At 42.6% G+C, this 71738-nt stretch overlaps 3 protein-coding genes across 7 annotated transcripts in view; all 3 read right to left on the bottom strand.

Moving 5' to 3' along the window:
• The window catches only part of BAG1 (BAG cochaperone 1), a 29863-nt gene extending 22400 nt beyond the window's left edge, over positions 1-7463 (bottom strand). For all 4 annotated transcript variants that reach the window (XR_006279145.1, XR_006279144.1, XM_043508590.1 and 1 more), the window contains exon 1: positions 7316-7463. Coding sequence is in view for 2 of the 4 variants with exons in the window: in XM_043508590.1 (XP_043364525.1) it covers positions 7316-7358 (43 nt within the window). In the remaining 2 variants the exon portion in view is untranslated. The remainder of the gene's footprint in view (positions 1-7315) is intronic.
• Positions 7464-9328: 1865 nt separating this feature from the next.
• Positions 9329-23938, bottom strand: CHMP5 (charged multivesicular body protein 5). Its single transcript, XM_038391567.1, has 8 exons — positions 23664-23938; positions 19976-20080; positions 18591-18637; positions 17558-17651; positions 17407-17478; positions 15215-15323; positions 11035-11147; positions 9329-10482 (listed from the first exon to the last, which is right to left on the bottom strand). The coding sequence occupies exons 1-8, from the start codon at positions 23730-23732 to the stop codon at positions 10432-10434; spliced, it is 660 nt and encodes a 219-aa protein (XP_038247495.1). The 5' UTR covers positions 23733-23938; the 3' UTR covers positions 9329-10431.
• Positions 23939-27913: 3975 nt separating this feature from the next.
• Positions 27914-71356, bottom strand: FH (fumarate hydratase). 2 transcript variants are annotated; one of them, XM_038391563.2, is made up of 10 exons: positions 70946-71356; positions 61144-61278; positions 54521-54631; positions 53133-53309; positions 50068-50250; positions 47261-47426; positions 35498-35701; positions 34118-34245; positions 32066-32219; positions 27914-28106 (listed from the first exon to the last, which is right to left on the bottom strand). In XM_038391563.2, the coding sequence occupies exons 1-10, from the start codon at positions 71096-71098 to the stop codon at positions 27964-27966; spliced, it is 1554 nt and encodes a 517-aa protein (XP_038247491.1). In that variant the 5' UTR covers positions 71099-71356; the 3' UTR covers positions 27914-27963. The 2 variants fall into 2 exon arrangements, with proteins under 2 accessions (XP_038247491.1, XP_043364513.1); XM_043508578.1 differs by lacking the exon at positions 70946-71356 and adding an exon at positions 65552-65570.
• Between the last annotated feature and the right edge of the window lie 382 nt (positions 71357-71738).

Raw genomic sequence — 71738 nt, 5'->3', positions numbered from 1 at the left:
GAGAGGAACCATCTCCACATTAACTTCATTAGGTAAAATTTTTTGTTTAGATATCTCTCTGCAAGGAAGAGTGCTAAAGATTTACTTTTTTATTTTAAAAGAAAAGTGATCTCTTCAGCAGTTATTTACTTACAAATCCCAGCAACATTCTCAAAATAAAAAGTTGGTAACTTTTGAAATTTGACTTTAATCCACAAAATTGGGTTGCTGTGTCAGCTAGGGAATCCAGTAAAATAAGTTCTATTTCTAGCCTTTTTTGCCAATTATTTGCTAAGAAGTAGCAAAAAAGATAGCCTAAAAATACAATGTTCAAAAAGTCTATCAAATTAAGGAATCTTTTTTCCAGTTAATTTCAAATTTAGTCAAAAAAAGTCTAGCTTGGTCCCAGATCTCACTAGTTTTAGGTCAAAATTACCTTTGTGGATGTTAGGGGCAATGGCTAAATTTTGGCTTATAATGGAAATGCAGTCAAGACCTTAGCAACTATCATCAATCCATAACATATTGGGCAGCAAATTGGTTAAATGGCTATAATCATAAATTCACTGTGAATGGGAGTAGGCTGCAGTGGAGAGAAGTGACTAGGTGAAATACCTCCTGGGTTAAAACTGGGGCCATTGCTTGTCCATTTGTCTAATGACCTAAAGTACAGCTGTCCCTGTAGAGTCGCAACATTTACTGATGATTCTCAAATTGTTCACACCTTAAATGGTAGTCATCTTAAAAAAAAATTCAAATACTAAGAAATTAGATCTAGGCAATGCTTCGTGGATTTTAAGATGGACAAATGCAAAGTGATGCATCAGGATGGAAAAATCAAAAGATAATTTATACATTGTGTTGTATACCTCTTTTCTACTTTATCCCATCAGTTTCTATGCCCGTCCTATGTGCACACACCTTCACACATACCTTCTATCACTCCCTTACATTAACTTTTACCAGGCACCTAACAGCCAGAGGACTAAACCTGATAGTCATAGTTAAGGCTACGATTTAGTCATGGGTATTTTAGTAAAAGTCATGGAAAGGCACGGGCAATAAACAAAAAATCATGGCCAGTGACGGGTCCATGACTTATACCATAAATATTCCTGACTAAATCGTAGCAGAGGGAGGGGAGGCACTGCTGGGTGGGGTGTCCCAGAGGGCCTGCTGCTGAAGGGGGGCGTCCTGGGGCCAGTGGCACGAGCTGCTGAGGGCTGCCGAGCAGTAGCTGCTCTGGCCACCCCCCCGCCGATGCTCCGGCCACTCTGGGACCACTGCCAGGGGCCACCGAGCAGTGGCTGCTCCGGCCACCCCCAGAACCACTGCTCAGGTGGTCCCTGGTGCCATCTGCATCGGCTGCTGCTTGAGCGGTCCCCGGGGCCGCCTGAATAGCGGCCGGTATGGCTGTCCCCCAGGGCCACTCCTGCTGTCCCCTGGGGCCACCTGAGCAGCCACACTGGCCGCTGCAGAAGTCACAGAGGTCATGAAAAGTCACAGAAACTGTGACTTCCGCGACCTCCATGAAAGACACGGAGCCCTGGTCATAGTCCACTGTGAAGTATGGGGGAAGACGCCATTATCCAGGGTAAAGCCCAAGTAAGAAGCCAACTCTTTACTTCCCAGCTGCTGGGAAAAGGAAGAGTGCTTGTCTGGAGTTCCATCCTGGTGGCTCTGTCTTTTATATCAGTCTCTGTTTTCTTGTTTCACTCCTGCACCTCCTGGCTGCTGTGAGGGTAGGAAGTCTCTGTTTTTGGCACCATTTCCTGTGGGTGCAGGTGGTGAAGACCCCTTGGTGTGCTGGAGTTGGTCCTGGTTGGTTCTAAAGTTGGAGATCTCCTGGACTATGATCAAAGGGATCTGATAGCGCTTAGCCATTACATGGGGCCGTCCACCCCATGTCACCTGTCGTGTGCTCCAGGCGGTGAGGGCAGCTTTGCCTCTTGCTTCTCTTGCTTTCCTTGAGCAGGTCCTGCAGGAGGTTGCTCTCCACTTGCCTCTCACCCCAGGCCCTCTGGAACTTGTCATCAGGCCTCTACCCCATAAGCCTCCCAGGCCGCTCCAGACACGCAACTTAAGTTGTCAGAACACCAGCCAGCAAGTCCACCTCTGAACCATGCCCAGGAAACATCTGCATGTGCTCATGCTTCATACTTTCACTTCTTTGCCCTCGTGTCCCACCCTAACACCAAATGGCGGGACTTGTTCCTACCTAAGGAGGGCGAGGAACGCCAGTGGGCAGTCTGTACTCCATGCTGGTCCCATGGCCCACTGGGGATATCAGCTGGTGGCTCCTTCATGAAGCCATAAGCACAGGTGTGTACCTGGCATGGTTCACAAACTCCCTTGACACCTGTCTTTTCTGTGGCGAGATGGAGACCTTGGCGCACACCCATATGGAGTACGTCAGATTACAGCTGCTCTTCCAGCTACTCCAGAATCTCTTACTGAGGCTCTGGCTCCATTTTTCCCCACACCTCCTGATCTTTGCACACCCCATCTGTGGCCCCACAAACTTGCAGGATCTCCTTATCAATCTCCTGCTGGCGCTGGCCAAGATGGCCAGCCATCATACCAGATGAAGGAAGTGGACAAGAGGGTGCTCTGAAACTCTGGAGCCTATATCTGTTCACTCGTACAGTTCCACCTCTGACCAGAGTTCCTGTGGGTGGTATCCACTGACTTTCTAGATGCCTTGGAGCAGTGAGTACAGTGGGGGGACCTCCACTCTGTGTCCCCTTCCGGTTACCTGATTTTTTGCCTACGACCTTCACTCCCATCCTTGATTTTTCGTTTGTTATCTCCAGTATTCAGTTGTGGCAGTGTCCACTGGTCCCTCCCCTCAGATGAGGGGGAGAGCCTTTAGCTAAGGTCAAGCTTAGGTCCACCATCATCCCCTCTCTTCCCCCCCCAATTCCACAATACGTACACACCTTCCAACTTCTGCAACAAATGTGGCAGCAATTCTGTAGCTAACAGCCTTCTTCATAAAGAACGCTGATTTATCTCCAGATCACGTCCACCCTGTGCACTGAAGGAGGCAGGGGTCAAGTGGAAAAAACAGTATGTGATAATGTAATTAAAGACTATCAAAATGCATACTTACAAGGCAGCCAAATAAGGCAACCTTAATTCTGACATTCCTTACTTTTGAGTGCTTGACCTTGCAACCTTAATAATGTTCCATTTAAGGTTCCAGTTTTTGTGTGTGTAATTAAAATTAAATTGGCCATATCCTGCACAATCAATTTCTTGTGATTGCAGTGGTCGGAGACATTGGCTGACCTCTGGTTCTGATTTCAGTGCAATGTAATTTTTGAAAGCAAGAGCACTGTGCAGTTACGAATTGCTCTTCTATATTACAGGTAAGAACAATGTAAAGGGCTACTATATTTCACAATGCAACTATTCTGAGAAAGGATGATTTAATTTTGTTAAAAGCAGGATAAGACACGAGATGCGTGACAAGTGACTTGTATTTTATTTAAATTTTAGTTGAAACATATTATGGACGAGCCATTCTTAGGTGCAAACTAGATACTAGCCTGGTAACAGATGTAAAAAGCTTTGGATATAAAGTTAATTCCCCTTGGCTGGTCTGATACAAGAGCAAATTTAACACCTGTTATTTTAAATCTACCATTTAATTTTATGAGTCAGTTTAATTCTAATACTATTTCTTAAAATAATGACAACAATGGTGAAGCAAATAAGAGCCAACCAAACATGGATTAGACAGCAATAGTCATACCCTGGAAGAGATGCATGTTAAATTTCCTACTGGAAAGTTTCTTATATCTTCCTCTGAAGTAGCTGGTATTGGCCACTGTCAAGAGACAATACACTGGACTAACTTGACCATGGCGGTGATCCAGTCTGGCAATTTTTATATTTCTCCATGACCAGGGAATTGCTTGAATTTCCCGTATGTTAAACACGCTTTTGAGATCTAGAGTAGCAGAGGACTGTGGGCAAGGCTCATCCAGACTTGATTGGCAAAAGTCCCCAAAAAGCCACATCCAGTTTCACAGATATTTCACAGAGTATCAGGGTTGGAAGGGACCTCAGGAGGTCATCTAGTCCAACCCCCTGCTCAAAGCAGGACCAATCCCCAATTTTTGCCCCAGATCCCTAAATGGCTTCCTCAAGGATTGAACTCACAACCCTGGGTTTAGCAGGCCAATGCTCAAACCACTGTGCTATCCCTCCATCGGATTATTGGGATTGGGAGAAGTAGATCAAGGGTTTTAGTCCATGGGAACAAAGAGACACTTATGCTGCTAATAGCCAGGGCATCAGCAATACAGGGAGAGGCTCAACTGGAGCCTCTGTGTCTCACCCACCACACGCAATAGTGTCAGTATATCGTATTTTACAACTCGGCCTCTGCACATTATTTTCCCTCTACTGATTAGCTGTTTATTCCAATCGTCTCTGCCCAACTTCCTCAAAGTCCCTGCTGACAAATTCACTCTCCATGCTCTTCTCCATCCTTCCTCGCCTCATCTCCCCTCCTGCTCTCTCATAGTCACACTTTTCCTACTAACTCACTCGTTAACTCTTTAATACCCTTTTCTTGCCATTCTCTATTCCATAATAAAAAACATATAATTAACAAGATCTGTTGGATCATTACTTTGATCAGTAGGGATATCACATTCAACTTGGAGCCTTCTGCTTTGACTGGCTGCCTTCAAACATGCTAATGTTACGGGGAAACCTGTCCACCCAGGAAAAAAGGAGAAATAAAAAACAACTCACAATTAGTTTCCATATACAGTTTGAGATATTATTTTTTCCATGCCTTGTGCATGTAGGCTGGAATTTGTTCCCCTTAGCCTGCGAGTTCTCTCCCCTTGCCTCAGGTGTTTTACAATAATGACTCTTAGCACTCAAGCATCTGTTTACAGCTTCTAAACTAATTTCAGGTTTTGAAGTTGTTCCTGCCTTTTGTTCTGCTGTTTGATTAGTTCAGGTTACTTTATTATCTATATAGCAGTGGCTAGGACTAAGTGAAGTCTATCTTCAATTGTAGATGTTGTGAAAGATTTTTATCTGTTAACCCAAAAACCAGCCTGTCTCTGATATTTTCAAGTTTTGCAGTTTCAGAGCTCTTATGAAATATTCAGCGTATTCCCTTGGTTTTTGAATTCTCAAGTGAAAACATGCTCTTCCATAAACTACATTTCTCTGAGGTACAAAGTATGCATCAGACATAGGCAGAATCCTCTCACACTCATCTTTGTGACAGTCTTCAGTAAAGTCAAAGGATTTAAAGATATGCTCTGCCTGCTTCCCATTTGCACAGATTAAAGAAGCGAACTGAATATCTCTAGTTTCTTGGTGGAGCTTTGTAGCAATCCGAGATCTTGTAAAATACTGCTTCCAGACTGTTCATTGTGAAGGCCTGTCAAAGCAGAAGCTCTGTGAGGCATTGAAGAGTGCCATACTGATGAGATCCTGCAACCTTTGTTGCTTTGTTCCCGCTTTCTGAAATCTTTGTTGCTTTATTCCTTCTGTTTGTTCTCTTCTGGCACTAGTTTACTTCTGACACCTGCCATGTACTTATACATGATCGGCTGCAAGGTTGCACCTAGAAGGTCAGGCTTCTGTATCAGATATACATTGACTAGAGAGCTTACTTCTCAGAAATACATACCAGATAGATTATCAGAGTTGGAAGGGACCTCAGGAGGTCATCTAGTCCAACCCCCTGCTCAAAGTAGGGTCAATCTCCCATTTTTGTCCCAGATTCCTAAATGGCCCCCTCAAGGATTGAGCTCACAACCTTGGGTTTAGTGGGCCAACGCTCAAACCACTGAGCTATCCCTCCCCCCATTGAGCTATCCCTCATGTTCACTATAAGATCCTTTAACACTCCTCGTGGCTGACTAGTATAATACGGTTTACCATTCCATTACAATGCTAAATTAGAATTGATGTTTTATTACTCTGGGCACTAGACAAAGAGAGAGTCAATCCTGCCCTAGACAGATTATAATCCAGGATATTTAAAAACAAATAAAAGGTAGGGAGAGAAACACAACATTGTTATTGTCAGACACTTACACACACACACCTACAACACTAGGATCGGGGCCCTACTTTGTAAACATGAAGTAAAGTCAACCAGAATGAAACTGCAGCAAAAAGCTCCTGTCAATAGATTAAATATTTAGATCACTGCACAACTGTACTACAATGATGAATTACTATATCCTTTTTGTCAGGAGGAACATCAGCCTTCTTGAAGTTTATCTCGTCTGATTTCTTGTTCTACCATAAATCAAGTACTGTTTACCTGCGTGGGTATTTCACAGTATAGGTAATAATAACAACACAACACTTTTCATCAGTAGCTCTTAAAAAAGCTTTACAAAAGATGATCAATATCTTTATCCCCCATTTTACAGACAATGAAACAAAGGCAGACAGGGGAAGCGATTTGCCCAAATTCACCCAGGTAGTTGTTGCTGTATCCAAAAGACCATACTGCCTGTCTGTATTTATTAAATATATCAAAACTGTTGACACATTTTCCAAAAAGATCTTGATTTTGTTTGTCAGTTGTCTAGGCATATATTCAGAAAAAAGAGCACTAACTCCCATGTTACCTCCGTTGAGTTTAGTTTAGTTGCACATGGGCAGAGGAGTCTACCTAAAGGGACCCGACTGCAGGATCAGGTTGTTAGTTTTAAAAAAAAGGTGCCACAAGTACTCCTTTTCTTTTTGCGAATACAGACTAACACGGCTGCTACTCTGAAACCTGTTATTAGTTTTGTTTCAGATCTTTATTACAGGGACTCTCTCTTCCTCCTTGAGTACAGAGCACCTAACGCAACGAGGCCACGATCCCAAATTTGGGCTTCTGCCACTGCCCTATTCAAATCCAGGCAAAGCAAAGAGGATTCTTTGCGGCTGGTTCAAAGCCCTTGTGGGGTTGCGGGATTTGTTGTGCAAGCACAGCGTGGTCCAGCGCCGCAAGAGCCACAGGCCGGGCACGGTGGACGCGGGGTCGGACGGACGCAGGGGACGCTCGGAGCCAGAGAGCGGCGCTGATCGCTGGGGGCGATGTGTCCCCAGGGCCACGGGACCTGGCTGTGGGCGCGCCGCTCCCGGCTCCAACCCGCGGGCGGGGTATGCGGGGAAAGGGCATCGCCGGGCCCGGGCTCTGACCGCTGGGGAGGCCGCTGCGGCAGCGGGGCGCGAGCGCTCCCCTACACGGACCCGAGCGGGTGGGGTCGGGCCGGAAGGGGCCGGGGCGGATGCCCAGTGACACCGGCCCGCAGCCAGTGACGCCCAGGAAAGACCCGGCCCGGGCGCCTCTTACTGTAGGTGACGGTGACGGTCACCGGGGTCCCGGGCGACGCCATCTCCGCCCCGCCGGCTGCCTTTGCAGGGAAGCGCCGCCCCCAAGTGCTTCCGGGGCAGGCCGGAAACCGCGCTGCGGAGCCGACGGGGAAACCGCCGAAGCCGCTGCTGGGCCCGCCTCTCCCCCGGGGACGCCACCCGCGGGCCGCGCTGCGCCCCCGCCCCCAGCCGCACAGACGGCGTGGGGGGGCCTTGCAGGAGCCGCGGCCTGGCTGCTGCAGGAGCCGGCGCAGGCGCAGGGCGGTCCCGGCTCTCCTGGGTGGAAATCGGGTCCTCGCCCCGTGGCGTTCAGCTGCTGAGGGGGTGGGGGCCCGCCTGACTCCGTTTCCGATTGCGCGGGGCGCGCAAATACGCAGCCCCCCTGGCCCCCGCTTGCTGCTCGTCGGCTAATGGCCCCAGCAGCGCAGGGGAGATGCTCAAGCCCCGCCCCACAGGCCCCAGGCCTCCTAGAAGCTAGTCCTCAATCCTGCACCAATTCTCGGGTGTCACTTTGCACATGAAGACAAGGAGGACTTGGGGCACCTTAGAGACTAACGAATTTATTTCATGAAGTTGACAGATTTCCACGCTCTAGGGCTAAATTCAGTGCCTTGCCTAATGACAGCAGCCCTGTTAGTCTGCGTTTGCAAAAAAGAACAGGAGGACTTGTGGCACCTTAGAGACTAACAAATTTATTTGAGCATAAGCTTTCGTGAGCTACAGCTCACTTCATCGGAAAGCTTATGCTCTAATAAATTTGTTAGTCTCTAAGGTGCCACAAGTCCTCCTGTTCTTTTTGCGAATACAGACTAACAGCTGCTACGGTGAAAGCTAATGAATCGTCTCTCTCACCCACAGAAGTTGTTTCAATAAAAATGATCTCCCCTCCTTGTCTCCATAATAAATATGGAAATTAATACAGCTGGTCAACCATGGAACAAAAATTCTGTTGAAATTGTTTTTCCATCAAAATGTTGGACGGAAATGTTGATTGCTTTTATATTTTTAGACCAACTCTAGTAATTAACTTAGTTCAAGATAGTAATTGGAATCCCATGCTTTCTAAGATGTCTCAAACAGAAGTTTGCCTTGCTCGCTGTAAAAAAAAAAAAAAAAAAAAATCATCTTAGGTATTTAGCTAAAAATCTTATACAATTTCAATTTAGTTTCTGATGGGTCCTCTAATGGGGGGAGATGGGTTCTATGGCCTAATAGCTCTTTTCTTTCCCACAATATATTAGAAACAATCTCCAAACAATTCCAAAAGGGCAATATTCTAAAAAACTATTTGCTTCCCCTGGCCAGATGATACTGGATTCTCATGCACAGTAAACTGGAATTCGCCCACAACTAATGCAACGGGAATACAGATTTACAGTGATCCTAAAGAGATCTAATTTTTGTTGTCACTTCACAATCTGTGTGAAATAGTTGATTCCACACTGAATAGTTTAAAAATATCAATTCTGTAATACAATGTTTTATTTACATTCCTTTAGGTTAAATTAACAAAAGATGATTTACATAAAATGCTGTATACAGGTCCAAAACAATCTGATCTAAAATCCAGTTTCCATCTATGTTATTTTAAACACATTTTGAAATCTGATAATTTAAAATTCTGCTTTATACTAGGTACAGTACTTAGCTATGTTCATCACCACTTAGATTTAGGAAGGGTATGTGTACTGCAACTAATTCTTTTCTTTGCCTTCAGTTTCTCTTATGGGAAGAAAATGTCACCTGTGTAGACTATTCCAGGCAACATTTCTCTAAGGTACAAGTTTACTAATGGAGGGCTCTCTGTTCCCAACTAGCTAACAGTTCTAAGGCTTATAATTATTTATGTCTTGCTTCTTTAGCTGAAGGAAAAGCTTACGAGCAAGAACTAAGGTTACAAGTAAACTATTTTGTATTTTTGATTACATATGAATAAGTTTACTTTTTTAAACCAAACTGTTCATTACAATTAAGGAGGGATGTGTTCTTAAAATTTATGTTGGAAAAATATCTTTATTAAGCATAAATAAGTTTCAGTTTCTGTACAACAAACATTTGTATACTTCATTCCTGATAAAAATGGAAAACTATCTGGGCCAGACTGAAAGACAGTCTGTTACAAGACTTGGCAATACAATCTTCAGTAGAGGAGATTTGAGTTTGAGAGTACTCTCACTCTTCTGGCCAATGGGTCCAAAGAAAGGGAGATGGCCGTTTGTCTAGCAAAAAGTGGTTATAGAACAATCTACAGAGCAATAATAGTTAGAGAAAGCAGTAATGCCCCAACTCATGACACGAGGAGAAGCACAGCAGTAGCAATGGTCTTAAAGAAATGTTATTTTGGAATTCCAAGAGGGAGATATATGAAAGGGTGGAGAAACTTGAGGATCATGACCAACCTCCCCTTTAGACCAAGCATGTTAAGGGAGGGCCCATGCTCAAATGCTGAATGACACTGATGGAAACAAGAGACAGGTTAAAACTACTACCAAAAAACACCACACAAGAGGATAAGCTACTCTATGGTATAAATTTTTATGTCAAAATGGAATACATAAGGTTAAAGATAACCTTTGTATATATTTATTTGTTACAGTTGTAATTAAGAGTTACAAATACAATATCGAGTCTCAGAACTGAAGTATTCTTAAAAATGCATCCATTTGTTATTAAATCAGTACAGTAAGTAATAAGGAAGCTATCTTTCAGAAGGCAAGCAGCCACATAACCTTAGTTTGTTTCAGAGAACAGAAATGTAATACAAATCAAATCAAGACAAAGCTCAACTATTAACAGCCACCACTATTTTTCATGTGCTACTTCTTTCGTAAAAGACTGGATACTCAAAACCTAGTAGACTGAATGCATCCACTGAAGGAAATGGTGCCAATTTTTCTCCTCTAATAGAAAAGTCAGTAGTATATCAACTTTCTTCCAAGAAAGGAAACACCACCAGCCATTCTTATTGCATTTTAAGTTGTAGTGATATTAAGGTTATACTGAAAAGGCAAGTTTTCCAGGATTTCAAAAACTGTTTTGCTAATTTGATTTGTAAGAAGTAACTTGCCATTTCCAATGTGCTCTAAAAATGCATGTTTATGTAGCAGGGATCTGTGGCAGTCCAAATTCATCGACCAATACACCGTCCTATGGAAAAAAGAGATACAGTTTAATGAATTGTGTATCAGTCTTTAAGATTATTTTATATTATGGATTACATGACCAAATAGGAGCATCATTATTTTCTGTAGCCAACCTCACTTATTGATTTTATTATAGCCCAAAAAAGTGAAAATTGAACATCGATCAGCTGACATATGCTTACATACAAAAGCCATATGAAAAAAGTTGGAAAAGCATGGGAAATGCTGGTTTAGATTTACTTGGAAAAAAAAAATAAAAAACATGTAAAAATGCTAAGTACACTATGACAGTCCTTTCAACTAATTACAATCAGTACCTTATGGGGAAATAGATTTTTACAGCAGAAAGACGTTAGTTTGTACAGTAAAGTTGGCCTCCCAAAGCACACAAGGGAAATCTATACAAGAGACTATCCTAAGCATCTCCAAACATGCTAAGCACAATTCTGCTCCACCTTTAAGACTTTCCATTAAGCAACAGCTTTATTAGTTTCATGATTGACTGATTAAAACAAGTTTTACTGTACATTTATTTAATGAGAGGGAAAAGGCCCACCTTGTTTTTTGCGTCAGTAGGAGTGCCTTCTGGAATTGCTGGAGCAGATGCAGCTTCATCTAAATAGGAACTGTCCTCATCAACTAAAAGCTCATCACCTAAGGCATCCAGTTCTGAAATTTAATTACATTACATATGTTATAGCTATATGAGGGCTGAAGGACCGATTGATCACGGTGATGTTAAAGTAAGCAATGGATTTCTTTTGCAAGGGAAAAAACAAAAACAAAAAACAAAAAAAAAAACAACCATGTATAGAAAGTTACTGGGGGATGTGTTAAGAACAAAACCAGAGCATCTGCCCTAGCAGACGTGCCATAGGGCAGCTGGAGGAACACACAAAAAGGGGCCTATGACATTCTATGCCTTGGGGGAGCACCCTATAACCCCCATATTCCTCATTTCTATACAGTCGTGATCTTGCATCTAAAGCATGCCTTGTAAGGTATCAGGGGAAAGGTTATGGTCTGCTAAAAGTCATTTCTCTATCCATATCTGTATACCATTAATGCATATGAAGTTATGAGAATTCTGTTGTATGGTTGTCACTAAAACATGCTGTAAATTGGGGAATCAGTCACATATTAGCTCCCCAGAGGCAACAGCAAGGAAAGTAACCACCGGGCGGGGTATCAACCAACCCATCAACAACCATCCTCCTGCAAGGGAGCTACAATTTAATGACTCACGTCCATGAGACCACACCAGGGGAATTGCTCAGCCTTGCCTGGAGACTCAGCAATGCCACCAGACTGCCTGGACTTGTGTTCTACAAGCACGTGGACTGAGGGTATAAAAATCAAACACAGGGGGCCCATGCTTGGCCTTTCTCCTTCACCCACCTATACTGCAAACAACAAGGACACTGAAGACTCCAACTGAGGGGACTGGCTCAGATTTCAAGGGTGAAATCTGTGTACTATGAACTGCAATATCCAGTGTGGTGAGGAAAACCTGTTTAATCTAGTTGTTGCCCAGTATAATAAGGTTGAAAGTTTAGATTGCATGCTTACATTTTATTTTATTTTGGTAACTGACTTTTTGCCTATCATTTAAAATCTATCTTTTGTAGTCAATAAATGTGTTTTACTGTTTATCTTTACCAGTGAGTCTGCCTGAAGCGTGTGGTAAATCTGCTCAGGATTTGCAAAAGCTGGTGTGTGTCCACTTTCCATTGATGAAGTGGTGAACCAATTAATAAATTTGCACCGCCCATCTTGAGCAGTGCAAGACAGTATATTCCTGAGGTACAGTGCTAGGGGGATTTAGCTGGTGCCTTTACCTGTGTGATTCATGCGTGGCTCTGGGAGCATTCATTCAATCTAGCTGGGTGGGAGAGTTCCACATGCAGTTTTGCTGAGTGATAACAGCACCTGAACAGGTTTGCTGCTGGTCACTAGCAAGGTATTGAGAGACAGCCCAGGCTAAAGAGAGTTAAGGGGGCACAGCGTCCTACAGTCCCAGGCTGCACCCCATCCCAGTGGCACGGCGAGCAGGGTGAAATATACAGCTTGTTGTACTGAGCAAGATTTGCATTTCATACACTGGTGTAAAGATCTTGCGTATGGTGGCTAAGGACAGTCAGGAGGAAGCTACCGGTTTGTTATTTTCTGTTTGGAAGTAGGGACAGAAAAGTAGGAAAATAACTGAAAGCAGTGAAGCAATTGGAGCTTTTAGGCTGCAGAAAAGGAGAGGGAGAACCAGAGATTATTGGAACTGAAAGAAATGGAGATAAACGAAAAGCAGGAGGCAAGAGAAAGGAAGCGGGAGGAAAAAGAAAACAGCAGGAGCAAAAACACCAACTGGACCTGCTAGAGAAGCAGAACCAGAACGCACCAATTCTCATCACACCAAAAATCCACAATTGGGACCCATTTATGTCCTGCATACAATGAGGCAGATGATATTGCTGAATATCTGACCACATTTGAAAGGCTGCAGGCAGTGCATGAAATCCTTGATGCCAAGAGAGTTTCTACCCTGATTGCAAAATTAACTGGTAAAGCTCTGAATGTATTTAATGAAATGCCCATTGAGGATGCTTTAGACTATTGTAAATTTAAAAACCACTGTTTTGCAACGGTTTCAGTTTAACCCTGAAACAGAGTTAAATTTAGGATTCTTAGGAGGGATTTTGGTATGAGTAATGGGGAACATGTGAACAAAATGGAAGATGTGATGGGAAAGTGCGTGAGGGTCAAAGGTGTTACCTAGTTTTGAGGGAATGTTTGATCTTGTGGCTCAAGAGCATTTCTTAGACATATACAAGGCTGATGTAAAGCAGTGTCGATAGGACAAAAATGTCAAGTCTGTGGATGAGATGGCATCTCTAGCTGATGCCTTTGAACAGACCCAGACATCTACTGAAAACAAACCACTGAAAGAGGTGTTTAAAGCTGGTGGGAAGGGAAGATCCCATTTTATCCCTAGCAAGAGGATGGGAGGCTGGGTACTCACCTCCCCAAAGCCATTCCTCTAACCCTCATCCCAAATCTCCTGTAAAAACAGAAGAGCCCAAAAGGTGCTATCAGTGCAATTCCACAGATCATCTGAGGAATAAATGCCCTATGCTAAGAGGAAGCAGGCAACCAATAGCTCATGTCAGTTCTGCTGTCCTCCATATAGAAACCCCCCAGGCAATCAAAACCTATCATATTGGTTTTGTGAGATTAGCCTCTGCAGAACCAGATATGGAGCATGTTAAGCTTGTCCAAATTAATGGCAAGGAATGCTTGGGGCAAAGGGATACAGGGGCCCAGATCTCTCTGGCTAAGCAGAGTATGGTCCAAAAGGCCAATATGTTACCTGGCCATATGGCAGAAATGGTGGGGGTGGGAAAAAGCAGATTCCTCGTACCACTAGCTAAAATCCATGTGGCATGGGAAGGTTTGGAAAGTGTTTTGACTGTGGAGGTAATGGAACACCTTCTAATCAACCTGCTTCTTGGTAATGATTTTTTCCGTGTAGCTCAGGTTAAAATATTTGCCTGCAGCAGGAGGGAGTTTTATGCTGGGACTCCCAAGAGAAAGGTAAGGTTTCAGGAACTGCTGAGAGAATGTGAAAGTCTCCTTGATTCTTCTGCAGCAGGGGGAAGCCACATGCTTCCAGGTGGGAGGCTGGTTGAGACCAGTTCCTGCACAGCAGCTGGAGGCAACACCACATCAGGAAGGGATGGGGGTGTAATGCCTGCCAGGGAGAGAACTGTCCAGGTTGTTAGTTGCCAGCAAGTTGCAGCTGAACCAGAGATAGATCCAGCTCTAGGGAGCACAGATAAATGTCTCCCAGAGGAGAAACCAAAGAAGAGGCAGAATCTCAGAAACCACTGAGTTGGGTGAGGATTCCCGTGACTTTGTAACACAGGGAAGTCACATGCTTCCAAGTATAAGAAGGGCTGAGATTAGCTCCTTTCCAGCAGAAGGCAACATGCCCTCAGGATCGGGGGCAGGAGAGGTATTGTCAATGGCTAAGGAAACTGTCCCAGTTGTTAGCTGGCAGAGTTTGCAGCTGAACGAGGGATAGACCCCTTCCTAGGGAGCACAGAGCAACGTGTCTTAGAGAGGGGCCCAGAGGAGGAAACTGGGGAAGGAATAGTGAAAGTACAGAAATGTCTCCTCACTGATCACTTGGGAGAGGATGCCTGAGTCAGCATCTGTGCACCCAGGCTGCACCCCAGGGATCCCGTCACAGGGCCAACTGACAGAATTCCTCCACCAAATACAACTCTGAAAAGGAAAACTTATGGGGCTTCACAACGAAGAGGACATGCAAATGGTGGCCCAGGATCAACAGGGATGGTGGAGCATTGTTTGTGCACTAAGCAACATCTGACAATGCCGGAAGGATTCATATTCAGAAAGCTGAGGGAGAGGGAATCTGCTCCAATAAAGAAGCAACAACCGTCTATATCTGAGCCAAACAAATTACTTAAGACAATTAGTGATACATAAAAGCACTAGAGAGAAACTAGAATTAACCCCACGGAAAAGATTTTTTTCTTCAGTAACCACAGAATTCTACAAATATCAGTTATTAAATACATTAACTTGTGCTTTTGCCTGTGCAGCTTCAGAGTTCAAAATAATCAGCTATCGCTAATTTCTTTGGGGGCGGGGGGGAGGGCTAAGAAATTGTGCTCTTGCAGAAACTAAAAGTACCACTGACTCTCCCTATACTCACTAACCTGCTTCCAAATCATCTTCGTCAATCTCCGGTGTTCCATAACTACGACCCAGTGCGTCCTGGATTTCACTGGCTTCTTCCATCATATCTTCCAATTGGTCTTGTATGTCCTGTAGTAGTAACAAAGAACTTACACTTGTCCCAATTGCAGAGTTACAAGCTGATTCAACTATAACTATACACTGAAATTCAGAAGTGACTCGAGCTAATGATGCAGAACAAGCTCCTCTACTGGGCCTTTTTAATTTATAAATCCTGCTTGAAATTATTATAAAAATAGAATATTGTGTTAATTATGCATTTGGTGTAACCCTCTGGGTTCTCAGCAATTAAAAAAAATATATATAAAAATGGACTGGAATAGAGGGAGGGGAACTGGCACCAAAATCTCTGAACATAGCAGGTTGTTTTATACTTCTCCAGAGTGAATTTAAAAAAGACTTAAAAAAAACCCAGAATCTAGTATTAGATAGCAGAAGGAAGATGGAAGATATGAGGCACATACTAAAAAGCAAAACTAAATTAGATTTTTTTAAATTTCATACACTGAATTCTAGTGTGGAAGTGCAGTGACCATTTTTTCCTCACTTGTATTAATATCAAAATGATGAAAGTCTCCTGGCACGCTTAATAGATTCTTTGTATACTAAAAACAAACTTCTAAGACTGCAAATGAAGCCAGTCAAAATCAATGGTAAAGCCATATTAGATGGCTGGAAGTTCTAGAATGGGGTCAGAAGCTTCTAGAGTGGGCTGAAAGGACATTTAAAGCATGAGAGATCAGAGCAGGAATGTTAGCTGTAAAACTCATGCCACTGATGAAGGGGGGGAGGCGGGATCAGAAGTAGTTGAAAGAATGAAGTGACAAAACCAAAATGGATAGGAAGAATGGGGAAATGTGATTAGATAGGATTTCACAAAACACACCAAAAACCAGTAGACTTGGAAATGGATGTTCCCATGGAAAATACTACGTCAGATATTAAGGTCAGATCTTAAAAGCCATACCCAAAGTCATCAGCCCAGTGACATTATGGGACAATCCAAAGCATTATTATTTTTAACAACAGGGTTGAGAAGATGGAAGTAGTTCCACATTAGGATGATTGTCTAGTTAGAAGATAATTAAGTCTTTCCCACAATTCCAAGTATAGTATTATATATCAAACTCTTGTTTTATCAATATTTTCAGCTCAGACACTTGGGTTTTTAACAATTTATAGACAAGGAAGAAGAAACCCAAAATTGAAAGCCATAGAAACATTTATGTTCAGTGCTAAGGATATATCCATCTTTGTAACTAATACTTATAAAGACGCTAATTGGGAGGCCTGGAAAGAATCAGCCTCAAGTACAGAAATTTGAGGAAGCCAGAAGCTTATCTGGGTGTTCTAAAGGATGAGGACTAACTTGAGTTGTGCCATGATGAAGTCAATCAATTAAAAAAACAAAACAAAACAAAAAAAAAAAAAACAACAGATTTTAGTGTAAATCTTACACTAAATGCTTACGCAGATAAGACAACAAGCATTGCCCCCAAAGGGCTTACAATGTAGACACTGTGATAGAATACACCAAAAAGATGATGCAGCAGTCACATTTAGAATGTGTTTTAAACCTTTGCACTTTATTTTTGGGGGTAAAGTCATAGTTATTTAGTAAAAAAAAAAACTTCTTAGGGAAGGACTACGCCTTATAGGCCTCTTGGAATTGTGTTTTCAGAAGGTACCAGGAGGAGAGGTTGGGAACACTGTGAACCGATTTGGAAGGAGGGAAGTAACAAAGGTAACATGGAAGAACATTAGGAAACAAAAGTGGGAGGAGGACATAACCAGTTCAAATCATCATAAAGTTTGGGAGGAAAAAGTAGCTGGAGCAGAAATGTAGTTCCGGTGGGATAACTCAGATGAATTGAAAGCCAAGTGCTGGGCTGTACAGTCAGAGGAATTAAAAATCCACATGATCAGGATTAGCAGCCTATAGAAAATCAGTTTCATCTTTAACAAAAGCTGTAGAGCTGCCCATTTCTGAAGGAAGCAATCAGCTGTGCATTTAGCTCATTTTCACTGTTCTCTCTGGTATAGACAATGAATGTTTAATCCCAAATAAACTGTGTGCACACAGTAATAGCCACTATTTAGCATTTTAACGGTATATTTGGATAGTTTAGTAGTAAGCAGTACAAATGCTCACCTCAATGTGATCAATTTTGACTTGCTTGTAAGCCTTCTTCATTTCTTTCACCCCCAGTTTCATAGCATCAACCTAGAAAGAGTCAAACAAGAGGTTTGTATCTTCTGCAGCACTTATAAATAAAGTAAACTTGAAATGAATGTACCGATACCGTTGTCTTTGTGTCCTTCAGTGATTGGATGGTGTAATTGGCTTGTTCCATATTAAAAGACTGTTGTGACAAATTATCCCGCTGTTGTTCATACCTGTTAAAATATTACAAATGCTGTATTTAAAACATTACTGTATGTCATACAACTTGTAAGTAACCCTAATGAAATTCACAAGATACCTAAGACAAACAGTACTTTTCCAACTTGGAAACAAAAACAGAAGGCAACTTTGCTCTTTAACTTATTTGTAAATAGTGTTCAGTAATAGTCATTTTAATTTTGTTCTAAGGGCCATTGAACATGACTATGTATTTATGTCTGTAACTTGATAAAGCTATTTCTGAATGCAGAATTAAACTTTTCCTTAGATGGTTGGAAACCATGCATGCCCATGTTTACACAGTTTTATATACTGTGCTTGGTTGGGATATAAACTGACAAATTTGGGAGGAGTGCATTACAGTAACTCCTCACTTAACGTTGTAGTTATGTTCCTGAAAAATGCCACTTTAAGCAAAACAACGTTAAGCAAATTCAATTTCCCCATAAGAATTAATGTAAATAGGGTCCAATGAAGTGAGCTGTAGCTCACGAAAGCTTATGCTCAAATAAATTTGTTAGTCTCTAAGGTGCCACAAGTACTCCTTTTCTTTTTGCGAATACAGACTAACATGGCTGCTACTCAGAAACTCGAGTGTAACTTCAGTGATTTCCCAGTCATTTTGTTTTAATTCCAGGTGTACAGTACTGCACATTATATAATATTATGTGCATATTAAATACCAAACCTATTTATATATTGTTATACAAATAATGCAGACATGCTGACACTGACATTTTTTAGCTTTGATATTTCAAGATCAAAAACTGGATGTTTATAAACATCTGGCTGCGATTTCTCCAATGGATTTGTTTGCAAGAATACTCATAAGAAACGGCACAGAAATGGAAGAGGAAGTGGAAAGTGCGTCAATCCTCCCCAAACCAAACAGTATTTCACTAAATAAGGATGAAGAAACTTTGAAAACTTACATTCGCTTCTGCTTTAATACTCTCAAAGCCTTCTGTTTTACCATATTCTGAAAGAGACATGACAGCCAGATGTTAGTAAAAACAAAGGTAACAATTTAATTGCTCTGGGTTACACTATTACAATATTTAATGCACAATTTTTTTTTTTAAACACACTGTGAGAGGTCCTTTCTTTCAAATTATGAGAGCTGTTAAACACACACAGTTAACAGTCATAATGAATACTCAAAGTAAATATTGAAACAGGCATATCTATTGTTGGTAATAATGAAACCCCATTTAACTTCTGTTTAAATAAAGGAAAACAGACACTGAAAAAGCAGAACACACTCAAATAAATGGCAAATTTCTCTGGACATTACCTTTCAAAAGCATTTCAATGGTCAGTATCAACAAACTAATGCTTTATAAGGTGCTATCAGTGTTTCACTACATGCATTAAGAATTTCCATTCACTTTAAAACTCAAACTAAACTAAACTTTGTTAATAGTTGTTTCCTTTAGGTGTTTGCACCATTTCTCAAGTTCATGGGGTTTTCCCCCTCTATCCATTTCTGAAAGATTTGGAACCTCCTCCATACGCAACTGAACCAAGGAGACTGCCCTGCAGATTTTACCTCAGAGCCGCAGGGGAAGGAGAAAGAGAAAGCAAGAAAAGGAACTCAGACTCCCTTCTCCCAAGGGAGCCTACTGGTTTCACAGGGATACCCAGATTGTACTTCCAAGTTCTTGCATTTTCTCCTTGCTTCCTCCCCTCCTCACACCACGGTTCTCCATATTCTGGTTTGCAAGCTCTACCTGATAGAACCTTAAAGTAAGCAAACTGGTCCCACTTTCATCTTTATTCCTAACCACACTGAGATCTCATTTGCACCTCTCAGGAAAAAAAAATGATAAAGTTTACATTTAGCATTTTACTGACATTTTAATGTTTCCCATTGTAGGTGTTCAATTTAGTGAAATCTCTGTGACAACTATGAAAAAGAGAGACAATGATTAGTGCAGAGGAAGACCCAATTTAACAGTGTGACTGGATGGCCAGAGTGTGCTGGACCAAGCCTACCATCTCGAACAGCCTGATGTAGATATAAAAAGGAAGTAGTAAAAGTATTTGACTTTGTAGCCACATTTGAGTTTTACATAGAGCAGCATTATGAAAATGCAACTTTATTTCAAGACTAGCAATGGATATGGCACAGATCTGGGAAACAGCTGAGAATACAAACAAGCTTATAGTAGCCCACTCTCTCCCAAGATTGCAGGAAGCACTTGTAATGATACTTCTAAGAACCTGAAGAACTAGTTATGACATTGCTCCATTACGTGAAAGACTGAAAGTGTGAGTCACTTCACCTTCTTACGTGTACACCAAATAGGATTCTTACCTTTGCAGGCCCCTCCCTCATTTTCTTCATCTGATCTTTATACTTCACCAGTTCTGCATCAAGCCTACTAATTTTCTTGTCAATTGACTCAGCTCTGCTATCCACCTTTGGTACAAGGAAGACAGACAAAAAATTCATTGCCAACACTCAAGATTTTTTCCAGGCACTTGTAGTCCTTGAAGTAAAATGTGCTCACACATACAGACTTGCTGTTATACAAACTAGACTTAAACTGTCAAAAGGTTTTTGGAAAGGACAATTAGATGACAAAAGGTGGCGAAGATTCCTCCAAATAGCATTAATTAAAAAACTAGGCTTTATTGACTATATGTATTCAGAGAAGTGTCTCAAAGAAAACTTAGCTTTTCATTCTGTGAATTACTACTAGAGAGGGGCACACAGTCATACTACATTTTTACTCATTGATAATGACATTAAATTTGCAAATTCAATTTGTATCATAATATCTGATTATAGGTAATCAGTCAACATTTTAATTCTGGTGCATTTATCCTTCTGTTAGACCCATTTTTCTCTAAACAAAAAGAGACAGTATACACCAGTATGGAGGAGGACATTGATAATATACTATTGCCAGGGGCATTTTCTATGCAGAGCAATTGATAGCAGCTCTCTCCACACTAGAGACAAAATGCCTGGTTGCAGCTGGCACTGAAAGATTTACTTTAAGCTTTCCACTATGCCAGCTGCTTTATTAATAAAAAGAAAATAAATTGTAGAATATTTTTAAAATATTCTACATTTATGGAGCCTTGAAACAACTCTTAAAGAGTCCTAAAGCTCTCCACAAACATCCATCTACCCAACCTCACAAGGGAGGGAGGACAATTATTATTTGGACAACTAGCGCGCATCATTCTGGATAACAGTATGATTGTAAATAAGACACTGAGGCAGACCCTCCTAGTCTAGATTCTATGGTATACATAATTACCGTACATAGAACAGACAGAACTTCAGTTTTTACTGTGATGTTGGAAAGATTCCTCCATGCACTTTGCAATGTAACTCAGTTTATCTGCCTCCAAAGGACTGACCTGGCTGTATTGGGACTTAAACCTCCGAGTCCAGAGCCTTTAAATTCTATGTTTAAACCACTGATATACAAAAAAGCTTGTGTGTCCGAAGTAGGAGAAAATTCTCCACATAATCTAAGAAGAATCCCAGTTAACATACACAGAGGAGTTTCATCATTAAACTGCTTTCTTTCCTGCACAAGTGAATGATACAGGCACAGAGGCACTTCATTTATCTCCAGAGGAAAGGCCCATGGTGAGAGCTAATAAGTTTATTCCAAAACAAAATATTAAACTTCTGTTTCTCAAGACGTATCTAAGATTCTAGTTATGCCTTTTTGCGCCCCAAACTAAGCATTCTGACTACTTGTCTGAAGTAAACTACTAATTTCTGTTGTTTTACCTAAAAAATTAAATTCCCACCAGGAGTAAATAATAAGAGACAACAATGTACAATCCAATATAAACTGTCAGGAAAAAGAAAAGGGTGAAGAGTACTCTTACATTTTCAGTAACTGTTTTGGGGTGAACCCTGACTTAATTTAAAATTGAATTACCTCCCTCGATAATTTGCATTCTGTTTATAAGTATATCACAGCATAATTGAATTTGGTAAGGATTGTTATATTATGCATTACTTGTAGTCCATGCTGCACTAGGAATTATTTTTATATTGAAAAAGGAGATGGTAATTAAGTCTTTATCAACTCTTCATAAGTTTTCATCATGGTCACCAATTGTACCCTTACAGTTTATCATCCACAGACACTTGTTTAGTTGTCATACATTGCTGAGCAACTAGAAAAGAACAAACTTAAACATAAAGAAACATGAAAAGGACTGAGGCAGCAGCTAAGACTATCCATCAAATGGTGTAAAGAAGAGTGTTCAAAATTGATAACGTAGTATTTAAATATGTATATGTGTTATGCATTTCTGAGAACCTCACAATGTGTACATTATCTTCATTGCTGTACATTGCTCTCTATAGTGACAGTCTGAGGCCAATTAAAAAGCCACTAGATCATCTCCTTCCTTATTATGAAATCTGTTATGTACATACTAAATATTGCATCTGTTATGCAAATGTATTGTCTTCAAGACTGGAGAAGATTTACTGTTTAAAGAATAATTCTACAGAGTACCACTGAAAATCAGACCAAGAACTTTTAGTTAATAAAGTAATTGCAAGGAGGATCATTCAGTAGGACACTGATCATGATCATCTCTTCCATTTGTTTATTTGTCCACTAGCATATGCAATTATCTGATTTGCACACACAGTTGATGCAATTGCATGTTATGCACAGTTGAGCGCCTAAATTCTGTTCTTAACAGGACTATCATTAGGTTGAAAAGGTAACAACCCATTGAGATTAATGGGGCAGTTTGTTTACAAGAATTGTTTCAGACTGTCTGCAGATTCCAGAAGACAGTTGAGAATCAGTTCACATTTGGAAGGTTTAATTGCCACCATAAGAGCTAAAAGTCTATTTGTTTTTTGACTTTTGTTGTTAAATCTCAAATGCTGCATAATTTAAATCTTCCAAGAAGTTAGACAAATACCTCAAAACACCATATTATTTTTCTTCATCTTTTAATTATTTAATATATAGCGGAAAGGTATGCTCCCTAAAGCAAAAGTTGCTGGAAGATTGCATTTCATATATTTTAAGGGCCAAAAGGACCACCAAAGCATGTGGTCTGATGGCCTAAATGTCTTCCTAAGTGTTCTTGCAAGAATATTACAATAGCAGTCAGGTATTCAACTGCATGTTTAACTGCTTTAAATATGTACAAGTTGAAAAGTATTAACAGAGGACAATTAAACAAGCCCATCACATCTCTGTATGCCTTTACTCTGTTTTGCAGCAAGTTCGTCTGTGGCAGAGATTGTGCTAAAAACAATCCCATCATTCTTCATCAGCCTGAGGATGGTACTCATGTGACCGGGCCACCCTTTGAACTGCATGGTGTGGGCTTCCCACTGGCCCAGTCCAGCTTTTCCACAATGTGAGGTTCGGGATTGGCAGGCACTGGGAAGTTATGAGAGAACAAGAAAAGAAAGGAGGGGTGTGGGTGTGTGTGACAGCCCTTGGAAAGATGAACAGAGTCGGTAACAACAGAGAAAACACTGAGGTAGCAGGGCTCTGAGTGCCTCTGTCCATAGGAGTCTGAATACAGATGGGGGGGGTGGTGGTGGTGGGTCTCGGTCTCTCTCTCCCCCCCCCCTCCAGGTGTTGCCGCATGTTTCTCGAGGTGTCTCCTCCTCTATAGGAGTCACTGTGTGTCTGTCTGGTGTGTGTGTGTGTGTCAGGTGCCCTCCCGCTCTCTCCATAGGAGTCTCTCTCTCTCTCTCTCTTTGGGGGAGGGGAAAGAGAGGGGAGTTGTGTCTCGCTCTCTCTCTTGGGGGGCGTCTCTCTCTCGTCGCGGCGGGTGTCTCGGGGTGGGGCTCTGCGTATGGGTGTGGCTAGCTCGAGGAAGTTGGGGGAGGGATTTTGGGTCCCCGGGGGTAAGTCTCACGCCGGTCCTGATAACAATAAGGGCGTGGGGGGGGGGGCGCGCACCGCGCCTGGAGATGGTCCCCGCTCGCCCGGGCCAGAGCCGCCGCCTCAGAGACCCGAACACGGGGCGGGGCGGCCCCCACTCACCGTCCCGATGCAATCGGTGAGGTTCGGCGGCGGCACTTTAGGCTTCGATTTCCCGAAGAATCGATTCATCGCGGCGGCCTCAGAACGGGACAGTCACACGCGGCGGCTGCGGCGGCGTCAGCGACACCCGGAAACGCTCCGTCTCGCCGCCGCCGTTCGCTCTGCGCCGGCGCTAGTGACGCCGCACCCGACAGCCAATCCGCGACGGCAGAGGGCGGGACACGCCTGGATAAGTAACGACGGACCACCCCACGCGCTGCTCTTCCAGCCAGCGGCGCCTGGCCCTGGCTCTGGGGGGCGGGGCTAAAAGGAGCAGCTGGGGACAGAGGCACCAATCAGAGGGCCCGCTGCAGCCCGCGCCCCCGCGGGGGTCGGAACCTGCCCCCAGCCCGACCGGCCTTTCCCCCGCGCCTCTGGGGGGCGCCGCCCTCCGGCCCCTGGCCTGGGGGAGCGAAATCCTCCTTCGCGGAGGGCCGGGGCCTCCGAGTTCAGTCTCCACAGACCCCACGGCAGCGCCCCGAGGCCCTGGGGCAACTGGCAGTCCCCGCTCCGGGCGCGGCTGGGCCCCTGCCACAGCCTGAAGGAAGGGGGCTTCTCCGGGCCTGGGGGGTTGCTAGCGCTCTAGGATCGTGCGGGAGGCTCCAGGCGTTAAAGATGACGCTTTAATTAAAGACTGTCCTGGGATGAAACCTCCAGGAAGAGGGCGAAGCGGAATGGGCCACCCCTTCCTGCCCTTCCGCCAAAGCTGCCCGCTACGGGGAAGTGCTAAGGGTTCAAACAGTTACAGCGGGGCAGGAAGCACGATAACAGGTTGATGGAGGATTACTCACGCTGCTGACTTTGATCCATAGAGCAAAGAACCTCACCCTAGTACAGGTAATGCTAACAACAGACTTTGGTTTGTCACTGTGAAAGACAAACCAAAACAATAAAGTGCCCCCAAATTCTCACACTAGTAGGCTAATTCGTTACCTGAGGAAGAGCTCTGTGTAGCTTGTCTCTCTTCCCAACAAGAAAAGGAGGACTTGTGGCACCTCAGAGACTAACAAATTTATTAGAGCATAAGCTTTCGTGAGCTACAGCTCACTTCATCTGTTTTTTCCACCAAATGCATCCGATGAAGTGAGCTGTAGCTCACGAAAGCTTATGCTCTAATAAATTTGTTAGTCTCTAAGGTGCCACAAGTACTGCTTTTCTTTTTGCGAATACAGACTAACACGGCTGCTACTCTGAAATCTCTTCCCAACAGAAGTTAGTCCAATAAAAGATATTACCTTAACCACCTGGTCTTTAATCCATTAGAGTGAAAAAGGTAAGGAAACTATCCCCAAATACAGCCAGCGATCAGAGCGGGAAACTGGGTTAACGCAAAGCTCAGTCTAAACCAGAGGTGGGCAAACTACGGCCCCCGGGACTGTCCCGCCCTGAGCTCCCAGCCAGGGAGGCTAGTCCCCAGCCACACCCCTACTGTCCCCCTCCCCTGCAGCTACACCACTGAGTGGGCAGCGCAGCTTGCGCCCCCCCGGCTTCCCAATAAGCCTGTCCTGCTGCTCTGAGCAGCATGGTAAGGGGGCAGTTGGATAGGTTAGAGGTTTGGGGGGGCAGTTAGGAATGGGGGTCCCAGGAAGGGGCAGTCAGGGGACAAGGAGGGGGGGTTGGATGGGTCAGAGATCCCGGGGGGACTGTCAGAGCAGGGTGTGGCTAGGGATTAGGGAAGTCAGGGGACAGGGAGGGTTGGATAGGGGGTGGGGATGGTGGTCCCAGGAGGGTGCAGTCAGGGGACAAGGAGCAGGGCGGGTTGGATGGGTCGGATGGGTCAGGAGTTCTGAGGGGGGCAGTCAGGGGCTGGGAAGCGGATAGGGGGCAGGTGCCAAATTTCCTTTCCTTGTCAAATCTTTTTTCTAAACTTTCCTTTTATTTTTAACAATACTGTACTGCATTTGCTTTTTTCCTCTCTCTCTCTCTCTGCTGCTGCCTGATTGCTTACTTCTGCTTCCAAATGAAGTGTGTATTTGACCAGTAAGTTTGTAACTCTGGTGTTCATAACTCTGAGGTTCTACTATACCAGATTTGGTTATGGAATGCAGATCACACTAGTGATCTGCTCCTGCTGATGAAACCAGGTGTACATGTTGATTCTATCAGCTGCCTTCAGTACTGTTGGTCACAAGTTGCTGAATCACCTATAGACCATAGCAAGATTTGCCAGGGCTGCTTTTTTGTGGCTCAATTCCTTCTTTTAGATTCATAGATACTAAGGTCAGAAGGGACCATTCTGATCATCTAGTCCGACCTCTTGCACAACCCAGGCCACAGAATCTCACCCACCCACTCCTATGAAAAACCTCACCTATGTCTGAGCTACTGAAGTCCTCAAATCATGGTTTAAAGACTTCAAGGAGCAGAGAAGCCTCCCTCAAGTCACCCATGCCCCCATGCTACAGAGGAAGGCGAAAAACCTCCAGGGCCTCTCCAATCTGCCCTGGAGGAAAATTCCTTCCCGACCCCAAATATGGCGATCAGCTAAACCCTGAGCATATGGGCAAGATTCACCAGCCAGATACCCAGGAAAGAATTTTCTGTAGTAACTCAGATCCCATCCATCTAGTATCTTTGCCATGCATTCCCAAAGGGAGGCAGTGGGCAATTATTTCTCCTATCTGAGGGTGCTATAGATTCATAGATTCCAAAGCCAGAATGGACCCTTGTGATCATCTAGTCTAGGGGTTGGCAAACCTTTTGGCTTGAGGGCCACATCGGGGAATAGAAATTGTATGGTAGGCCATGAATGCTCACAAAATTGGAGTTGGGGTGCAGGTTCCAGCTGGGGGTATGAGCTCCGGGGTGGGGCTGGGGAAGAGGTTTGGGGTGCAGGAGGGTGCTTCAGGCTGGGATCAAGGGGTTTGGAGAGCAGGAGGGGGATCAGGGCTGGGATGGGGTGTTGGTAGGGGAGAGGCTCAGGGGTGCAGGCTCCAAGCAGTGCTTACTTCAAGTGGGTCTCAGTAGTAATGGGATGTCCCTTCTCTAGCTCCTACGCGGAAGGGCAGCCAGGCGGCTCTGCACGCTGCCCCATCTACAGGCACCACCCCTGCAGCTCCCATTGGAGTGCTTAGGAGGAGCGGGGCCATGCCATGGTTCATGCTGCGGTTTCTGGGAGCCACATGGTGTGGCCCCCGACCCAGCGACCCAGCTGGAGCAGGGGAAGACCCAGACCCTGCTCCCCAACAGGAGCTCGCAGGCCGGCTTAAAACGGCTCGTGAGCTGGATGCAGCCCATGGGCCATAGTTTGCCCACCCCTGATCTAGTCTGATCTGTGTAACAGAGGCCACAGAACTTCCCCACCATATGTTCCGCCATGTCCCATCTTGTTCAATGTGCCTTAGTTCTTCATTTCATCTAATCCAACGAGGTCTGTTAGCTAGCCCTCAGCCAAGCACTGGGTAAGGTATTAGGCTCCAGCCGACAAAAATATCTACCTCTTTAGCTGAGGCTGTGTGTGCGCCATTTGTTGTTTTGGTATACAATTGAAGGGTGTGGTTAGATACCTTGATGTTACTAGATCAGGTTACTGCAACTTCCACTATTTAATAAAGGCTGCAAACAAAATGATCTGAAATTTAATGTCCTTTAGGATACAGAAGGAAGTTTTTATGTATTTAATTTTTGAGAAATTAGTCAGGTAAAACATTGGAAGGCAAAATTTAAAGTTGGGTTTCTTGGCATTGACAATGCAGGTGTTTGGTTTACAAATATTAAAATTACATTCTGCAAAATAAGAATACATTTTCAAGGACATCTAGTAAATTACTCATTCATGTTTATTCTTGAACAAAGTTTCCTTTTGGTTTAAAGCAGGCAGTCCAGTACTGGAAGGCTCCAATACTTTAAATTAGCTAATCAAATGATCTATAAAGGAAGTAATTTACATTATTTCTTTATGTTTTGTTTCAATAATAAAAGACGCATTGCCTTTTATTACAAAGTCAATTTTATAGATATTGCTCTGGTAGCACCATCCTTTTAAGAATGCAATTATTTTTGAGGACATGCATCTAAACTACATAAATAATAATGAGGTATCTCTGGCAATGAGATGCAGTTGGATGAATCAATCTTTTTAGAATATTTATTATGTTTGTATATATTTATTATATTAGAACAATTTTCTAATATAACCTTATGCCCCGTAGGGAAAAAGCACTTCCATCATGATGTAAGAGGCCATGAAAAACAAAGTGAGCTGCAAAATATTTTGTTTTATACAATTTATTTTTTTTCCTGTTAAGTACACTTGTTAAAATTACTGAGGACCTAGCATATCTTTAGGCTTCACCCACTGATCAAATTGTTCTGATGTAAGGAATCCAAGCTTAATAGCTGCTTCTTTTAGTGTTGTCCCTTCCTTGTGTGCTGTTTTGGCAATCTTGGCTGCCTTGTCATATCCTATAATTAAAACAAAAGAAACATCAGATTAATCATGAGAGTTTGGCCACTATGTGTTCAGAAGACCTGTTAAAGACAACAACTTGGTCTATTAGAAACTACTGCTACTATATTTTGTTTAATTTGAAGTCACCAGGGTATATGAAAGGATACATTGGACCAATTTCTCCTCGAATGTTGGCTTAAAGCAGTATATAAAAAAATCCACAAAATTAAAAGATATTCTGGTCATTAACCATTTAGGTAAATTTGATGTGACAAAATTAAATTAGGCTTGTTGCCACTCAGTTCAATGACTGTCCTTAAACATTTCATGATCATCTATTGCCAACTTTCTTGCTAGGAAATTTTAACAGCTAGAGACCAGTATTTTCAAAAAAAGCATATAGGTATGGCTATTGCAAACAGGGCATTTCTTTTCCGCTGATTGTGCTCAGTGGTATTCCGTCTACTCTTTGGGACGTGATACAGAGTAAATTCATTTCCACATGCAATGAAAGAACTAGTTAATTGGAACACACAAGAATGCAGTTAATGATTGGGTTTTCTGTGTCTTTTTTATGAAGAGCTTCTATGAACAAACATTTAAAAACATAAAATACAAGTATAGCAGAATAGTCATGCAAGGGATGTACTACTCTTGGTAATCCAACTTCTAACAGAAGAATGTTGCCACCTAAGGCCATGAACACCTCTGTAGTTGATCTATATTAAAAATAATATTCAGTGATAAGCACAACTCTTGGGTAGGAAGAGTTAAAATTTCACCACTGAATCCCATTAAATTTAACACCAAAAAAACTAAACTGAATAAAACTAATGCTGAGATATATAAATGGGGGGATAGGTCCCTTTGATGGACACCCAGCCAGCCAGCCAGCCAGCTAACAGCCAGCCAGTTAGCTGTAAAATCCCTCTTTGTAGCTGTTCTTTACTTGCTTTACCTGTAATGGGTTAAAAAGCCCCGAGGATTAAAAAAAGTGGGCACCTGACGGAAAGAGCCAACAGGAAGGTAGAACTTTTTAAAATTGGGAAAGAAACTTCCCCTTTGTCTGTTATTTTCTGGGCTGGAGGGACAGAGCAGCCAAGCAGCTTAAGACAGGTAGGATAATAAATTATCAGATCATGCCTAGAACTACTTGTCTGAACTCCAAATGTGTAAGTAGATCAGAATGTTTAGCTAGACGCGATTAGGGTTATTTCTTATTGGCTTGTGAACTCTTCTGTGCTAACCCCAGATGCTTTTGTTTGCTTGTAACCTTTAAGCTGAACCCCCAAGAAAACTATTTTGGGTGCTTGATTTTTGGAATTGCTCTTTTAAAATCTAGCAAAAGCTTAAGTTCCAAATGTATTTTCTTTTTGTTTTAATAAAATTTACCTTCTTTAAGAACAGGATTGGATTTTTGGTGTCCTAATTGGTTTGTGCATGTTGTTGGATTAGCTGGTAGCCACAGCTAATTTCCTTTGTTTTCTTTCTCAGCTCTTCCCCGGACGGGGGGTGAAAAGCTCGAGTGTATCCCTCAGGGAGGAATTCCCAAGTGCTCCTTCCCGAGTTCGAAGGGTTTTCGTTTTGTTTTCTTTTTTTTATTTGGGTGGTGGCAGCGTTTACCAAGCCAAGGTCAGAGAAAAGCTGTAACCATGAGAGTTTAATACAAGCCTGGAGTGGCAAGTATTAATTTTTTAAAATCCTTGTGGGCCCCACTTCTACACTTGAAGTGACAGAGTTGGGATTCAGCCTGGACAAATGCACTGCCCTCAAAAAAAAGTAATTATAGGAAATTAAAGAAATAGATACAAAAGGAACACAATAATAGGTGACTGATGTCAGGAATATAATTTTTCAAGTTTTACTAAAAAAACAAAAAAAACAGTTACTTGCCGATACTGTAACTGTTGTTCTTAGAGATGGGTGCAGACACACTCTGGTGTGTGTGTGCTGAGCACACCAAAAGTCAGAGAACTTTGCCTAGCAGTACCATAGCATCAGCATTTGTGTTTCCAGAGCCTTAGTCCCTCCCCACGCTATTTAATGGTGGCACTACCCCAACCCCCCTCCGATCCTTTGCACAGAATACCAAGAATTGAGACTCCAATACAGAAGGGACCAAAGGTGGGTCACGGGCTACACATCTGCACACACATCTAAGAACAACAACAACAGTTACAATACCAATAAGTAACAGTCTTTGCTTCTTTGAGTTGCAGATGTGTATTCCTCTCAGGTGACTCAATCAGTATCAAAAAGAGGTGGGGCTTGGAGTCTATTTAAAGAGTGACTGCAATACTGCCTTCCCAAAATTTGCATCTGATCAGGATGCAGAAATAAAAGTATAAAGCTTGGTAAAAGTATGTACCAAAGACCAAGTAGCAGCCTGAAAGTGTCCAATATAAAATTATCACTGTGAAAAGTGACCAATGCTACTTGGGACATTGTCAAATGGGCTTTTAATTCAGACTCTACCCCCACAGTGGTTATCTCAAACTGCAGTGATACAGGATGTTAACCAACTGGAAATTATCTGTGTGGAGACCGCTTGATCACTCTTGTGATCCACAAAGGAAATAAAAAGACAAAGTGGTGAACAAAACGGCTTGGTTCTTCCTATGTGAAATGCCAAGCATCACCTCAAATCTAAGGAGTGAAGATACTGTTCATCAGATTTGAATGAGGCTTGGGGGAAAAGGTATAAGTAAGTAAAATGTCTAAGATGAAATAGTGGCACCACCTTAGAGAGAAATTTATGATGAGATCTCAAGGCAACCGTGTCCTTCAAAAACTGGATATACTGAAAGAGCCATTAGAGCCTGCAGCTTAGTAACTCTTCCCACGGAAGTTAATGCCATAAGAAATGCTGTCTTATGGCATAGGCGAGAGAGAACAAGTTGCCACATCCCACGGATTCCAAGGGGGCCACTGGGAATACGCATAAGGCATTGTTGGCCAGTAGGTACTAGGCCAGGAACCCCTATCCCTACTGCGGTAACAGCATTGATCTTTGGTAGTGATGGTGATGGGAGGACAGTCTTCAGGATTGCTGAGAATAGTGCTTCGAAAGCAAAGAAGAGGAAGACGTCATCCAGTGATAGTGGAGGAGCCACCCCCCAAAGGAGCAAGCAACAAGCCTCATCCAAAAATCTGTAAGGAGATGGTATCAGTACTGAGGATGAATGAGAAGTTGGTGCCTTCAGTACTGAAAGAGGCATCGCAGTTCCACTCAGTCCCAGAGCAGTCCTTGAGTGGAAGTCAGTACCAATCCTAAAGATAAAAGTCTGCAGCAAAGATATAGCCAGTGCCAAAGACAGCGTCTGCACTAATGGGTTCCTCAGTACCAAACAGGATGTTGATTGCAACTCTGATTCTCAGGTGGAACTAGGCTGACCAGATAGCAAGTGTCAAAAATCGGGACAGGAGCTGGGGGGTAATAGGTGCCTATGTGAGAAAAAGACCCCAAAATCAGGACTGTCCCTATAAAATCAGGACATCTGGTCACCCCAGGTGGAAGAGAATACAGTGCCAAGGAACGAGACAATCTGCAACCAATCCAGATGATGCCGAGGGCACATATACAGGTTCCCCTACCAACACAGGGCCTTGATTGTGTAATTGTCTATGCTAGTTTTCTAATACATCACACTGTGAAGGAATTTTTCCAAATATGTAAGTAAACAATTAGAAATAGTCTTAGGTAAAAAGGAAAGAAAGAAACAAAGTTACCTGGCCATAATGAACTGTCTTATTAATTCAGTTTTGTTTGTCAATAAAGAAAAAACTAATATTTGATCCAGCACTTGAGTACATTCTTGATCAAAGAACAAAATATAAGGAAGTCTGAAACACTGTACCTTATTAAGCAGAGTAATCTACTGCTTGGTTATTCACAGTAACTTTCACTATATATATTTTTTTTTGAGAAATTTATATATTCTAATGAATAGATATCAGCCTCAGAGACTTTTACCTATGTGGGGATTAAGCGCCGTCACCAACATCAAAGACTCGTTCATTAGTTTGTTGATCCTCTCCGTGTTGGCTTGGATTCCGACCACACAGTTGTCAGTGAAGGAAACAGAGACATCTCCAAGGAGCCTTGCAGAGTTTAATACATTTTTAATCTAAAAAAAAATGCAGAAAGTTATTAGATACAGCTATTAACATATTCATTATCTGATACATCATTTCTTAAAAGCCTTATAATATCCATCCAGTTTACAGTACATCTTTAGCAAAGGATTGTGTGCTGTACTGTACTCTTCCTTTTGCGATATAAATTGAGTCACTGATATTTAAAAAAAGTACTTTATGTGAAGCATTTCATATCCTGAAGAACACTTAGTAGACACCAGCAATAGACATTATCTGTACCACTGAATATATAAGCAAAGCATGTTTGTAAACTACTTAGAAATCAATAGATTAAAAAGGTGCTATGTAAGTGATTTCAGAAAGGAAGTGTGAATTTTAAACACATCAATAAAAGATATATAAAATTATTAAGTGGATGCACAATTGGCATACTCTCTGGCAGTCAATTACCCCGAAACAGCATCCAGTTATAGCACTAAAGCCAAAGTTTAGTAAAGAATAATAATGGAAAGGGACACCTATATCTCCGATTGGGAATATTACTGTAGCTGTTCAGTATGCTATTATTATTATCATCAAAGTTAGAGACTTTGAAGAAAGATGCTTATTCAAATGAAAAAAATTTCCTTACTGGGTCTACTTAGGAGATTCATAGACAAGTACATACTGCTTTTAATAGTTTAAAATACCCTTAAACAGCATGAAAAAATTGAAGTAGCAGACAGTAAATGGCCAGGTGCAAGAAAAAATATTGCTTCCTATATCCCCCTCACTGTTTTTACTGCCCTGACCTTTCTGCTATAATGTAGTCTATTCTGCAAGCCCAGCACCACTGTTATTTTAATGATGATCTCTCCTGCTGTATCTCCTACTTTATTTTTTCTTCTCGTTTTGACTTTTTGGTCTTCCTTCACTACAATTCCCTGTTTTTATGCTTTTATCTCTATTCTTTCCCTCAATTTTTCCTCTGTGCATTCCTCCTCTCCTCTTCCTAACTCTCCCTTCATGGAGAAAGGCAGCCCCCTTAGTCCTTTGTTTTCTTTCTCCACCTACACTAAACAGGTTTCCTTCTATTCCTCCATGCCCTGCACAATCCAGTCAAGAGGGAAAATAAGCACCCAGACAAGATAGGTGTGCAAATGAAGTACTTGTTGCCTTGACACTTCCCAGAAGCAGAATGAATCAGACAACATGTGGATTCAACTCTCTCAAAATTTTTACTGGAAGTAATATAGGTATGATTTAGCCTGAAATTTCAACTGTCAAAGTGATTAACTGTTTATGCTATATACTCCTGTGCTCAGCTGTGCATCTGCCATTAAACACAGTAAGGAAACTGTCACATTAAGATTCTGATGTGTCCTTCTAGGAAATGCATAATATAAATATTTTAGGGGCCTCGAGCCCAAGATTATTATCCTGAATTTACATTTTAAACATTTGTGATGTAAATCTGAACAGTTAATTTAATGGTAAGTGGCTTGCCAGGCAATTGGGGTGAATACTGCAGGAAGGCCAAAGGGACTGAACAAAACAAAGTCTTTTGCGCACTGGAATGGAAAATAGGAATTCCTCAGTTCAAAACCTTAGCTCTGACACAGATCCTTTTTGGCTTTAAACAAGTTATTCTTGCTGCCTCAGTTTTGCCATCTGCCCTTTTCTCCTGGGGGCACTATGATTAATTTGAGTTTATAATGCATTTCTATGATGAAGTATTAAAAAAACTCAATTCTTACATATTGGACAGCCAGTTATCTCTCAAAATGATGAGCTATTTATCATCAAGCAGAATTTAAGATTCTTCTAATATTAATATTCTCTGCCTCTCTAGTGCTTGTGCTGTCCAAGCAAATCGCCGAAATTATTCCCTAAGGATACACAGTAAGATAAAACATTTTTTTTAAATTAAAAAACCAGTTGAGCTTACAATCATGGGCTTGAAAACATTCAATTCAAAATGTCCATTGCTGCCTCCCACTGTAACAGCAACATGATTTCCCATCACTTGAGCTGCCACCATGGTTACGGCCTCACACTGGGTAGGGTTTACTTTTCCTGTTGGAGAGGGGAAAGTGTTTAAAAAAAACCCAATCAAACAAAAGTTCTCCAGTTTTTGTTTTTTGAATTTAAATTCTCAGAAATGGTAAATGTGATTTCAAGAAACGGGAGTCAAGCAGTGAACAACATATAAGCACAGATTTATTAAACCCACTGCATTTTTCTGATAACAACTAGGATTTGTTTATGCTGTGAGAAGCATATGTCCTTGACAATTGTTTGCCTCCCAGAATGCCTTGCTACTTAAGACAAAGGTTATTATTCCGAAACTTCTACCCCTTCGTAGCTCCCACAAAACAATCAAAACTTTTTAAAAATTCTTTGAGGAGGAAAGGAGGAGCTACAAGATTACACTTTAAAGCAGGGCTGTCCAAACTTTGTTAAAACGATGGCTGCACTGGCAACCTTCCACGAGCACGTGAACTGTGCAGTTGGCTTCCGCCCTTATCTCAATATGGAGAAATGCCCTGCACAGACTTCATTTACTTCAGGGGAAAGAAATCAGAATCAAAGGCCATTTGGATCAGAAAATTTATGTGCATGTTTCAATCCTAAAACCCCGGCCATTTAAAAATATTCTGCAGAAGAAAAATCCCACAAGCTGCCACAATGGCTTGTATTTATATGTGGAACTAAACAGACAAAGATCACACACGCACGCACGCACACAAGCACCCATTCCATCTGCAAGTATTTACTTCAACCGATGAAGGGCCTGCTTTGAATTACTTTTTAGAAAGGGGAGGAAGAATAGTTTTCAAAGTCCTTATTCCCCTCCCTTGCTCCTCTTTCTCATGCAATCTTCACTGGTTAGGAGGGAGGGATGAAATTTTATCCACAGTCCCCAAGACAATCTACCTTTATTTTTTAAAGCTGAATAAGAGATGCTATTTGAATTCAGAGGGTAAATCTAAAAATCTGCAACAAACACTTTTGCATAAAAAAATGTTGGCTTTACCAATCATGAGTAATGCACTCTCCCCAGATTCATGCCAACTCAACCTTTATACCACATCTCTCCAAAAAACACTCTCTCACACACACGCTTTTTTGTTATAAAGCAAATAATTTTACTTGCACACATTTTTGTGGACAAAAATGGAGAATTTGTGGCTGGCAAAAACTGCATCATTTCAGTGCTTCATACCATTTTACCACTGATCTCTGTGATATAGTTCTATATGTAACTTAACAATTACTCTAACTTTTCCACTCAAATGTAATTGACATTTGTTATTGGATACACTACCTGGCATGATGCTGCTTCCAGGTTCATTTTCAGGCAGGATGAGTTCCCCTAGACCAGAGCGTGGTCCAGAACCCAAGAAACGAATATCATTAGCTATCTTCATCAGACTGCAAGCCACAGTGTTCATGGCCCCACTGAGTTCAACTAGAGCATCGTGAGCAGCAAGAGCTTCAAATTTATTTGGAGCAGTGATGAAAGGCAAGCCTGAGGAGAAATGAATATTACAGGTTTTTGAGGCGTAATCATTAGTTAAAGCAGCATGCCCTTAGCCAAAGCTCTTGAAATACTGTCTAGTTAATACAAAAATCATAAAATAGATAATATAAAAGTAAAAATATTAAGCAGCCAAGTCAAGCCAGAATGTTTTCTTCTCCAGACTTCTGACAACCAAAAGTTTCCTAAAGAAAAGTTCTTGTCATGGTGGTATTGTTTGAGGTAAAAATCTGTTACCTACCTTTCTGTAACTGTTGTTCTTCGAGATGTGTTGCACATGTCCATTCCATGGTAGGTGCGTGCATGCCTCATGCTCGTCAGAAAAGTTTTCTCCTCAAAAGTACCCACTGGGGTGGCTCAAACACCCTGTCACCACATGGCATTGCATCACCCCCTTCAGTTCCTTCGTACCTGATAGACTATGATAGAGAGGGAAAGGAGGGCAGGTCATGGAATGGACACGTACAACACATCTCAAACAACAACAACAGTTACAGAAAGGTAGGTAACTTTTTTTTGTTCAAGTGCTTGCACATGTCCATTCTATTGCAGGTGACTCTCAGGCAGACAAAACATGGAGATAGACTTGCAGTCTACCTGAACAGTGATTGCAGGACAACCTGTCCAAAACTGGCATCATCCCTGGACTGACAGGAAATTGCATAATGAGAAGCAGAAGTGTGGACTGATGACCAAGCAGCTGTTTTACAAATTTCTATGATCGGCACTTGCGCCAAGAAATCTGCCAAAGTTGCTTGGGCTTCAGCAGAATACACCAATACTCTAGCTGGTGGGTCTACATTAGACAACTGGTAGCATAAACAAATGCTCAGAGAGATCCAAGATGAAATTCTCTGAGTGGGAACTGGTCAGCCCTTAGCTCTGTCCGCAACCACAATGAACAACTGTGTGGAGGATCTAAAAGACTTGGTACACTACTGATGGAAAACTAAAGCCCTTCTCACATCTCATAAATGAAGTACCTCTTCATCTCTATGCTCATGGGATGTCGGTAAATAGATTGCCTGGTTAACATGAAAATTAGAGACTACCTTTGTGAGAAGTTTTGGGTGAAGGAGAAGATAAACTTATCCTTATGGAAAACTGTATTGGGAATTTCTGACAACCGGAGTCTCAACTTGTTCACCCTTCTGGCTGAGTAATGGCAACTAAAAATGCTACCTTCACAGAAAGGTGGAGCAGACAGCAAGTTGCAAAGTATTCAAACGGTGGTCCCACTAACTTTGTTAGGACCAAGTTCAGATCCCAAGGATGGATTGAACCTTCATGTGCAAGATCCTATCTGATCCAAACCCTTTAGGAATCTGTCAATAATGGGGTTGGAGAAAAAGGATCTACTATTCCCCAAGGTATGGAAAGCTAAGATAGCTGCCAAAAGTACTTTTACAGAGCTAATTGCTGAACTGACGTTTTAGGTACAGAAGATAGTACAGTATGAGGTTCAGGGGTGCATGCCTGTCTGACAGGACCAAATGGAAAGGTTTTTCCATTTAGCCAGTTAAATGCTCCAAATTGAAGGTTTTCTACTATTCAGAAGCATTTCCTGGACATCTTTAGAATAGGATCTCTCCAAAGGCATTAACCATGAAGCATCCAAGCCATTAGGTGTAAGTCTCAGAACAGGCAGCAGTGGTTCTGAGAAATCACATCTGGATCCAACAGGAAAGGCAGCAGAGGCTTGATTGGCAACATCAGCAGGGTTAAGTACCAGTGTTGTCAAACCCACACTGGTGCTGTGAGGATGAGATGAGCGTGGTCTTGTCTGACTTTGAACAAGACTCTGGGCAGCAAGTGAATCAGAGGAAAGGCATACAGGAGGGGGTCATTCCAGGGTATCAGAAAAGCTTGTGTCCATACGCCTGGGCTGGGACATCTCTCGGAACAAAACCAATGGCATTTTCTGTTGGACTCTGTTGCAAAACAGGTCCACGTGGGGAGTCCCCCAGAACTGGAAGATGAATTTGGTAACGTCCAAGCATAAAGACCACTTGTGGTGATTGGAGAAGGTCCTACTCAGTTGATTTCCCAAAGTGTTCTGTTTCCCTGGAAAGTAAGCAGGACTCAGATGGATTGAATTGGTTATGGAAAAGTTCCAGAAGCGAATTGCCTCCTAGCATAGCAGAGCATGCTCCTCTCTGTCTGTTTACAAAGCACAGTTGCAGAGTTGTCAGAATGAACAACTTCTTTCCTACTATATACAGGAAGAAAGCTGAACAGGCTAGTCACACAGCTTTTAACTCCCTGACATTTATACGAGTCATTAGATCCTGAGATGACAAGAGACCGAGTCTGCAGGGACCCCAAATGAACTCCCCAACCCAGGGTTGACATGTCTCTATCAAAGTGAGGGTTGGTAACAAGGGGGATAAAGGGAACTCCATAGACTTTCAGAGGTCCACCCGCCAATCCAGAGATGACAAAACTGACACTGGTACTCCAAACAACCTTCTCCAAATGACTACAACAATTTGGGGCATACACTGATGCCAGCATCTTTCTAAGATGCAGCTTGGTATGTTGAATCACATAGGTACACGCTTGTCATGTGACCTAGAAGGGTGAGGCAGCTGTGCACTATGGTGAGAGGATACACTTCAGTCATAACATCTAACCCTGTAGCACTTCAAACCTAGATTGTGGTAGCAAGGCCTTGGGGCCTTTGTGGAGTCTAAGTCCATTCCAAAAAACTCCATTCTCTCAACTGGTTTTAGAATAGACTTGTCCCCATTTATTAGGGGCCCCAGTGCATTGAATGTGGACAGGACAATGGATACACTGGATAACACCTGAGCCTCAGACCAATCCTTGAGCAACCAGTGACCCACGTACAGAAACACATGGATTCCTCATAAAGAAAAGGAGGACTTGTGGCACCTTAGAGACTAACAAATTTATTTGAGCATAAGCTTTTGTGAGCTCCAGCTCACTTCATCGGATAGATTCCTGATTTTCTTAGATGTGAAGTCACCATCGCCCTACACTTCATGAACAACCGAGAGATTGAATGGGACCAGTGTGAACTGATAATGGGACCCATTTGACACAAACCTGAAAACTACCGATGGTTGTGCCATACTGTGACATGGAAGTAAGTGTCCTCTAAGTCGAGGGCAGAATACCAGTCCCCGTTCCAGGGAGGGAATAAATCGAGGCTAGGGTGACTGTCAAATATAAAGGGAAGAGCAACCACCTTTCTATATACAGTGCTATAAAATCCCTCTTGGCCAGAGGGAGAACTCTTTCACCTGTAAAGGGTTAAGAAGCTAGGGTAACCTCGCTGGCACCTGACCAAAATGACCAATGAGGAGACAAGATACTTTCAAAGCTGAAGCGGGGGAAACAAAGGGTGTCTGTGTGATGCTTTTGCTGGGAACTGATCAGGAATGCAGACTCAGAACTTCTGTTAGTTAGAAAGTAATCTAGCTAGAAATGTGTTAGATTTCCTTTTGTTTAAAGGCTGGTAAAATTTGCAGTGCTGGATGGAATGTATATTCCTGTTTTTGTGTCTTTTTGTAACTTAAGGTTTTGCCTAGAGGGATTCTCTACGTTTTGAATTTGATTACCCTGTAAGGTATTTACCATCCTGATTTTACGGAGGTGATTCTTTTACCTTTTCTTAAATTAAAATTCTTTTAAGAACCTGATTGATTTTTCATTGTTCTTAAGATCCAAGGATTTGGGTCTGTGTTCACCTGTACAAATTGGTGAGGATTTTTATCAAGCCTTCCCCAGGAAATGGGGTGTAGGGCTTGGGGGGACATTTTGGGGGAAGATGTCTCCAAGTGGGCTCTTTCCCTGTTCTTTGTTAACACGATTGGTGGTAGCAGCATACGGTTCAAGGACAAGGCAAAGTTTGTACCTTGGGGAAGTTTTAACCTAAGCTGGTAAGAATAAGTTTAGGGGGTCTTTCATGCAGGTCCCCACATCTGTACCCTAGAGTTCAGAGTGGGGAAGGAACCTTGACAGTGACCATGCAGAATTTTATTTTCTTTAGGAATTCATTCAAATTTCTTAGATCTAAAATAGGTCCAAGAAAACCTTTTGTTCGGGGATCAGGAAGCAGAGGGAGTACAAGCCTTTCCCTTTGCCTGAAGAAGTGAATCGAATCTCCTGGTGAAGGATGATCTCATGAGAGTGGTTCCTGAAGAGAGATGGGAAAGGTGGGGAGGAGTACGACGAGGAGGAGAAGTGAACTGGAAGGCATACCCCAGTTCCATCATGCTTAAGATCCATCGATCCAATGTTACATGGGCCCAAGCACTTAGGAAATGGGATAAACTATTTTTTAAACAAAGGGTGGAAACAGACGGAACTAGAGTCACTGGTTCACTGCCCTCGACCAACATATCAAAATGTCTGTTTGGGTGAGATGGCTGGGTAGGATGAGCCCACTGATGCTGAGGCAGCAGATGTCATCTCCTATAACTCCTGCCCTTTCTCCTTGGTGGATCTTGAGACAGAGGGTGGAGGAGCACTGTAAGGCTTTTGAGAATGAAACTGCTTCCTCTTTGTAGCCAGAGTATAGATTCCAAGAGATTTTAACATCACCTTGGAATCTTTTAGGCTATGGAGCTTATTACTTGTTTTATGCTATTACTTGTCCTGGAGAGTTCTGGCAACCAACTTATTTTCAACTACCATTACTGCAAAGTCCTGCCTACAGTCCTCTGGTAGCTTGTCTTTAAATTTTATATTGTTTTCTCAGAGAACGAAGTCCCAGTGGCTCAGGAGTGCCTGTTGGTTTGCAGTCTTGAGCTCTAGACTCCCTATAGAACAAAGTTTGCATCCAAACAAGTCTATTCTCTTCACATCTTTGCCTTTCAGCATTGATGCTTGATGTCCTTGTCTTTCCCATTCGTTAGCAGCTGCCACCCACCATCAAAGAACCTGGCTGAGGGCGAGAACAGATATACTTATATCCCTTTGAGGGGATGGATTACCTCCTTTCAAATTGCTTTACTGTGGGAGGTAAGGAAGATGCTGTCTGCCACAGTGCCTTGACCAGCTCCATAAGGGCTTAAGTAATTGGCAGTCACTTTGGCCGATACCATAATGTCCACCAACTAATTAAAACTTTCACGCACCTCCTCTGCTGGAATGTCAAGAACAGAGGCCACCCTTTTCAATAGATCTTGATGAGCCCAGTGGTCCTCTGGGGCTGGTGAATGGCCTGCCACCTCAATAGCCTTGTCTGGCCATGAGGAAAGGATGTCACAGGATTCTGAGATGGTGGCTGCTCTATGACTTGTGGTGGGGAGTGACTTCTGGCTGCTTGGTACTGGTTACTGGAGTGCCAATGCCCCGAGCGGTCTTGAAGACAATGAATGAGACAGTTTGGGGAGGTCCTAGAGGGATGTCCTGCGGTGTCCGGAATGGCCACTAATATGGGCCTGGGACCCAGCCCTGAATGGGCCATTGCTCCTTAGAAGGAGGTGGCCAGTGCTGTGACTGTTGCATGACCTGTGGTCCCCAAATCTGTGATGGAGATACAGATGAATCCACCTCTGAATCTGAAGAGGAAGAATCTGAAACATCCAACATCACTGGGGCACAACCATTTGGGACTGGAGAGAGGTAGTCTGAGCCCAGGGACGGTGGTACCAGAGATATCAAAGGTGGCTTGCCTTTCTACTGCACTGGCCTTTGCAGAAGTTTGGGAGGTAACTGTACAGTGAGTTCCTGATGTGGAGAGATAGGTGCCACAAGCATTGGGACTGAGTGCAAACCCTCTTGCACAACCAGAGATATCAGTACTGAGAGGCTAAGGAGGTCTCTTGTAGCTGCATATGCCTCCACGGTGGTTGGAAGCGGCAATGACCAAGAGGTCTGTCACAGAGACCTTTCAGGGGATGTGCTGGACAAATCTGGCACAGGCTCTGGAGGCAGTGCCCCCTTCTTCTTAGCTGAAGAATACTCCAGCAGGAGACTCTCCCCCAAATGTCTCTTAAAGTCTCTGCCTCTACTAGGCTTTGGCACCAACATTCATGAGCAAGATATCAAGCCTGAGGAGAGTCTAAACCTTTTCTGCAATACTGGTGAATGGTACCAAGAGGCTGCAGACATCCCTGGTGTGCTTTGTATGGAGGCAGATTTATCTGGGGTGCACGATACATGAGACGAGTCTGATGGGGGGCAAAGTGCTGCCTCCATGAGCAAACATTTGAGCCACACCACTCTTTCTTTGAGCAGGACTTAGGCTAAATCTACATAACAGCCTATGTTGGCATAACATATGTCACTCAGAGGGTGTGAATATTCCACCCCCGAGCAACATAAGTTACACTGACATAGCGCCGTGCATATGAACACTTATGTCAGCGGGAGAGCGTCTCTCACCAACATAACCTATGCTGCTCATGGAGGTGGTTTTTCATATGAAAACAGAAGAGCTCTCTCCTGTTGGCATAGAACGTCTTCACCAGACGGGCTGCAGCTGCACTGCTGCATCAGCACAGCTGCACTGCTGCAATCAGCACAGCTGCAACTCTGTACATACATACTGTTAGTCCCTTACAAAAGTAACATTTGTAAATTATGTGGGATTCTCCCAAACATTTCAAAACAGGCTGGGAGTGGGTAACTGACTGGCATAGGCTTAGTGCATGTACAATGGGTCTTAAAACCTGGTGACTGTGGCATCACTTCAGTACTGATCTCAGTTCTGAAAAAAGAAAAATTAGTCCAAAAGACGTAAAACTAAAATCTATCGCTAAAACTAACTTAACTTTAACTAACTACTTCCTAACAATAACAGGGCATACAAAGGAGTGATGGAAGCTTATGACAAAAAGTCTGAAATTACTAACAACCGTCAGTGGAGGTAAGAAGAAACTAAGGTGGTTCAGAGGCAGTTCCATCCTCTCATACCAGCACACAGTAGCACATTGTAACAGAGGGCATGCGAGTCACCCTGACAGGAACTGCTGAGGGAAAAAAGCTCTCCAACAACCGTGCACGAGGCATGCACACATGCAAACACTCAAAGAACAAGATGATCACATCTAAGGTCAGCATTATGTACAAGAGTAAGATATTTAAGTGTTTACAATCACTCCACATTTCCTTTTGAGTACTTAAAATTCACAACCTTAATATTGTAATGAAAAGTGGGCATTATCAGTTTGTCCCACACAACTTTGCCAATTTAAAGAAACTCTTACAATTCAGGCTTAATCTGTGTATTTTTCCCTCTTAACAATTCAAGTTAGTTAATTTTAGGGAGGCCTTCTCTTGTTCTCAACAAACAGTAGGATCTGGAAGAGGCTGAGCATGAACGGGACAGATGGAAAGCCACCACGAGATGCAGCAGCTGATGTAAGGTAAGGAAGAGGCAGCAGTAATTATTAATTCCTATACCGTGAGCCTTTTAGTGAAAAAGCTCAACCAAAGTATCAGCAACTGGGGAGAAGCAACAAACTTACTAGTACATGCGAGAGCCAGTTCTAGTGAAGGGTGATGCTTCCTGCCACCACTGACAGCAAGAACAGTAGGTGCACTGAAACCCCCACTGCTGGGAGATGTATCTGGATGAAGAGACCACTTGTGGTGACTTGTAAATGATCTGATCAGCTGGTACGTTAGATTGTTTCATACCCCAGGTTAAATGCTTCTAGATCTACTGAGTTGGCAATACAGGGCTCCTAGAATAGAATGGCCTCCTGAAAGAGTGGGGGTAGAACACTGACCACGTCTGTGAGGCCTAGCAAGCTACTACCCTGATCTGTGATAAACACTTTGCATGCCCATCTGACAGCTTTTAATTCTCTGACACTGATGTGCAAGGTTAAACCTTTTGAGGAGCTGTGTCTGCAGAGAACCCACGTGGGCTCCCTACTCTAGAGCAGATTCATCTGTCACCAGTGTGAGCATCTGTTGCAGGCAGGCAAAGAGAATGCACACACACGTTAGCTGGATTTGTCCAACAATCTAGAGAGGTGAGGACATGGGATGGCACCCTCACCATGAAGGTTAAGTGATGGTGGTTTGCTGACTAGACTGATGCCAGCCAGCCCTGCAGAGTTCTTAGGTGCAGTCTGGCATATTGAAACACTATAGGTACAAAAGGCCGCATGTCCCAGAAGTCTCAAAGAGTTTCGTGCTGTTCTGATGGGTGAAACTTCAAACCTGTAACAAATGATCAAGTTGCCTGGAACCTGGAGTCTCAAAGAATGGCCCTTGCTTGTCATGAATCCAGTACAGCCCCTATAAACTCTATCCTCTGGACTGGGGGGGGGGGGGGACTTTTCTGCATTAATAGTCCCAGGGCATTGAATGTTGACTGAATCAGGGGTACACTGCTATGAACTTGCGGTTTGGACCAGCCCATGAAAAGCCAGTCCTCCAGGTAGAGATCAACATGATCTTCTGATCTTCAGAGAAATGCAGTTACTACTGCTATAACTTTTGTGAACACCGTGCGTGCTGCTGACAGGCCAAAAGGTAGTACAGTGAGCTGGTAATGATTTTGAATTACCAGACATCGGAGGTACTTTTTGTGGGCTTGATTGATTGCCACATGGAAGTAGGCATCCTTTAAGTTGAGGGCATCATATCACTCTCCACAAGCCAAAGAGTGAACAGAAGCAGCTGTGCTGACCATGCGGAACGGTATCTTTTTCAAGAACCTGCAGAGTTGATGCAAGTCTAAGATTGGTATGAGACACCCTGCCCCCTTCACCTTTGGGATTATGTAATAGCTAGACTAAAACCCCTTCCCTTTTATACCATGTGGAATCCGCTCTATGGCTTCCAACTGAAGGAGAGATGAATGAAGGGCTCCTCACTAGAATGGTCTCGGAAGAGGGAGAGTGAGAGGGAGGGATAGAAGCAAACTAGAGTTTATCCTACCCTCCACAGAGTTCAAACCCACGAATTCAAAGTAATTTGGGACCAAGCACTGTGGAAGTGGGACAGATGGTTTGTGAAGATGAGGGAGTTTGGGTCTGGAGAGACAGAGAATAGCATGGCAATCTTGACCAGCCCATTAAAATGAATGCTTTGTATTTCCTGGGTGTCTTGAAGGGCCTGGAGCTGGAGCTGAAGCAGCAGAAGGGATGCATATGCCTATAACCCCTGGACCTCTTTTTGGACAATTCCTGTTGAGGAGGTGGACCAGAATATTGGTGCATATCTGCTGGGGCCAATAGTGCTTTCTGACTAGGGCAGGTGTGTACAAGCCCAAGGACTTTAGAGTGGCACTAGAGTCCTTAAGTTCGAGGAACTTGCTGTCCATCTGGTCTAAAAATTGAAAAGAACCATCAAATGGCAAGTCCTGAATTGTATTTTGGACTTCACAGGGAAGACCAGAAGGCTACAATCAGGATGATGTCCATGGTGAGCATGGAAGCCATGGTTCTAGCTGCTGAATCTGTTGCATTCGACCCTGCCCACAGTGATGTTCTCGCAACTAGTCTGCCCTCAGGGAAGAGAACTCCTGCTTGGCATTTTCTAGAAGCAGCTCTCTGAACTTCTCCATGGAACCTCAAATTAAAAACATACTATTCCAGCAGAGCCTATTGGTTACCAATATGCAACTGTAAAACCCATCAAATAAGTCCAGCCTTTTAGCATTTTTTGATTTGGGGACGGTAAACTAGCGCCCTTGTTGCTCGCTCTTACTAGCTGCTGTCACAACTAATGAGCCCACTAGTGAGTGAGTATAAAGGTATTCAAAACCTGGGGAGGGTACATAATATTTTCCTTTCTGCCCTTTTTGAGGTGGGAGGCTATGGAGATGGAGTCTGCCATAGAGCCTTTATAGGCTTTAGCACTGCCTCATGAATTGGCAGAGCCACCCTGGAGGGACCAAACAGATGATAAAATGCCAACCGGGTAACGTGACGACTCTCCCCGACATCCTCAGCCTGTACACCCAAATCTGCAGCCGTGCTCTTCAACAGATCCTGATAAACTTTAAAATCATCAGGAGGAGATGAAGTTGTCCGACAAAAAAGCTTTGTCTGGAGAGGACAAAAAGAAAGCCAAGACTGGAGGTGGTAGAATCTCTTCAATAGGCTGTTGCTCTGGCTCCGTGACAACTTATTGATGCTCGGTACCGGACTTTAGACATAGAGCCCCTGGTGCACAGATTCTGTCCTTCTACATGAAGGGACTGAGTATGCATGGTGAGGGGAAGATTGGGAAGGTGGGGGAAAACCCTTAGGGTTCCAAGATGGCCACAGATACAGGGTCAGCCCCACTGGCCAGGGCCACATTTTCAGGACAGTTCCAGCTTACCACTGCAACTCTTCAGTAGGGAGAGAGTATCTGTGAGGAGACCGGGGGTCCTGCTTCTGGTTTGTGATACGTATAATCCCACCTCCAAATCCAATGATGAAGACTTCTTTTCCTTTGATCACAGAGGAGCTGATCCAGTGAGTGCCAGAGACTGGTGCCAAGGACCTGGTGATGAGTGGAGCATTGTCGTCACTGTGGCTTTCCTTGGATGGTACCAAAAGGCCACCTGTGCGGGAAGCAGGCAGCTGCAGTACCAAAGGTTGAACTACTGGTTCCAGATAGGACAACAGTGCTGAGGGATCCAACACCTGGGATGATGGTGACACTGGCACTCAGAGGCAGAGCAGATTCTTTACCGCCGAAAATGCCTCCAGGGTATTCAGCACCAAGACAGACTCCTGAAGTACAGAAGATGATGACAGTGCCACTTTTGGCACCAGGCTTTATAGTGCTCTCTGAGACACCAGAGCCAACTGCCTCAACCTAGGCACCTATTTGGAGGAGGTTTCAGGTGCGCTCTATTCAATACTTTCTTGCCCACCTTAGCAGACTTAGAAGGTGAAGACCTTGCCCCAACCAGGGCTTCTTTGGAAGTCTCATATTTGTTCCTCAGTATGAGTGAAAGAGATTGGTGCCAGGATACAACTAAAGCTGGAAGTACGCTTTTCATCAAAGCTGCAGCACTCAAAACAGAGTCAAATTGGGACAGGTCTGACAGTAGCCTGAGTGCCACCTCCATCGGCAGGAATTTCAGCCTACCCTCCCTATCCTTCTTCACTCTAGGCTAGAACTCCTTGCAAATGTGGCACTGGCCTTTAACATGTGTTTCACCCAAGCCCTTCAGGCAGCTATTGTGAGGGTTGCTCACTGGCACAGGCCTCAAGCAAGAAGCACATAGCTTGAATCCTAGTTACCTGGGTACCATACGCAGAAAAAAAAATCCTCAAATGGGGAAAACAACCAATCTGAATTTTTTTAAAAATCACTAAAATTTATTAACTATATGATGTACACTACTATACACAAAAGCTGAGAGAGAACGAACGAACAGGTCTGCTATTGGAGAGTTCCAATGACCATTCTGAGCAGTAAGAAAAAAATGAGGAGGGCTGTGTTGGCTCTGCCCTCTATACCTGCATGCAGTGGCACGCAGCAAAAAAGAGGGAACTCGAGCCACCTAATGGGTACTGCTGAGGGAAAAAGTTTTTGACAGCCATGTGCTGGGTGCACAGACACCAAGAATGGAATGCACATATGCAATCACTTGAAGGTCTTCTTTTGTGTCATCCTTACCTGTCAGTGAAGACACTTTAGCAGCAACCTTCTCAGCAAAACCAATCCTGGTATTTAATCCTGTACCAACTGCAGTGCCACCAGCAGCCAGCTCATAGACTCTTGGCATGGCTGATTTAATCCTAGCCATGCCATATTTAATTTGTTGCACATAAGCACTGAATTCCTTTGAAAGGAAAAAAATAAAAGACAGAAAGCCAAGAATTAGTGACTAGAATTGGTATTTTCTAATTTAATATTACATAACACTTATTTAAAAATAACTTCTCAGCTCTCGTCCCCTAATGCCCCTACTCTACTTGCGCTACATTGATGACATCATCATCTGGACCCATGGAAAAGAAGCCCTTGAGGAATTCCACCAGGATTTCAACAATTTCCATCCCACCATCAACCTCAGCCTGGACCAGTCCACACAAGAGATCCACTTCCTGGACACTACGGTGCTAATAAGCGATGGTCATATAAACATCACCCTACATTGGAAACCTACCGACCGCTATTCCTACCTACATGCCTCTAGCTTTCATCCAGATCACACCACATGATCCACTGTCTACAGCCAAGCTCTACGATATGACCGCATTTGCTCCAACCCCTCAGACAGAGACAAACACCTACAAGATCTCTATCATGCATTCTTACAACTAAAATACCCATCTGCTGAAGTGAAGAAACAGATTGACAGAGCCAGAAGAGTACCCAGAAGTCACCTACTACAGGACAGGCCCAACAAAGAAAAGAACAGAACACCACTAGCCATCACCTTCAGCCCCCAACTAAAACCTCTCCAACGCATCATCAAGGATCTACAACCTATCCTGAAGGACGACCCATCACTCTCACAGATCTTGGGAGACAGACCAGTCCTTGCTTACAGACAGCCCCCGAACCTGAAGCAAATACTCACCAGCAACCACACACCACACAACAGAACCACTAACCCAGGAACCTATCCTTGCAACAAAGCCCGTTGCCAACTCTGTCCACATATCTATTCAGGGGACACCATCATAGGGCCTAATCACATCAGCCACACTATCAGAGGCTCGTTCACCTGCGCATCTACCAATGTGATATATGCCATCATGTGCCAGCAATGCCCCTCTGCCATGTACATTGGTCAAACTGGCCAGTCTCTACGTAAAAGAATGAATGGACACAAATCAGACATCAAGAATTATAACATTCAAAAACCAGTCGGAGAACACTTCAATCTCTCCCGTCACACGATTACAGACCTAAGAGTGGCTATCCTTCAACAAAAAAGCTTCAGAAACAGACTCCAACGAGAGACTGCTGAATTGGAATTAATTTGCAAACTGGATACAATTAACTTAGGCTTGAATAGAGACTGGGAGTAGATGAGTCATTACATAAAGTAAAACTATTTCCCCATGTTATTTCTCTCCCCCCCCCCCCCACTGTTCCTCAGACATTCTTGTTAATACTGCTGGAAATGGCCTACCTTGATTATCACCACAAAAGGTTTTCTTCCTTCCCCCCACCCTCCCTACCTGCTGGTAATAGCTCATCTTAAGTGATCACTCTCCTTACAGTGCGTATGATAAAACCCATTGTTTCATGGTCTCTGTGTGTGTGTATATAAATCTCCCCTCTGTATTTTCCACCAAATGCATCCGATGAAGTGAGCTGTAACTCACGAAAGCTTATGCTCAAATAAATTTGTTAGTCTCCAAGGTGCCACAAATACTCCTTTTCTTTTTTGCGAATACAGACTAACACGGCTCCTAATCTGAAACCTTCTAAGCAATAGTCTCTATCTAATTTTACTATGAAACAGAAAAGGTTAACAGACTGCTCTTGTACTGGAAATAGTTCTGCACCTAAATTTGAGATCCAACCAGCATATATCTGTATAGAGATGGTCTCTTTCCCTCTCCTTTCACCTTTTGGAGATTGCTTATCTTGGGCCCTGATCCTGCAGTCAACTCAGAGAGTGCAGTAAGTCAGCATATTCCACATAGGTATGGATTACAAGATCAGGGAATCTTAGGACTTGTTGCCACACAAAGTTGAATCAGTTTAACTGAAAATGGTTTAAATAATTTCAGCCAGGGCAAGCATACAGGGTAGGAACAGTCTTTCTATGAATTTACAGAATAAGGCCTAAACCTGACTGGACCCTTTGGATGCTACTGCAATAGAAATAACTGCTAACACAATTTTTAGCTTGACATTGTTCCCATAAAGGGATACCATCAACTGAAAAAAAATCACTTCTCTGAACCTTTTTTTTTATTATTATTATTACCATAAACATTAGAAAAAGATTTGTACTATTTTTTTTCAGTTTGAATATTTGCAGATAGTGTTACATTTGCATTAATGAGTTATCCAGCCACCAAACTCCTTCAATAATGTTGGTCATCTGGCTGAAAAGAAAGAGAAGCATATGTAATACTCAAATGACAGTCTACTTTTATCATTTTAAATATATTTTACATTTACTTGTGCAGTCTTGATATAGTTACTCAAAGTGATTTTTTTCTTTAAATCCACTGTTTAAAAGAACACACACCGAACAAAGAAAATTCTTGAAGCTCTGCGTGCAAAACACCCAAGAAATGTTGTGCATTAGTTTTCAGTAAATATGAACCTATAATAAAATATTTTGAACTAAGATTCTGTTGACCTTCAATACTTTGTCTTCAATTGCTGAGCAAATTTTTCATCTGTATGTACCACGATGAAAACTAACGATTACCTCCATTAATTTACAACAATGCTTCAAACAAGTGGATAACGTTTTTGTACAAGATTATATATTACTTAGTGTTTTATACCTGCCCAAGAGAAAGTGGAACAGCATCCTGTGTATGAGTGCGCCCTATTTTTATGATTTGGGAAAACTCTTTGGATTTTGCTTCAAGTGCATCTTGTAGCTTCTGTAGTCCAGGTAACAACACTTCATTAACTTCTTGTGCAGCAGCAATATGCATTGCAGTTGGGAACGTATCATTTGAGCTCTGTGAAGGAAGTTCAAGTCTGATTATTTACAAGCTTTTCTCTAATGTTCATTATAATACCTGGATGGCTCATATAATAGATTTACACTTCAGTGGATTTACCTCCAAACCTTCGTGAGGTAAGAAAGTAGTAACCTCATTTACACATGAGGAACTGGGGCACAGAGAAATTAAGTGATGTGTCTAAGGTCAAAAAAGTCAGCCTGTGACAAAGCCAAGAAAGAACCCAGATCTCCCAAATCTCAGTCCTGTACCTTAGCCACAAGACCATCCAAGAAGTTCCTTCTTAAAAAAAGAAAGAAGTGCAAAATTAATTAAGTGGCTATTAAATAAGGTTCACAAATATAAGTTAATTGAGAAATGGAAAGAATTACTGTAGTAGTTTAAACTAGTACAGAAGAAAAGATGTAACAAGTGCAATGAACTGATTAAAAAAATCAGTAACTTTTAAAAAAAATCTGTATTCTTATGACAACACAGTCTTTCCCAAAGCATGGGGTGTACTTGCAGAACTAGTTCATTGGGGAAGAGGCAACAGACACACCACTCAACTTTTCTCCCAAGTATCAGCTTTCATTTAAAAGGAGTCTCTAGCTGCAACAATTGTCAAGAAAACCTTCAAAGTGGGAAACAAAGTGTAACCAAAGCAGCAACGCCCATGTGCAGATGGCCTAAAATAGCTGAGGTATGAACTGACCCATTCCTTTCACTGCTTCTAACTCAGATGTCAACTACTGTATGTCAAATGTCAACATTGTTAAACTATTTCATTGCTCGAAAATATAAGAATGGAGAGAAAGTACCATGTAATGGACCTCCATAATATCTACATACAGTTGACTGCTATAAGTCTACCGTTAGACTCCTCTACGGCAGCAGCTGTCAAACCCCAATGTACGAGTTTAGAAGAAGAAGAAATATTATAAACAAAAAATCCATAAGAAAGCAACATTTTGATATTTTTGTCAATCCATTACACTATTATATTTAACTCTCAAAGGAGCTATTTTAGTGACAGCCACCATACCAACTGAAAAAGGGCCAACTTTTTCATGGCCAAGAAATTTAACCTAATATGCTGGGACAAAGCATGAGTGACATCAAATTACTGACCTATAGACTTGAGTTTATTTAATCTACAACTGCAAAATAGCTAGCAACCTGATTGCAGTTAATCATTATTCAAGCATAGCTGCATGTGAAAGCTCACAAAATCTAACAACCCTGGAAGTTCAAGCCCTGTACCAATAATCAACAGAAAAGATGCAACATGTACAGCAGCTCAACCCTAGACCTAAAGGATATGAATAGTTTATTCTCTATTCCCTTCCAGTCCTTCTCTACTGGGGTTACCACAGAGAATATCACTTCAGATCATCTATACTTGGGATTAGCCCTGTCTGAGCCACTGGTGGCTAGCAATCTAGGTAACTGCACTGCTGTTGGTCCTTAAGTGTAGACAAGTCAAGCTAACATTTGCCCCAACAGAGTTTATCCTTGCTTGAAATCAAGTATGACACAGAAACTTTGAATATTTCTCCTAGAGCAATTCTATGCCAAAAATTTTTAAAATTCTGCAGAATTTTGCATATTTTGTCAAAAGAATACAATATAAATCACCCAGTTTCAATTATTTTGGTAATTAATTTCAAAACACCTATCAGCAAATATGTCTAACAATATGGACAACAAAAAAGATTCCCCCAGAAGTAGAGAGTTAAAGAAACCTCTGCAACAACCCAGTTTCCATTTCACTGTTATACTTTTGTCAGGCACCTCAGTCTGGATGTGTCACACATGCCAGCTGGGCACATCCTGGGGGAAAATTCCGCCCTGCTGTTGTTTTAGTCAAATTTTTTTTTTTTTTGGCCCTGCCCCATAGGATTACCATATTTCAAGTTCCCAAATAGAGGGCACTGCCGGGGCTGGGGGGGAGGAAGAGGTACAGTTGGAGGGTGCCGGAGGGATGTGTGTACTGGGAGGGGTATTTGGGAGTGTTGGAGGGGATGCGTGGGACCCCCGCGGCCCAAACACCGCACCCTCCTCTCCTCCAGAGGCCAACCACAGGGCTAGACACCCGCACCCTCCTTCGCTCCAGAGGCCAACCACAAGCTCTGCACCACACAGTTTAATTACTTTAATTTAATTACTGTTCCACTGGGCAGAGACATCCTATATCTGTTGTTAGTTGGGGGGCATAATATAAAGATTCAACCGCCCCTGGAACAGCTCGAGTCATGCCCTCCCCACAGCAGGCCTCCCCCTCCGTCTCCCCTCCCAGAAAGCAGTGCCGCTCCCCCTCCCGCAACTCCCAGCTGTTGCTCCTGGCTCTCTCAGAAGGGCACAGCTCATGGGCTTTAGCAGCTGCCACACAGGGAGAGGACCTAGCTACACCATGTGACCAAGCAGGACCAGCAAACCTGGGAACTGCAGCCCACCTGCGCCTCCCGCATTGCTGCATTGTGAGCTGAGCCCAGTGGCCCCTAGCAGCAGCCCTGCAGCACCAATTCTGCACCAAACATTAATCCTGAGCAAATTCTACATTGTGCAGTGGTGGTGAATTCCCCCAGGAGTAGAATATGGTGGGAATAAAGAGGATACAAGGGAAAAACAAAATGTACAGAGCAGGGATTCTGTTTTTATAAGTACAAACAAGCAGTAAGTTAACATCCAGATAATTCACTACTTAATTCAATAAAAGCTTTAAACAATGGGTCTAAAACTTCAGACTTGAACAAGCCATTTGTGTATTAAATACACAAAAACAACAATAAATAGTAACCTCAGTAAAATTTTGGGATTTTTATGATAAGAACCGCAACTTGAAAGGGTTACTTTTGGCAAAACAACCCCCCAAAATATTTGAAAATGTGTATAATGACCTGGCTTTTATTAACATGATCATTAGGATGCACTGGATCCTTGCTTCCGAGTTTACCTCCCATTATTTCAATGGCTCTATTGCTTATGACTTCGTTTACATTCATGTTGGTCTGTGTTCCAGATCCAGTTTGCCACACCACCAAAGGAAAGTGATCATTTAATTTACCTTCAGATACCTACAGAAAAATAAGAATGTGTTAATTTCTGTAACAATACAACCAGAGCTTCCTTCCCCCAGATGCTTGTTAAGATTAGAGGCAAACTTGGCATCCCCCACTGAAGGATAATCTCATCAGCTACTACCCAATTCAGAAATTAGTGAGAAGATTTATCACAGGATTGATTCACTCTTGGGGGCCAGACTGCCCATTTGAACTGAACACACCCCTGGGGACACAGGTGGTGCTGAGCATGTTCAGGATCATCATCTCCAAAATACTGATATGCAATTGTTTCTAGAGATCAAGTTCCATGGGTGTGCAGTCCCTCTACATGGGCTCGCACATTCCAGATTGAGCATATAATTTGGATAGGAGGCATTTGGAAGTCAGTTTCTAGTTCTCTATGCTGGCATCAGGCCAGAAAAGCAGTCATCCAGATCCAACACAAAAGTGATCCTGTGCCGCTTGCTTCCACTGAAGCCTCAAGGCCTAGTGATATGGCTCTACATAGGGAAAGAATTGGGCATACAATGAACATTAGTCCCAACATCAGTAGCATGGTATCATCTGTCACTTGCTAGCTAAAGCTTCTCCTTTCTGTCAGACAGGTGGCTTCACAAATCCTGTGAAGAAAACCGTTTGCCAATACTGATGCTTTACCGTATCAATTCAGGAAGCGAACGATGTTGATAAATTGGAGAAGGTTCAAAGTAGATCCACAAGAATGATTAAAAGGTTAGAAAACAGGCTTTAAAGGAGCTTAATCTATTTAGCTTAACAAAGAGAAGGTTAAGGGTGATTACAGTCTATAAGTGCATAGAAGCAGAACAAATATTTGATAATGGGCTCTTCAGACTACCAGACAAAGGTAAAACATTATCCAATGGCTAGAAGTTGAAGCTAGACAAATTCAGACTGGAAATAAGGCGTACATTTTTAATTGTGAGGGTAAATAACCATTGGAACAATTTACCAAGGGTCATAGTGGATTCTCCATCACTGGCAATTTGAAAAGCAAGACTCAATAGTTTTGGGGAATTATTGGAATTATTTTGGGGAATGTCTGAGGCCTGTGTTATTGAGGAGGTCAAGCTAGATTATCTCAGTGGTCCCTTCTGGCTTTGGAATCCATGCACTTTTTCAGAATCATCTGTTCCTATGGAAAGCTATTTTACACTGAAATAATTTGATGTTCACAACATCAGGCCTATACACTTTCCTCCTACCTCATCTGCTGCCTTTATAATGGCATTCGCAATCTTCGGATCAAGACCATAATCCTGATTTACTTCAGCAGCTGCTCGTTTTAAGATGCCAAAAGCTCTTATAACTTGAGCCTGAAATTTCAAAAGTATGTTTAAAGATGTGAATGTTTTAGGCATAGAAAATACAGGAAGTCACAAGGTTTGTATAACTCCTAAAGTTAAATCTAGCAAGGAGGCAATCAGGTAGTCCACAGAACAACATATGCTGTATGGCTAACACATGCACTGAAATGACATCTGACCAAGCAGTGCAGAAAAAAAATTGTAAAGAAATACTTTGCCATTTTTTCCCCTTTGTACTTCAAGTCTGTTTTGGTATATAGTGTGTCTTTAAGTGACACTCATACCTACAGATCAGAAAAAGAGAATCAGTTGCCTTCTTGAAGATGGGTCTTATCACAGGTTTCACTTCAAAGTATATGCAAGTATATACCTGAAAAAGTGTGGTACCCTATCACTATATTGTTTCAATTTGTCCAGTTACAGAAAAAAAATGAGGCAACCTACATTGATTTATAGTATGAAGGCAATCTTCAAAACCAGTGAAGACAAGAACTTCATTTTATTTAGTGACCAACTATTTAATAAAGGTAACTGGTACTGTGCATAATTCTGGTTTAGCTTATATCAGAGGTTCTCAAACTTCATTGCACCGCGACCCACTTCTGACAACAAAAATTACTTCGTGACCTCAGGAGTGGGAACCAAAGCTTGAGCTCGCCCAAGCCCCACTGCCCTGGGGGAAGGGGCAAAGTGTGAGTCCCACCACTCTGGGCAGGGGGACCAAAGCTGAAGCTCAAGAGCTTCAGCCCCTAGTCAGGGGTTCTGCAACCTGAGCCCTGCTGCCCAGGGCTGAAGCCCTCAGGCTTTGGCTTCGGCACTGAGCAACGGGGCTCAGGCTTCAGCCCCGGACCCCAGCAAGTCTAAACCAGCCCTGGTGACCCCATTCAAAGGGGATTGTGACCCACTTTGGAATTCCAACCCACAGTTTGAGAACCGCTGCCTTATATAAAGCTTAGAATCCATAAAACAAATTTGCAGCAAAACTAAAACCAGTCTTCTATTCAAACTTGCTATTAAAAAAATCCTTAGAGGTAAGTACCACAATAAAAATCACTTAAATTTTACATAGCTTTTCAGTAATTTCTTTATGAGCAGGCTCAATGATTTAACAGTTCACTCCATGAAAGAAACAGTTATCTACCTTTCCATTACTGTTGTTCTTCAAGATATGTTGCACATGTCCATTCCACTGTAGGTGTGTGTATTCCTTATGCACAGATGTTGGCGATATTTTTCCCCCAGTGGTACCTGTCGGAATGGCTCAAACACCCTCTGTTGCTGCACACCACTGGAAGCTGGGATAAGGACATAGAGCCACCTCCAACCCCCTTCAGTTCCTTCATACTGGACATGCTCCAATAGAGAGGGGAAGGAGAGAGGGTTGTGGAATGGACACGTGCAACACATCTTGAAGAACAAGTTACAGGAAGGTAGGTAATCTTTTCTTCTTCTTCTTCTTCTTTTGATTGCACATGTCAATTCCACTGTGATGCTCCATAAACAGCTACGGAGGGGTGTTAAGAGTCTACCTGAACAGTGATTGTAAAAACACCCATCTGAAACTGGCATAGTCTCTAGACTGACAGGTAATGGTGTAATGGAAGTGAAGATGTGAATTGAAGAACAAGTCGCCCCTTTACAAATGTCGACAATTGGTACTTGAGCCAGAAAAGCTGCAAAAGCTGCTTGTGCTCCATCAGAATGCGTAAGTACTCTAGATAGCGGGGTCATGTTAGTCAGCTGGTTGCATAAATGGATGCAGGAAGAGATCTAGGAGGAGATTCTCCAGAGGAAACAGGATTGCCCTTAATTTGTGACAAAAAGCTGGGTAGAAGTACAGAATGATTTACTATGCTCTAGGTAAACAACTAATTCTCTTCTCACATCCAACACACGAAGCCTTTCTTCATGCTTATGGTGATCGGGTTTTGGAAAAAAAAAAAGGGACAAATAGGTAGCTTGGCTAATATGCCCTGTCCTTCTGGCTTTGTCAATCACATATGATAGGTTAGAGGCATTTAAAGGGGAGAAAACTGCAGTTATCTGATGGGGAAGGAGCAGGATCGGCAAGCAGGAGACTACTGGCGTAACTCCTCAAACCACAGGGGAAACTCCCCTCCAGGAGATCTTCACCCCAACCCTATACGGAGTGCAGCGAACTCCCAGGGAGAGACTTAAGAAGGCCTGCAGGGGTAGGGGCCCCCTGCAAGAAGAAAATAGGGCCTGTGCTGGAACCACCCAGTGCAAGTAACTGGGTGTGATTTGATTCTCTCATTGTCTGGGACACAAACCTCAGGGGACTCCTTTACAGTTCACCTGGGGAATCCCCAGAATGGAAGCTGGATCTGGCTACATGTGGGTATAACGACCACTTGTGTTGATTAGTGAAGGACCTGCTCAGCTGATCTTCCTGTGTGTTTTGTTTCCTGAGGAGGTAAGCAGCTTTGAGGTGAATTGAATGGTTACATAGAAGTCCCAAAGGCAAAATGCCTCCTAGAAGAGTTGGTTTGACCATGCCCCTCCTTGCCTATTTATGTAAAACATGGTCGACAAGATGTGTCAAATCAATAATTCCCCCCCCCCCCCCCCCGGGCTTGGGCTACATGGGGAAGGAAGATGATCAGGCTAAACATATTTCTCTTAACTCCTTGACATTTATGTGAGCCTCTAGGTCTTGAGATGACCAAAGACCCTGAGTCTTCGGGGACCCAGTGTGAGCCCCCTAAGCTAGAGATGATGCATCCATAGCTATGGCTTTGGTAGTGCGGGAAGAAAGGAAACTACCATGCAAACTGTCTCATCCAGAGACAACAGTGCTAGCTTTGGCACTCGAACCACCTGATCCAAGTGGTGACAATTTGATGCAAGCCATGTTTGCAGCATCCCGAGTCACAGTGGCATATTGCACTATATAGGTATGTGCTGCCACGTGACCTAACAGCCTGAGACATTTTCTCACTGTTGTGAGTGGGAAAGCTTTCATTTAAAGTAGTAGATCTCAAATGGTTTTGAATCTGAGTTTGTGGCAAAAAAGCCCTAGACTTCATGGAGGACTGCTCTAACGAATTCTATTGTCTGTACAGGCCTCAATATTGATTTTTCTTGATTCACTAGGAAACCCAGAGCATTGACTGGATAGAGCAGTGGATATGCTGGATAGGATCTGAGATTCTGCTAAACGAATCTTCCAGATGTGGAAATACATGGACACCTAATTTTTGAAGGTGAGACGCGACCACCGCCGTGCACTATGTGAATAATCGTGGAACTGCTGCCAGGTCAAACGGAAGTACAGTGAACTGATAGTGTCGACCATTTGCCAGGAACCTGGGAAACTTTCATATTGTGATATGGAAGCAAGCGTCCCTCAAGTCGAGGATGGCATGCCAGTCTCCTTGTTCCAGGGAAGGGATAATTGATGCTAGGTTAACCACTAGGAATTTTATTTTCTTCGGGAATTTATTCAATTCTCTTAGATCTAATAAGGGCTTGAGACCTCCTTTTGACTTGGGAATCCGGAAATAATGGGAATAGAAGCCTTCTCCCCTGAAGCCCAATGGTAATTACTTACCAAATGGTAAGTATAGGCCCTGTCTGAAGAAGAGATTGGACCTTCCACTGAAGGGTAATCTTGTGAGAGCGGACCCTGAAGAGGGATGGGGAGAAGGTGTGGAGAAGAAAGGCTAAAGGAAATTGTATGGCATACCCCTGTTTCACTGTGGGGGGTTAATATGCAGACCCACTGGACTGATGTTATGTAGGGTCAGGCATTTAGGAAGTGGGACAAGCAACTGGTAAATAAAAAATGGGGAGTAGATGGAAGTGATGATGCTGGTATGCAACCCCATAAAAATTCCTGCTTGAAAGAGGCAACTGGATGGGATGAACTTATTGACACTAAACAGGAGAGTGGTGGAGGGTGCCTTCTATATACAACTCCTTACCTTTTTCTTAGGTGGATTTGGGAACAAGGAGCAAAGCTATGGGGTTGAAAGGGTTCTTGATAAAAATACTTTCTTTTCATTGTTGGACTGTAGATTCCAATGGATTTGAGTATTGCCCTGCAATCTTTAAGGCTGTGAAACCTGTCATCATTTTTTCTCGGAGAACAGAGTAGGATCTTCAAAAGGAACGTCCTATATGGTCTGTTGGACTTCAGCTAGTAGTCCGGAAGATTGCAACTATGAACACCTCCTCACAGCAATGATGCCATGGTTCGAGCCACCAAACCTGCACTATTCAGACTGTCCTGGAAGGCAGTGCAGGTGACCAGTTTACCCTCCTCCAACATTACTGAGAACTCTTGCTTGGAATCCTCTCGTAATTTGTCCTTGAATTTAGCAATGTAGTTGTATCAACTCAGGAGTGCATGTTGGCATGCAATCCTTAGCTGCAGGCCCCCTGAGGAATGAAATTTGTGGCAAAACAAGTCAGGCCTTTTTGAGTCCTTACTCTTAGGCATGGAGGCTTGTTGTCCCTGTGTTTCCCACCCATTGGTGGCTGCCATTACAAGAAAATCCAAAGAAGGGTAAGTGTAAAAACATTCATACCCTTTAGAGAGGAGGAAGTATCTTCTCTCTCAGCTCATTTTGCTGTGGGAGCCAAGGAAGAAGGTGTCTGCCAAAGAGTCTTGACCGGCTTCATTATTGCCTCATTGATTGACAGAGAAACCTTAACTGGGGTGCCAGACACTAGGATGTCTACCAACTTGTGAGAACTTTCACGTACCTCTTCTGCCTGGATGCCAAGCACTGAGGCCACTCTTTTCAGGAAGTCTTGGTGGGCCCTGTGGTCTTCCAGAGGAGATGAATCTCTCACTGAATCAATAGCTTTGTCTGGTGCAAAGACAAGGATGCAACCAGCAACTGGTGGCAACTCCATAATCTATAGTGGAAAAGCTATTCAGAAGGATCTGGTTGGCTGTGAAGTACCAGACATCAACGCTCACGGCGCCTGGTGCCCAACTCAGTGTCCGGTATCTGTGAATTACGTTCCCAGTGCCGTTGTGTACAGTGACCTCCTCGTGATCGTCAAGATGGTGAGATGAGGTCCTGGGTAAAGGAGGGACACTCCAGGAAGCCCAGAGTGGCCTCTGGTATGGACCCGGAACCCATTCTTGTCAGGGCCACTGACCCTTAGGAAAAGACCAACATTGGGCTTGCTGCATTGTCCATGGACCTGATGACCTTGAAGGAGGGTAAGTGCCCATGCTTCCAAGTCAATGAACAAGGAGACAGAGGCTTCCGATAATGGAGGTGCTGATGCAGACAGTACTGGAGTGGGGTATCCTGAACCTGGGGGTGGCAGTACTCCCTCTAGATAAAACTGATTTGAGAGGAAATCTAGATAGTGGTACCGGGAGTTCTCGGTGCGGTAAGGGGTGAGCTGAAGGAGCAGGAACTGGTTGGATGGTTTCCAGTGCTGATGAAACTGGTACCGAGAGGCTAAGCAAGTCTCTCGCGGAAGCATATGCCTTCTGGAGTAGATGGGAATGGCAGTGACTGTTGGCTCCTTAAATGTCTCTCAGAGGACAGCCTTGATGGACGTGCCACAGGCTCTGGAGGCAGCAAACCCCTCTTACGAGGCGAGGCTTCTGGTGTGGCTCTCTCTGCCACACACCTGCCTGTAGCTTTGGTACCAAGGTTGATGAACGAGATCCTGAGCCCAAGGAACGTCTGGGTTTCTTCTTCAGTACTGGGAATCAGGATCAATGAGACAAAATACATCTGCTGGAGCACTCCATACCGACGCTAAAATACTTGGGATGCTCTTTCCACGAGGTGACTCGGCTAGGAGGCCAAGAACTGCTTCCATAAGCAAGCACTTAAACCTTGCTGCTCCAGCCTTTCAAATGGGGTTTGAAGCCCTTGAAAATGACACTTGTCACTAACGTGGGCCTCACCGAAGCACTTCAGATGCCTCAGGATGAGGTTTACTGATTGGCATGGGCTTTGCATACGTGCTGCAAGATAAAGCCTGGGAAGTGAGGCATCATTTCAGCATGGAGCCTAGTACTGAAAGAAACGAAAGTCCCAAAGAACACAAAAACAGAAACCTAACACTAACATACTTGAGAAACTATCGAACAACTAACAATAATTAACTGCAACTATTTATAAGTGAGGAAAGCACTTGAGTTAACAAGTCTGAGATTTCTCTGACAATCCTTACTGGCAGTAAGAAGGAAGTGACTGGCTCAGCCGTGGCTCTGCCTTCTTATACCAGCATACAGTGGTGTGCAGCAATGGGGGCACCTGAGCCATCTTGACAGGTACCGTTGAGGGGAAAACATCTCCAACATCTATGCATGAGGAGTGCACACACCTACAGTGGAACAGACATGCACAATCACTCAAAGACAAACAAGACCTTTACATGAGGATTGAGCCTTCCAATCATAACTGAAAGGTACTGTTAACCTTGTATTCCTAACAAGACTATAAGGAAAACAGACTTATTCTTATGTTTAAATGAGTTTATACTGTAAAAAATAAAAATCCAAGTAGATTCTAGTTACTTACTGGCATCCTATCGCTAACACCACCTATCTTAAAGTTCATTGTAGATCTCACAGTCTGGGCACCGTAATACTTGTCATTTGGGACCTTTAGTTCACCAAAGGTATCATATTCTATTCTAAAAGAGTCTTGACTGGCCTGAGGAGGGAAAAAAAATATAGGTAAGCAAATTTATTTAGAAAAAAAATAAATACCTAGTAAAACGAAATAAGATAACCCCATAAATGGGGGGGGGAGGGAAATGCTACAGACACACACAGATGGCCATGAAATATTTTTTAACATTGCCTCCCAGTGGTTTCCATTTTATTAACATTTTTCTTGTTTTGAAGCACTCTTTACTGCACTAGAGAAGAGTCACAAGTGTTAATATGGTTAATACATAATTCAACACTGGATCATTGTCAACCAGTAGTAAGTGGTTTGAGAGAGACAAGTCCTCTCCTGCCTGTTGTATGGAATAATTCATCCTTATGAAGCATCCAGTTTCTTTCAGCCAAGAACACATCTACTTCTTATCAACAAATTACCAATTCACCTCACAAAGCATAATCACCTATCTTGCTGGCTTCAATTAAAAAAAGCAGAAAGTACAAAATCCAGATCTCTGTGTATGTGACATGTATTTAGAGAAAACTCAGTCTAAAAAGTAGGATTGCTCTGGGACAAGAGGGTCCATTTTTCTGAAGCCCTAAGACAGGCATGTTATTATTGTTAACAATAATAGTTGTACAGTAAGAGGAAAATGTCCATAACAAAGTTTTCATACAACATTCAACGCATATAATATGCTTCTGTTACAATATTTTATATAGCCAGGAGCAAATACATTTTAGTTGACCTATTTGTATATTCAAGAGGGGTTGTTTCTTTAAAAAAAAAAAAATGACCAAAACCATATGGAATTCCACCAGGTAAAGCAGGGCACAATTTGCCTCCTTTGGCTCAGCGAGGAACAGCAGTAATGTTCTCTGAAGGAAGCACCATCCATCCTCTTCAATCAATAATGCTTGCCTTCTTCTTTGGCCGTTGAGGAGAAAAAGGAATCCTTTATTGAGGAAAATGTAAAAGAGGACTCATGCTTCTTACTTTAAGTATAATCTAGTTCCTTTGTTTTCTTTATCTTACTCTAGTTGCCTAAATCATTCACATACATGCTTGATCTATCATCTGCTGAATATTTTCTATATTTAGTCTTACTACAGCCAATGCTTCACTTGGACAGTGACCAAACTTATCCTCTGTATTGATACACATGCCAGGCACGAATATTCAATTCAGCTCTGAAGTATCTCTAACTGGTATTTAGTTCCATAAATACCCAGGTGTGCTATTTGGGCACCTAACTGAAGTAGCCAAATTTGAAACTTTGTCCCCACGAGACAAACTGATGGAAACGAATGTAGATCTAATACTGAAACCACCACTACACCAACAGCTAGTCACCAGAAACAGATATACTCAAAGATGTAAATTAATTTAAACTAAATGACCTTTTAGATAAATAAAGAACTGCAAGCTCCACTGGGGCAGAACCTATTTCTCAAAACTTGCAAAGTTCCAGTGTCGTCAATGGGGAAAGTTAAAATTAACAACTAAGACCGACCACAGCCAACAGGCCACTGACCTATGAACCATCACTGATATCAGATACACATTTCACAAATAAAAGTGTTTTTTACGAAATCATAACTGAAGGAGCAAGTTCTTTGACTTAAGTGTCATCCAGTGTTTAACTATCAATTTTGACAAACAGCCTTTAACAATTCAAAGACTAATTTTATCATGTGTTGCAAAATGTAAGTATCATCCTAACCAATCAGACTATTGGTCCATCAAGTCAGTACCCTATATATCCAGCAGATGCTTCAGACAGGCAAAAAGCCCCACTTTGCACACTCATTTATGCAAAGAGGTGGGGTACAGAATTTCTTCCTGAGTTAATCTGAATTAACCTAATGTTTGTATAACTACAAATGGTATCACCTAAAGCAATGCAAATGTTTTTAAGAAGTCCACTATGTTACGGCAACCTGTGTCACAATGAATTTCACGGGCTACATACACATGGTGTATAAAACATTTATATATATTTCATTCATTCAGTGTTTAAGTTCTAAATAGTAGCATGCAGAAGGATAAACTAATGTCCTGATCCCACTCCCAACTATGTCTGACAGTTTTTAATGTATTTAAATAAATTTATTTGTTTAAATAAATTAAATACATTAAAAATAAACCCATTTGAAACTAAATTTGAATTATGACCAACATATATTAAGATTTAAACTTACTATATTAAAATCAACTAAACAAAAATACTCAAGCAGTACATTTGCTGCCAAATATTAAAGAAAATCAAACCAACAAACTGGTGTAAGTCACTGGCTAAGCATGTAAAACCACAGTTTGCTGAAATGCTAAACCAGCTTTTGACAGCAAATTACCTGCAGGAGGCGGCTAAGACAGAACACTTTCTTCATTTCAGTTTATTCAGTGAGTTTAGTTCAATTACTAGTTCATTCAAAATTGAGAAACTGATGGGGAGTTGAAAAAGCAGAAAAACTGCTTTCCTCTCCAATCTATGAATAAAAATTATGTGAAAGAATGTGATCTACTACTACTACTAAAATCCTGAAAGACACGATGCACAGGAAAAAAAATAATCAATTGACTACAGTTAATACTTCATATGTTTAATAAATCAGTTAATTTTAAATGCAAGACATGTTTTGATAAGAAAAAGTGTTTAAACGTCCAGCATATTTAAGGTAGTTTTAGTTAACTACCAACGCATTTTTTTTTAATACTGTTTGTGTAATCTTAATTGATTTCCAATTTCCATCCAAATGTAGCTTTACACAAATCACAAGAAAAATAATCTAGTAAATAAGAAATGAATCATTCACCATTTTCTAAGTTAATACAACTATAAAAATTAATCTAAATACACGTGGGAAGCTATATAATTACTTATTTAAATGTGTCTTAATTCCTTTAAGAAAAATAACTAAAAAGTGCAAACATAAAACAGAGATTAAAATCCATTATTTAAATCAAGATTTTCTGCTTGCTGATTTAGGCCTTGTCTGATCTACAAAATTAAGTCGATTTAAGATAGGTCAATGTACAGGCACCACAGTAATTACTGCAGTGGTTCATGTTCATACTACGCCACCTTAACTGTGTGGTACATTGTGAGGCACTGACAGCTGTAGCCCCTTCCCACCCCACAAAGGGATCCCAGCCCACAGGAGATGTAAGAAACAGTGTCTACACAGACATCTGCGTCACCCTAATTACATCCATCTAAGTAGGGTGGATAAAAATAATTGATTTAAAAAAAAAAAAGATTTTCATTTAAATCAGATTTTTTTGATAAAATGCTTTTTGAGGAAAAAAGCAATCTAAAATAGTTTAAATTAAGATACATTATACAGTAGCTCAAAGATATCTCATCATGGAATAGGAAATATAAATTCTAATTCTATAGTATGAGGCAATATATTCATGTCATGTTTAAGAAAAGTTTTGTAAATGAGTTCCAATAGTACATGGATTGGGACCCAATTTTATGGGGTTCCAAGGGCTTCTGTATAGATTATTTAGGTTAATCTTTCTATCTAATTTGTGTACACAAAGTCAATCCCTGACCTCTCTAAAAGTGCAAAGTTTCAAAAAGTTCAATGAACAGAAGATTGTTGGGGGCGGAATAGATCTGGACAAGGAGAAGAAGTCTGGAGATAAATGTGAGAAGGGAAGGACAGGCAATAGAAACAAAAGTGAAACTGCTTCAGCAGCATATTCCAGAAGTCTTGAGGTCTTTCTGAGTGTAGCCTTCATTGATTTGAGATCTACCATATCATTTTCTCACTAGAAGGGAAAAAAAATCTATAATTGCAGCAGGCTGTAAAAGAGACCCAGTTGGGAATATTTTAATGAAGTTCCTCTTCCAGTGGGTAAAACAGGCATGAGTGCAAAATACAAACAGTGCAACAAAGAAAAGCAAAGCCTGGTTGCCCGAATGAAACGACATCATGAGAAGTGTTCCTTCTCAGGAGGAAGCTGCATTGAAGATGATGAAAGGAACACGTCTGAACATGCAGGATCTTCAGGTTTGTAAACTTTTTATTTCAGACTTCTTTCTTAAGCACAGCCTGTCTTCCTTCTGGACTATTCTTGAATTCTCATGTTTGAGCAAAAAATATAGTTGTTACTCTATGGTACTATCATTTTAGATGCAGTTGTGATAAAAATAAATAAGTGAAATAGGCAGATCTTCCTTTTACAATTTCACCTTTAAAGAAGTACTGAGTGTCAGTGAATGCAATGAGTAATACTAAATGAGCAGTATGGTAATTAAATAACTGCATTGACTTATTTTGTTTAAGAGAATCCATCCTCAACATACAGGATTCTAAAAAGACTATCCACCTTCAAGATCACCATCATTTTCTATAGTTTCAGAGTTTTCTGCCAACGACAGTGTTTCAGTCACATCATGTATGTCAAATAGCCACAGTATATCACCTGTGGCAAAAAAAAAAAAAAAATCTCCATCATCTAGAAACAACCATAGATAAGTCTGTGATAAGAACCAGGAGATTACAAAAAGAGGTAACTGATGAAAGAATTGCCCACTTTGTTTATGCAACAAACTCTCCTTTCCATATGATCGAGAACCCACACTTCACTAACATGGTTCAGTCATTAAGACCAGGATACAGTCCACCCAATAGTGCCTGTGAATCTGCTAATTGCTGGATAAAGTGTATGAAAGAGAAAGTGAGCAGTGTGCAAAAAGTCTAGAGGGTGAAATTGTTAACCTGAGTCTTGATGGGTGGAGCAATGTCCACAATGATCCTCTTGTATGTGCTTGTGTGACAACAGAAGAAGGGAATGTCTTCCTTACAGAAAGAATTGATACATCAGGAATACAGCAGAATACTTGCAAAAAGTAGCAGTAAAAGCTATAACAAACTGAAAAAAAAATTAAAATGTTTAGTATGCAGCTTGGTCACAGACAATGCTGCAAATGTATCCAAGATGAGAAGAAATTATTTAGAAGAGAGTCCCAATCTAATAATATATGGTTGCACTGCTCATTTGATGCACCTCCTAACCAAAGACTTCAGCGTTCCAGAAAGAAAGGCTAATGTTGTTGCTGAAATTGCAAAATACTTCCGTAACAACCACTTTGTAGCAGCCGCTCTGAAAAAAGTGGGAGGAACCAAGCTAACTCTCCCACAAGACATGCGATGGAACTCGGTAATGGACTGTTCTGAGCACTATAGCAAAAACTGACCTAATCTGATGACATTTTGTGAACAAAATCGAGAAAAAAATAGATGGCACTGTCACAGCCAAAGTTCTCAACCCTGGGCTTAAGAAAAATGTTGAACACATGCCGAGTACCCTGAAACCTATTTCTGTAGCCTTGAACAAAATGCAGGGAAATTGCTGTTTTATTGCTGATGCTGTTGAAATTTGAGTGAGATCTTAAAAAGAGAAACATGCAATGACAGAGTTAAATTACAAGCATTAAAAAAACGAATGGGGCGAGTACCATCTTCAGCTCATTTTCTTGCAAATATTCTCACTACTCGGTACCAGGGTCAAACCTTAACTACTGAAGAAGAGGAGTTGACTATGACATGGACATCCAGCAATCATCCCTCCATCATGCCAACTATAATAAACTTCAGAGCTAAGGGTGAACCATTCAAGAAACGTATGTTTTCTGATGTTTTAAAGAAAGTCCACACAGTGAACTGGTGGAAGTCACTTAAGCACTTGGATTCAGAGACTGAAGTGATAATCTCACTTTTAACAGCAGTAGCTTCTTCTGCTGTGGTAGAAAGAATATTTTCTTCCTTTGGACTAATTCATTCCAAATGGAGAAATTGTTTAGGACCTGAAAAAGCAGGAAAGCTTGTTTTTCTTTTCCAGATTATGAACAAACAGGAAAACGAAGGTGAAGACGACTGAGTTAGCTGCAGAAGCTAATATTTTAAGTTTCTCATGTTGACCTGGCTGACAGTCGATTTTTTTAAAAAAAATATTTCATTAAAATTGTTTAACTAAAATAGTTTAAACAAAAACAAACCTGATTTTAAAAAACTTGAATGTTTAACTAAATTCAAAAATTCATATGCTTGTTTTGTTAAAATATTATATGTTTGCTGTTGAAGAAAAAAATCCAGAATACATAACTTTGTTTTAGTTAGATAAAACAATTTAAATATCTTGTCTGGTGATGGTCTCCTCCTAATAGAGCATGGCAAGAAAATCCTCCAAATATTAATGATAAACCTGTTGAATTGGAGATAGTTCACCTCCCAATTACTTCATAAATATCTGCTTCAATTACCTTTGGTAAATGAAATAACCAATCATTCATTTTCTGATATAGCTGTAAAACTAACCTGAAAAGTTTTCAAAATAAATCACTTTAAAATGTATAGCGTGTACCTTCTAAAAATGAAACATATCTATCTCCGAGTTGTGAAGAATATGTATTAAGATTTTAACAACCAAAAAGAATGCACTTTTATGTATCAATCCATGATTAAATCAAATCCACACTGGATCTAAGAGCTACACCTCTTGCAGAGGTGGAATTAGGTCAGTGTAGTGGGTGACTTACATCGGTGGGAGCAATGTTGTAGTGCAGACATTTACAGATTTAGGTCGACATAAGATGCTTGTATGTAACTCTGTAGCGTAGACCAAGCTTTGCTCAGGATTAAAAATCAGTCCTACTCCAGCTTTTCTGTGTCACGGAGGTTTAAACCTGCTGCGTTATGCCTCCTACAAGGCACAGCTCAGAATTGACATTCTCTACCCTATAACATAAAGCCCAGCTTGTCAAAGTCCTACTCACATGTCCTCTGGCCAAAAACACAGTTCAGAGCTTAAGTAATCTAAGCAAACATAACTGTACTTTTAGTTTTTAGCTAGTGATTAACTATTTTGATGTTAAAACTTATTGCACCATAATGCAATGGAGAACTCAAAAGGGTAGGACAATCGCAATAATGCGTACTGTGAAAAATTCTACTCTCGTTTTAACAAACAGCAGTTTTTAGAAAGATTTCTTTCAACCTCATTTCATTTATGCTGCATTTGTGCAGCAAAGCACAATAAAAAAACAACTGCTCTTCTGACACAGAAAAGGTTTCAAAGTTTTAGTTTTATTTGTTGCTTACATTACAACTATCAGTTTGCAACTTTTGAAAGTCCGGAAACCAGAAAGGTATATTTTGTAGCATTCAACTGAGGAGAGAAGGAATGCTGCATTTCCTGCCTCAGTTTAAAATATATCACTTTAAATGAAGTGCAGTTTAGCTCTATGGTAGCAAAACAGCAGAAAATCATGGCAGGGTGTAGGTACATTGGTGTATTTGGCTACATGTCTTCAGACACTAGGAAAAGTGCACATCTCAAAGTGGTTTGTATCTGCTCATTGATTTTTCATTCCTCCCCTCCCATCCTCCCCCCAAAAAAAAACTTTACAAAGTGCAGTTTGTTTGCAATGTATCCTTCCAGCATAAGTAGCAGCTCCCAATAATGAAAAAAATAGGAAACCATTATATACACCTTTTCTCTTCTGTCCTAAATCACAGGTGACAGTTTGGAGAATTAAGAATATTTAAATGTCATTAGTTCCACTTACGCCCCTGAAGCTTTTTCCATACTTTCTTTTGTCAATTAAGTTAGCAAAGGTGATTTATGAGAAGTTATCCATCTTTGATACAATTTGTTTGAGAGTTTAAAGACATTTTCTGCTCCTTAAGTTTTACTTCATATCTTTATGATTTTGCAGTGTAAGGAAGGAATCAAGAACCAGATGATTATTATTGTCTTCAGCTGACTAAACAAAGTGCTCCTTGTGAAAACCCTTCAGTTATGATTGAAAAAGCATGCTCTTTCAGAAGACCTTTGCTACAAAGAAATGTTTGGGTAAAAAACAAACCAAAATAAAGGTTTCAGAGGTTTCCAGTGTTAGTCTGTATCAGCAAAAACAACAAAGCTTTCCATTCAAACTCAGAAGGCTGTTTGAGCTCCTCTTCCACTTTTACTTTTTGTAACTTCCTGCTTAGTTATCAGAAAATTAAAAGACATCCAAACCCTTAGATTTTACTGTATTCTTATTAACATAGTTTTACCCTCTACCAAAAAGGGTCAGCGAGCTATATGGGTTTTCATGGTACTTTCATTCCTCAGGCAGCTAGGCAGCAAAAAGCAAAGGAGAAAAAGTAGCTTTGGGAAAGGCAGAAGTGAATATTGATTACAGAATTAACTGGTTTTGCAGCTAAAACCTGTATGCATTTTGGGTTTGTTTTTTTTTTTTTAGTTACTTCAAACCAGAGGTTATGACAAATAGTTTATTTTAACTACACTAGTCCTTTTTTGCTCTTACCCAAAAAAGAACACAGGAATAGGGATAAACTTAAGTTTTAATTTGAGGGATGAGGTCCCAGGCATACCCTGTTGTGAATAGGAGCACAGATGTGACAACAATAAGGTCCAATCAGAATGGAGCTTTGGACAACTGGTGTCTCCCACTCACTGTTTAATAAGTTTACATACTGTCAGTCAACTATATTATGAATGACATTAAAAGCCTGTCTCACAGTACAAGTCATATGTTTGTCTGGCACAGGTCAGAGGATGCATGTTACTTATTAGATCTTAGTAAGTCAAAAAAACATGCTAGGAAAATATGGAGGGATACACAAACAAAATTATCAGAGTGATAATAGGCCAGTGGTTTATTGGTTACATATCTGTTTGTTTTAAGTTAAAGATTAAATTCCAGGCCCCCCACATTCCAGAATATTGTCATTTGGTTTGTTAATTTGGAAATTTGCTCCTTTGTACTCCATTAGATTGTAAAAACACAGAATCAACATTTTAAAAAGCCTGTTTTAGGAAAAATGTCCTATCCTAACTTCCCCCTTTTTCCTGGAAGCTTTTGACAATTTTATGAAGATCCGGAAAGTGACATTACAGGAGACTGAAACCTGAGGGGCAGGAGGGAATTCTAATGGTCAGATTTAGAAACCCGTATGTGCACAGTTTGTGTGTTTTTAGATTGCAGCATAACCCTCCTTTACTGCAACTGACTGTGCATAGACGATCAGCGTGGGGTGAGCATTGCAGTTCAAAGGGTTTTCAGGGGCCGAGGGTGCCCCACCCCCAGGAAGAGCTATTAAACACATTAGCGCATTTTCCATCCATGCCTATCTTCACAGCGACAGGCTTCTCCCAGCGATGTCCCGGGGCCCGACGAAAGGGCTGGAGCCAGCGACAGCGGTGCGCGACCTATGCGCGCACCAGGCCCACCCAGCCGAGCTATTTCGGGTCCCGCGTCCCGCTCGGCAGTGATGGGACGCGGGCGAGGTTCGGGCCGCCCACCACCGCGGGGTCCAGGCGCTTCAGGGCGAGGCTCCGCCAGCGGCAGCCGAGCTCTCCCAAGCCCGGGGCGTCGGACCCGGCGGGACTCGAGCTCAGCGGGGGTGCGGGGTTAACAGGCGCCGAGTCAAATTCGGGTCCCCCAGACCCGCCCCGCGTGGTAGCCCGATGCTGGGTAGAGGAAATGGGGGGGGGGGCTGCTCGACCGCGGCCCCACTGCCCCGGGACACCCGCTCGCCAGGCCGGAGCGTGTCCCCTCGTCTCGACACCCGCACAGCCCGCGGGCGAGGGAGGGGGAGGGGGAGGCGAGGGGCGGTTGGCGGTAGCAATTAGAGGTCACCGCCCCTCCCCCCCCCGTGCCCGGCGCGAGACTCGGACACGTCCTCACCATCCCGGCGGCGCGCGGCGGCGGCAGCAGCATCCGCTGCTGAGGCTGGCACAGGAGAGCGGCGCGCGGCGGCGGCGGCGGCAGCAGCAGCTGGAGCGCGAGGAGCCCCCGCGTGCTGCCTAGGCGCAGAAGGGGCCGGAGTGAGCGGTACATGGCGAGCGGGAGAACGGAAGCCGTGAAACGGGGGCGGGGGGCGGGGCACAGCTACTTTCTGACAGCGAGTGCCAAGGGAAAGGAAGGCCCCGCCTCTACGTAGACCAATCAACAGCTGGGAGCGGGCACCAGGAGGCGGGCTCAACCACGCGGAAGCCAATTGCCAAGCTGCGACAAGGGGTGGGGCCGGTTCTTATTCCCCCCTTCTCCGCGGCAGCCCTTGGAGGCTGCTACGCATGTCTGAAGAAAGCTGAGCATGCGCATTAGCAACTCAGCTGCTGCCTGTCATGGAGCGATGGGTGCGCCCTGCGCAGGGAAAGAGCCGCCGCGCAAGCGACGGGCGGGTGGGAGCGGCGCGAGGGCGCTGTGCGCGGGCCCGGGCTGGGCGTCAGGGAGCGAGCGGGTGACGATACCCCTGGGTGAAGAGGGCCCGGGGAACGGGATCTTGCGCCTCATAAAATAACGGCGCCTCCGCGCAGGCCGCCCCCGAGCAGCGCCGGGGCCTGTTGAGGCGGCGCCCGCGGCCCTTACTTCGGTCCCCAGGGTTCCGCTTGGGGCCTCGGGCCGGTCGCAGCTGCCGCCGCAGCCTCCGCTTCCGTTCATCGAGCGAGCGGGGAGAAGGGGCGGCCTGGGGCCGCTG

This window comes from Dermochelys coriacea, chromosome 2 (assembly GCF_009764565.3).
Source record: "Dermochelys coriacea isolate rDerCor1 chromosome 2, rDerCor1.pri.v4, whole genome shotgun sequence".
Lineage (NCBI taxonomy): Eukaryota > Metazoa > Chordata > Testudines > Dermochelyidae > Dermochelys > Dermochelys coriacea.
Note: the sequence above shows the minus strand (reverse complement) of the source record. Positions and strands in the feature narration are given on the sequence as shown.

Excerpts from the sequence above, each read along its gene's own strand:
- CHMP5 (XM_038391567.1), bottom strand. The coding sequence starts at position 23,732 with ATGAATCGATTCTTCGGGAAATCGAAGCCTAAAGTGCCGCCGCCGAAC. Across the intron at positions 20,081-23,663 it reads TCACCGATTGCATCGGGACG|GTGGATAGCAGAGCTGAGTC; the intron begins GTGAGTGGGGGC and ends CTTGTACCAAAG. Across the intron at positions 18,638-19,975 it reads TGAGGGAGGGGCCTGCAAAG|AATATGGTAAAACAGAAGGC; the intron begins GTAAGAATCCTA and ends TGTCTCTTTCAG.
- FH (XM_038391563.2), bottom strand. The coding sequence starts at position 71,098 with ATGTACCGCTCACTCCGGCCCCTTCTGCGCCTAGGCAGCACGCGGGGG. Across the intron at positions 47,427-50,067 it reads TTCCACTTTCTCTTGGGCAG|GAATTCAGTGCTTATGTGCA; the intron begins GTATAAAACACT and ends TTCCTTTCAAAG. Across the intron at positions 35,702-47,260 it reads TAAAGTGTCTTCACTGACAG|GCTTGCCTTTCATCACTGCT; the intron begins GTAAGGATGACA and ends ATTTCTCCTCAG.